Source organism: Thalassophryne amazonica, chromosome 15, assembly GCF_902500255.1.
Source record: "Thalassophryne amazonica chromosome 15, fThaAma1.1, whole genome shotgun sequence".
Lineage (NCBI taxonomy): Eukaryota > Metazoa > Chordata > Actinopteri > Batrachoidiformes > Batrachoididae > Thalassophryne > Thalassophryne amazonica.
In genome coordinates this window covers 29026448-29087395 of record NC_047117.1, presented here as the reverse complement: position 1 = coordinate 29087395, position 60948 = coordinate 29026448, and the positions used below count along the sequence as shown (strand labels likewise).

Below are 60948 nucleotides of genomic sequence, written 5' to 3'. Positions count from 1 at the left end.
TGTTTCATTTGCTGTGCTATTAAATCTAACACATTTCTACTGTTGTTTTTATTAACATGTACTTATTTATTTATTTTGTTTAAGTTTAGTTCATGTATTCAGTACTTTTTCATCAAAATTGTGGAACTTAAAATCTATTCAATTATATTATGTGTAACTTTGTTGCCACAATTTTTTGGAGTAACAATTGGTCAAAATGTTTACAGTGTACAAGAGCACCCTAGGCCGAAGGTCGATTTTGCGATCGTATCATCTGATGTGAGGTTGCATGTTCTGGACACGTGGGTGAAGAGAGGAGAAGCGCTATCAACTGATTACCATCTGGTAGTGAGTTGGATCAGATGGTGGGGGAGAACTTTGAACAGACCTGGTAACCCCAAAGTGGGTGGGGGGGGGGGGGGACTGGGAACATCTGCAGGAGTCCACTGTCCAAGAGATCTTCAACTCACAACTCTGATGGAGCTTTTCTAGCATCCCTGTGGAGGTTGAACCAGAATAGGCAATGTTCATAGCTTCCATTGCTGAAGCTGCAGCAGGGAGCTGTGGTCTGAAGGTCTTAGGTGCCTCAAGGGTGGCAACCCTCGAACATCATGGTGGACATCAGTGGTCAGGGAAGCCGTCCGAATGAAAGAGTCTTTCCAGGATATGTTATGCCTGAGGCAGTTGCAAGGTACCGACAGGCCCGAAGGGTGGCAGTCTCTGTTGTGAGGGAGGCAAAGGAGCAAGTTTAGGAGTATTCATGGAGATGGACTTTCAGTCAGCACCAAGGTGCTTCTGGCAGACTGTGAGGCACCTCAGGAGAGGAAAATGAAGAACCATCCAAGCTGTCTACAGTAAGGATGGGACTCTGTTGACCTCAACTGAGCAACTCCTGCCACAGAATGAAGCACCCTCTATAGTAGGGGCAGAGCAGAAAGCTGATGGGGGATCATCATCAATTTCCCTGGTGAAAGTCACTGAGATAGTCAAACAACTCCACAGTGGCAAAGCCCCGGGGGTTGATGAGATCTGTCCAGAAAGGCTGAAGGCTCTGGGTGTGGAGGGACTGTCTTGGATGGGATGTCTTTTCAACATTGCTCTGAGGTCTGGGACAGTGCCTAAGGAGTGGCAAACTGGGGTGGTGCTCCCCATATTTTAAAAAGGGGACAAGAGAGCAAACCCTGCCAATGACAGGGGCATCACACTACTCAGTCTCCCTGATAAAGTCTACTCCAGTGTGCTGAAAAGGAGGGTTCGGCCGATAGTCAAACCTCGGGTTGAAGGGGAACAATGCAAGTTCTGTCCTGGTCGTGGAACAATCGACCAGCTCTTCACTCTCACAAGGATTCTGGAGAGGGCCTGGGAGTATGCCCATCCAGTCTACATGTGTTTTGTGGACTTGGAGAAGGCATATGATCGGGTACCCTGGGAGATGCTGTGGGAGTTGCTGCAGGAGTATAAAATGAAGAGATCCCTTCTCAGGGCCATTCATTCTCAGTATTCACAAAGCGAGAGCTGTGTTCGGGTTTTCGGCAGTAAGTCAGACTTGTTTCCGATGGGGGTTGGCCTCCACCAGGGCTGCGCCTTGTCACCAATCCTGTCTTTGATATTCATGGACAGGATATTGAGGTGTAGTCGGGGGGAGGAAGGTTTTCAGTTTGGTGGGGTTAGGTTCTCATCACTGCTCTTTGCAGATGATGTGATCCTGTTGGTTTCATTGGCCTGTGACCGCCAACAATCACTGGGTCGGTTTGCAGCCAAGTGTGAAGCAGCCGGGATGAAAATCAACACCTCTAAATAGGAGGCTATGGTTCTCAGCAGGAAACCGATGGATTGCCTACTTCAGGTTGGGAATGTGTTCTTGCCCCAAGTGAAGGAGTTCAAGTACCTCAGGTCTTGTTCACGAGTGAGGGGACAATGAAGCGTGACATTGGACGGAGAATCGGCATGGCAGGGACTATATTGCATTCTCTCTACTGCACTGATGTGACAAAAAGAGAGCTGAGCCAAAAGGGGAAGCTCTCGATCTACTGGTCAATTTTCGTTCCTACTCTTACCTATGGTCATGAAGGTTGGGTCATGACTGAAAGAAGTAGATCGCTGGTACAAGCAACTGAAATAGGTTTCCTCAGCAGGATGGCTGGTATCTCCCTTAGAGATAGGGTGAGAAGCTTGGTCTTCTGTGAGGGGCTCGGAGTAGAGCCGCTGCTCCCTTGCATTGAAAGGTCCCAGCTGTGTTGTGTGTGTGTCTGTCAGTCATGTCTTTGCTTTATGTTTGTGTGTTTGTATTTGGTCTTTTTCTGTGTCTATGCTTATGTGGTATCTTCTGCCCGCGTCCCTTTTTGTATTCAGTGTCTGTCCTCCCTTGTCAGTCATCCTTGTGGGTCCCCCTTGTGGTTTGTCCTTTGGCTATGTCCTGGGTCTGTCTGTCCTGTGTTTTTGTCTTCAGTCCTCTGTCTTTGTTGTCCTTGGGTTCCCCCTGTCTAGAGTTTATCTTGTATTTGCATTTCTGGTCATTACATTTCTTATGTTTCTTAGGTTTTTCATGTTACACTCTGTTCAGTTTTGAGTTTCATGCGTGTTTATGACCTGAGCTCAAACACGGTGGTGCAGGCAATAGAATGCAGGTACTCTGGCTATGTGTGTAGGCTAACACTTACCGCTATGACCTCTCCCATTTGTCTTGTCTTCCCTTCTCCACTGGGAACCAAAAAAACCCAGCAGTTTTCACGGCTGCTTCAGTGATTGCAGCCAAAAACAAAACAATACACCATTTTTCCATTAGAAGTGATGCTGTCTGTGGGGAAAGACTAATCTCCAGGTGGATGTGGGCATGTCAGCACAAACCATTAGGTGTATGGAGATTTCAGCGGAAACCATTTAAGCCAGCACATTTTCAACCAGTATGTCTTAAACCGGAACGTGTGCTAGGTGGTGGTGCATATGCTTTTAAGTTTACTGAGCAGGGCCAAATGGTTTGTGCTGAAACTCCCACACTCCACCCGGGGATTAGTCTCTCCCGTGTTAGTGCAGGCTGTCCTCAGATGTGGTCAAATCCTGCGATATCACGCAGGGGTTCAAACAGGACTGCGCTGCCCTATTAAGTTTTATTTCCTCTTACCTTCTGATGTCTGTTTAGTTTTTAGTTTTTTTTTATCACATGTCTCTTTTGTTCCTGTCCTCCCTGATTTCATGCACCTGTTGTTCATTAGTTCATTTTGCTTTTAAGCCACACCTTTTTCCCGTGTTTGGTTTACTGTTTGTTTAATGTTGGTCTCACCTGCTGTTGCTCATTGTAAGTACCTCGCGTTTATGTCTCCCACTGTTTGTTCATCCGTTGTTAGTTTTGCTTATCCCTTTGTTCTTCCTGTTGGACACCACCCTGTATTTTTATTTGGACTTTGTTGTATTCCTATCCTGGCACATTGCTGGATTGTTTGTTCACAAGTGGATTATTAAATCACTGTGGTTTTGCAACTAACTTCTTGTCTCTGTGCTGCCTGCATATTGGGGTTCCATTTGACCTTGCTAAACGTACCACAGCTGAGGTGGTTCGGGCGTCTGGTAAAGATGCCCCCTGGGTGCTTCCCTAGGAAGGTGTTCCAGGCACGTCCATCTGAGAGGAATGCTGGGGGACCGAGGACTAGGTAGAGAGATTATACTGCCACACTAGCCTGGGAATGCTTCGGTATCCCCCAGGCAGAGGTGGTTAATGTGGCCTGGGAAAGGGAAGTTTGAGGTCCCCTGCTGGAGCTGTTGCCCCCGTGACCCGATCGGATAAGTGGTGGAAGATGATAGATGGATAAGACAGATAGACAGATGAAAGACAGACAGAAAAACAAATAATATTGCCACCAAGTTTGAAGGAAATCTGTCCAGGTATTTTAGAGTTATCTTGTCCACACCACACACACACACCACACACACACACACACACACACACACACACACCCACACACACACACACACCACACACACACACACACACACACACACACACACGTGCCAGTGAAAACAATACCCTGCTATCAAAACAAAAGTTGATGCCCTATATTCCCAACTGCTTCTGAGGTTTATCATTTTTAATGTCACACCTGCTTCAGAAAGAGGTTATGCTTTTGCAAACACCGGTTAATTGAGGTTAATGGTGAATGAGGTTAATGGTGAATGGGGTGGGGGGCATTCACCATCCTTCCCCCTTCTCTGTCTCATTCCTTGTTGATTCTTTCCTGCACATTTTAACTGGTTGGATTGTTGGCCGGTCTGAACACTGCCGCCTGTCTTTAACAGTCTCTCTTGCTTTTTTATTTTTATTTTTTTTTTAGCCATCCTGAGACACAGTGACCCACTTCCAGTTCCTTCCTCTCCCTCAGTAGAGAATTGTGTGCAAATGTTTAAGGTTTTTGTTTTTGCTGCCGTCTTACTCTCCAGAGGCCATCTGTCCTTCCTTCTCTCTTGCTCTCGCTCCTCCTTTATCTCTCTCTCTCTCTCTCTGCGTTCTGTGTGGGAGTGGGAGTGGATAGGGATCTCTGCCACAAGTCATTACCAGGGGACCTCTGGCACTCAGCTGTACCCCTCCTCTGCATGCAAGGAATGTCAGCTAAACGCACGCCAGCCTTAATGAAAGAAGACCCTCATTTCACATGCAGACGGGAGAACTTTATCAAACTTTTGATCGACAGCGGGGTTAACAACGAGCACCAACTTCCAAAAAAATGAGGATTTTCCCGAGTTTTTACAAGTCCATCCAGAGAAAATTGATGGTCAGGAGGTTTTTATGAGAGCTTTCTGTTTTTTAGGTGTGCACAGCTGCACTTTGCGGTGATGGAAATATTCACTGGCACGCAGAGTTCTGGCCGTATGACACACCGTCATTAAATGTGCACGCACGCCATGAGGCCTCCTGTGTTAGGCTGTTACCTGCTCTATGCAAAACAAAATACCAACGCTAATTTTCTTCCGTTCTGTATTTTTTTCACTGTTGTTTCTTTTACCCCTCCTTCCCATCCTGCCGCCTCCTCCCTCTTGTTTTTCCCCCTCGATCCCTCTGCTTTTCTCGATGGCTTGGTCTGGCAGGGCCGCGGGTTCAAAGACGTGCAAGCACCAGAATGTAGGTCAGCCATCGGTGCTGAGTTACCGATTAGAAACTGTGCTTCGCTTCTATTCCAGGGTAGCGCTGCAGCAACTTTACTGTTAAACGCCCCTCTGCTCAGAAAAACCTGCACTTCGCTCCGCTTTCCTCCCTGTAAAAAAAGACGGGGCGAGAGCATGAGCGCTTTTGTTTGCAGTGAGCTCTTATGATTCCTGCATGGCTTTGTTCAATTTTAATGCAAACAAGAGCTTTTTGTGAGTCATCACTGATGATTTATCTCGCTGCATGAATGTACCGGAATAAAAGCGTGGGTCTTTTTTTTTTTTTGGTTCCTTTTTTGGTTCCTGGATTCAGCAAAACTGATCAGATTCAAAATACAGTATGTGTTGATAGGTCATTCACCAGAAGTGCTTCGGGTGTCGACATCAACCTTTTGTCCAGCATTCGAATAGTCAGTATGTTCAGCACAACCAGTACTGTATTATGTACTAGAAGTAAAGGAGCGAGTTGTTGGGACTCAATTCATAAATACTACACTGTTGCCATCTTGTCTGTACTTTGACCCGGATATTTACAGATGACACACATGCACGTACCCATGTATGCTGCAAAAATGTCTATGATGAAGTGGTATAGAGGCTTTGCATGTGACGTGCACGTGCCGGCCACATGCAGGGCGGTTGTAACGAGCAGCCGCCCGCTATTTGAAGGTCAAGTTGAGCCGGTCACAATCGTGTTGCCACAGTTACCCTTGAAAAAGTAAACCCCATAACCAATTACTGGTTACTCCTTGAACAAAGTAACTTTGTCACTTTACTATTAGTCAATTTTAAAGTAACTAAGTTAGATTACTAGTTACTTACTTTCAGTAGCTGCCGCACAACACTCAACCCACCTCAAAATTGTAATGATGAGCAAGATTTTCACTTATAGTCAACCATTTCTTGACTTCAATGAACATAATAGTTGTTTATAAAAAAAATACATATAAAGCCGTCTTCTTGACCTTCATATTTAACTGTTGACAGCACTGTAATGATAAAACTTGCAATTTCTAGACCTACATTGTTTATAAATGTAACTATTAAATTCTTTCTACCATTTTTTTAACATTTAAATTCTCTCTAAACATTTTAGTTGTTGAAATTAATATTATATAAGTAGTATTAGTAGTAATAGTAGCAAAAAAGGCTTCAAAAGTGGACCTTTAATCTAGGGGTCTTGTATGTGTGTGTGTGTGGGGGGGGGGGCTGCCCCATTTCATGCCCCCTTTCCATCTGGATTCGCCCCTGCTTTGGCATTTGAGCACGATAAATGGATAACGCTTATTTATGCAGAAAACATAACCAGATTGACAGGTAAGAAAGTTTTTTCAGAGTTTTTTACATCATGTCATCCTCAGAAAGAGAGTTTAGATGCATTTGGATGGAAAAAAGTGTTTTAACGCGTCGCAGATCAGCTGTTTTTAGCAAGGACACACAGAGCGACTCAGAGTTTTAAATAATGGGAAAAAAGCGTAAAATGTCTTTGTAAAGCTCAGTGCAGGTGCGCTGTCATCACTGCGCTATGAGACATGATGACTGTTTTTCAACTCGGAGCTGCTGCAACTCGCTGACAGTGGGCAATGTAGGCAATTGCGCTGAACCCCGACCCGCTCACCAACCAAGTTTAATGCTGTGATCAGTCCGCAATGAAATAGTAGTAATGCACAGTGACTTGGAGAAGTAATTTTAATCTGATTACTGATTTAGAAAGATTAACGCATTGGATTACTCATTACTGAAAAAAGTGGTCAGATTAGAGTACCAGCATCATTGCACACAGGGTAAGAAGCAAACAAAGTATCAAAAGTAAAAGTCAGAAAGACAGTTTGCAAATATAAATAAATACTGGTTTATTGGCTACTACTGTTCCTCTTATTCCCAACCTCTGTCTTCCTGTTACGCCTCCTCTCACTGAGTATATATTCAGCACTTGGGTGTAATTACCTATTGCTGCCTATGGGTACGCCACTAGTCAGGAGCCTGTGTGTGTCTTCAAACACTCAGAGGCCACTCCCCAAAAACACAGACAGAACAACACAAGTGAACATTTGTCACTTTTGTGTTCAGAAAGAGAGAAAAGCAATTAAAGAGTTAGAGGTGTTGTTTGACTGTTCACACTCCAGATCATCCCTCCCTCCACTGCAAGCTCAGCACCAGATATGAGCCAAACCCTGTACACTGCAGCTGTGGGCGCAAAATGCCAAACAGACAAAGTAGTGCACAAACATTTCAGCAATGCATGTGTTACATTCAAATATGACAAACCGGTAGGTTGTAGGTTATGTGATCTGCAATATTTGTCTGTCGCTCAGAATATTCTCTGCTGAACGCTGTGGATAAAGATCTGGATCTGTTACAGTGAAACATATAGTCAGGTCAGACAGTATTTTGGGCAGAGACCCTTTAAAAAATAATAACTATTGCCTGTGTACAACACAGTAGACTTGAAATGAGACCTATATAGGTTTATGCCAATCTCAAGCGGCCATTCAAGGAACTGCAATATCTGGCACTTCTATATGGCTTCATTTTTCATCACTGGGGGTTGGGGGCTTGTTATTTACAGGAGGATATTTGTTGTTGTTCTATGAATTTGTGAGGTTTGCCAGCTGCTATTGTCACGGATGTGGTCGTCAAGTAACCTCCCGTTCACACATCCCTGCTGTTTGAGTTTTTGTGGCACCGTCGACACACATCTATCAGATTTTTGGCAACATAATGAATAAAATGAGGCTGAAAATAAAAGATGTGTCGTCTTCTCAACAACATGGCTGAATGCAGAAGCCCCATGTGATGATGTTTTAACACTGTTCACGAGGACATATTACACATCAACGTTCAACCGACAAATTCTGAAAGCCTTTTTTAGTCTTGCAAACTGTAACTCTAACTGCATCAACAAACAAACTGCATCATCTGGCTGCTAAACACACTGTATTAAAACATGCTAATCTTTGACCGCAAAGAGCAAAAATGTAGTTAAGTGAGTGAGTGAGACGTAGTCACTTACTCCCCAGAGCAAGCTAGGCTGATGCCTTCTGGACAACGGCTGCTGAATTTTCACATCTGTTAAAGAAAATCTGTTGTGGGTATGCTTGTCTGTGCACTTAGGTGTTATTTTGTGCTGTATTCTGTTAATATTGTTATTTTCTGTATATGTTCAATTATTACCGTTCTTTCTCTTTTAGTGTTTTTCTTGTATAGACACCTTTACAGTGTTAAATTTCGCACATAATCATGTTCTCGCTGGGGAGGCCGAGATTTCGTTGTCAGTGTAAACAAGCGTTTGTGGCAACTTCTTTGCAACATTGCATCGTTATGGAGGTGAGTCCAACCAAAATATGTATTTAGGTGTTTAACTAAGATAATCATGAGTCTTTAATGTGAGTTTTATTTAAAAAAAAAAAAAAAAGGTGTGTTGCTGTTAGGGTTGCGTGTCAGGAACTGTTTTTTTCGGGTATCCTTAAGAAATTATTCGATCCATCAACATCAATAGCCTTTTTGCTTAACGATTCCCTTATCAGTGCTTCAGAGTGGCTGTTGTGAAAGTGTCGCGACACGGACCCACAACAGGGGGCGTTAATGAACGGACAATGGATAAGCCAAAAGTAACAATTTAATGTTGTGAATCGCACAACGACGTACAGACAATAACATACGGTGGACTGTCAATCATACACCAGGTGACGTGTGGGCAGGCTCCACGATAGAAGACGCCTGGCGAGAGAAGAGCCGGATCCCCACACAGCTTTCACCACCAACGGAGCTGAAGAACACCGGAGCCGCCAAGCCCTGCGCCCCAGGTGGCCATGTCTTCAGCAGTCAGACCCGGTACTGCTGGCAGAGAACAGAGACAGTCCTGATGAGTGTGAGTTCGCACAATCAGTAATCCCACAGTCAGTATTGTTAGGAGGGAGCACCTCCACCTCCAATCACACACTCGTGCCAGCTCCTGTCTAACCACTTATCTGGTTGCCGTGTGAAGCGAAAGCGTCGCTGATCACACTTTACGCCAATCCACAGATACGGAAACGCCACAGGAAACGGCTGCAAAGAAGTTCAGATTATACTCAATGTTTAAGTCAGTAGAGAAAATTACCTGAATGGTAGCTGATTTCTCGGCGGGGAGGTGGAGTTGCAGTCCGGCCTTATGGTGGTGGTGATGAGTAGTGGATGAGTGACAGCTGGTACGGATGATTGTGTGACAGCTGTCACCTCCTGGTTGCTCCGACGCCCTCTCGTGCTTGAAGCCCGCAACTTCAAGCAGGGCGCCATCTTGTGGTGGTGGGCCAGCAGTACCTCCTCTTCGGGCGGTCCACACAACAGTGGCTGTTGTTTTGTGGGGGGTGTTTGTCAGGAAAATGATCATTTCTCTACATTGGTTGCAGACCATTTCTGCAGCGCGGCTTTGCTTTGAACCTTGAACCAATGAAGCAGTGCTTCGATCTTCGATCTGCTGCTTCGTTGGTTCTTTGTTTTATTTTGCTTTATCTTAATTTTCACCGCTAAACCCTAAAGAGCATATGTCTATGAATAATATTACCTTTTTTATGTTAAAACTGACCTGTTATGGTATTCTGAAACAGTTGATAGATGTATTTTATAAATTAAGCCTCTGGGGTCCGAGGGCATTTTTTTTGGACAGTTTGGACCTGGCATAAATGTTTTATATTGCTGTTACAGCTCTCCCTGCATCCACAATCAAGTTTTGTATCTCTTTTTTTTTCAGGACAACCTGTGCTTTCAAAATATATATGCTTTTGTTGTGTTTTATAAGTGTAATAAGGTTTACAATCAAAAATAAGGAAGGAAAAGTAAAGCGGAAAATAATTTCCCACACACATTTATTCAAAACACAGCAAACTATAATAAACAACTGTTTTGACACTTTATAAGGTAATTTGAGGTCTTGTTTGAAGACTGTACAACAAAAAGGTACAAACAATAAACACAAATGCACATTTTGAACAATATATACAAAATGGTCTATGTGTTTTTTTTTTTGTCTTCATGGTAAAAGCAACAGAGTTTTCCAGTAACATTCACATGCAAACTAGTGGAGCAATCCTGATAGTTACACACTCTTGTTTGAGCACGTCAGATTGTCATCAGAGGCTCTCCGTCTGCTCCTGCTTTCAGTGATCGCTGTGTGTAATGGTGCAGGGCACATTTGGAGCCCAATAGGATGTGCTCATTGGAGCACCCAGGGTGCTATTCAAACAGGCCAACTAGTAACATATCACTCCTGAAAACGATCTTTGGCTTTTCACGTGAGGTGAATCTGCCCTACGATTGGATTTTGGGAAAAACCATTGTAACAGTGAACCCAATTCCGATTGGATACTCACATTGCGCATGTCATCACACAGCTTCTACGAGGAGTACAAAGATGGCGTTGGCTGGTTCGAACGTTCGCTGATTTAACTTTTCAGCAAAAAAAAAAGAGTAAGTTTCTATCTCATATCACTAAAGTATTTCTAATTTAGTAAAGCTTGGTCTTAGCGTCGTATATGATGGCGTCGGCCCAGAGGGTAAAACGGGACCAATGCTAACACATTAGATGTCTATATTTTCAAAGTTAAATTAGCATTAAGATGAGTCATTATCAAGCCTCCCTCCCAGCGCGCAAGGATTCTGGGATACTTTAAACCGTGAATAGGTTCATTTATACTTGTCTGATCTGGGTCTCCCCGTGTTCCACCCCTGCATACTCACCTGTCTGTCTTGTTATGTCTTCCTGTTGCACTCCTTCTGGTGTTTGAGTCCCACTTTGCTCTTCATTAGTCTTCATTAGTTCTTATAATCTTTTCTGATCACCTCCTGCTGTCATTACGTTAGTTTTCTCACTCTGGCACCTTATTTACTCTGAGTTTTGTTGGTGTTATTACTTCCCTTATTGCTGTTTGTAAAATTATGTTTATTATGTTCTACTCACATGCAGTTGTCTGTTTAGTTTCTGTTCACCTTTTGTATATTGTCACTTGACCTTTGACTTTTCATACACCAGTCCCCATTCTGTTCAGTAGGTTCCTCTACATGCTCTTCCTCCATCCCCTAATTAGACACATCTGTTGCTTATTAGTGGTTTGTATTTAAGTCCTCACCTGTAGATTCACTGGGTTGTGAGTATTGTTTGCCAGTTGCTTTATTGATCTCTGTTTCTCAGTTAAATTATGTTTTGCTCCAGAATTCTCTGTGTTTGGACTCAGTTCTCTCTGCCCTGTTATTGTCACCGTTTGGATGGTTTAGTACTTTGAGACTTGTGTGGATAATAAATCACCTCAACTTTTTGCACCTACCTCCTGTGTTTGGCTGCTTGCATTATTGGGGGTCTCAATTTTGACTGTGTTTGAACATACATACATAACAAAAACTCTCTTAATAGTGCAGCAGATAACTGAAACAATCCTTTAAATGGTGATTCAAGCATCAAATTTGGCACAAATACTCCTGAGCGTTACTCTTTAAAAAAAAAAAAAAAAAACGACTGGCCACTTGAATTTTCAATAGGCAGTCAGGTTGGGGTCAACTGAAGAATTGCGCCGGTGTCAAAATTTAAAATGCTCCAATCAAATTGAGACCCACACACATTATTTATCTGATGATAAAGATTCCAGAAAGGTTATAGTTTGGACTATCTATGACTGAAAGTTATGTTATCCCATAAACAGCAAAAATGGTAACAAAGGTCAATTTCAGTTTGTACAGGGGTCAAAAAAAGTTGCTCCAATTTGTTAAAAAAATGATGCGTATTATTGGTTGCGCTAATACTAGGATTAATAAATGGAACAGGTTTGAATGTACTGAATGTTTGGTCTCCAAAGTAAAGGTCAAACAAGGTCAACGTCCATTGGATTCTATGACATGTGACATATGTTACCCCGTAACATGACAACTAAGCATGACACATGGTCCAAACTATTCCTTTTTAAAACCCTGTTAACTAATAATTTGCATCACTTTTTCCCAAAATTGAAGCAACTTTAACTTTTGAACCTTGTACAAACTGACCTTTGTCACCGTTCTTGCTGATTTACCTCATAACTCCATAAAATTCAGCCACAGATTGTCCAAACTATACCTTTTTTGGAATCTTTATGCTCAGGCAAATAATGTGGTATAGTTTCAATATGATTGGAGCATTGTGGACAGTCTAAGGCACACCTGTGCACTAATCATGGTGTCTAATCAGCATCTTGGTATGGCACACCTGTGAGGTGGGATGGATTATCTCAGCAAAGGAGAAGTGCTCACTATCACAGATTTAGACTGGTTTGTGAACAATATTTGAGGGAAATGGTGATATTGTGTATGTGGAAAAAGTTTTAGATCTTTGAGTTCATCTCATACAAAATGGGAGCAAAACCAAAAGTGTTGCGTTTATATTTTTGTTGAGTGTATTTACATTACAGGTTGTAATTAGAAAAAATATCGCAATGCTAAAATACCCTCGGTCGTATGAGCATAAAAATAGGAAACAAAAAATAGGAAACTTTTGACCTCTGAAAATAGGTCAAGGTTAGCCATCTTTGAACTTGTTCAAGGTCTGTGTCCCAAGAATGTTCCCTGTGAATTTGAAGACTCTGGCAGTAAGAAGACTAGACTTATGCTGAGCACAGACAGATGGACAGAAGGCCTTCACAACACTCGATGGCCATATTTTGTCCTTGAGTAAAAATGGGGGAAAACACAACTGGGGCAAATGCATTTGCATGGGAGTGTATAAAACACTCAACAGTAGTGCTGTGTCTTCTGAAGCCTTATTTACTTTCTTGTGCTATTGGTCTCAGGCTGCAGACATTACAATCATTGGTGATATCTTATTATGTCCACCAATCATCTGCATTCTTTTATTTATTTATTTGTATGTCTGTCTGTTAGCAGGATTAGGTCAAAAACTACTTCACGGATTTTGAGAAGATTTTCACCACAGATAGATATTAGGGCATGGAAGGACTCCACTGTATTTTGGAGGTGATCTGGATCCAGATTGGTCAATCAATCAATCAATCAATTTTTTATATAGCGCCAAATCACAACAAACAGCTGCCCCAAGGCGCTTTATATTGTAAGGCAAGGCCATACAATAATTATGTAAAACCCCAACGGTCAAAACGACCCCCTGTGAGCAAGCACTTGGCTACAGTGGGAAGGAAAAACTCCCTTTTAACAGGAAGAAACCTCCAGCAGAACCAGGCTCAGGGAGGGCAGTCTTCTGCTGGGACTGGTTGGGGCTGAGGGAGAGAACCAGGAAAAAGACATGCTGTGGAGGGGAGCAGAGATCGATCACTAATGATTAAATGCAGAGTGGTGCATACAGAGCAAAAAGAGAAAGAAACAGTGCATCATGGGAACCCCCCAGCAGTCTACGTCTATAGCAGCATAACTAAGGGATGGTTCAGGGTCACCTGATCCAGCCCTAACTATAAGCTTTAGCAAAAAGGAAAGTTTTAAGCCTAATCTTAAAAGTAGAGAGGGTGTCTGTCTCCCTGATCTGAATTGGGAGCTGGTTCCACAGGAGAGGAGCCTGAAAGCTGAAGGCTCTGCCTCCCATTCTACTCTTACAAACCCTAGGAACTACAAGTAAGCCTGCAGTCTGAGAGCGAAGCGCTCTATTGGGGTGATATGGTACTACGAGGTCCCTAAGATAAGATGGGACCTGATTATTCAAAACCTTATAAGTAAGAAGAAGAATTTTAAATTCTATTCTAGAATTAAAAGGAAGCCAATGAAGAGAGGCCAATATGGGTGAGATATGCTCTCTCCTTCTAGTCCCCGTCAGTACTCTAGCTGCAGCATTTTGAATTAACTGAAGGCTTTTTAGGGAACTTTTAGGACAACCTGATAATAATGAATTACAATAGTCCAACCTAGAGGAAATAAATGCATGAATTAGTTTTTCAGCATCACTCTGAGACAAGACCTTTCTGATTATAGAGATATTGCGTAAATGCAAAAAAGCAGTCCTACATATTTGTTTAATATGCGCTTTGAATGACATATCCTGATCAAAAATGACTCCAAGATTTCTCACAGTATTACTAGAGGTCAGGGTAATGCCATCCAGAGTAAGGATCTGGTTAGACACCATGTTTCTAAGATTTGTGGGGCCAAGTACAATAACTTCAGTTTTATCTGAGTTTAAAAGCAGGAAATTAGAGGTCATCCATGTCTTTATGTCTGTAAGACAATCCTGCAGTTTAGCTAATTGGTGTGTGTCCTCTGGCTTCATGGATAGATAAAGCTGGGTATCATCTGCGTAACAATGAAAATTTAAGCAATACCGTCTAATAATACTGCCTAAGGGAAGCATGTATAAAGTGAATAAAATTGGTCCTAGCACAGAACCTTGTGGAACTCCATAATTAACTTTAGTCTGTGAAGAAGATTCCCCATTTACATGAACAAATTGTAATCTATTAGACAAATATGATTCAAACCACCGCAGCGCAGTGCCTTTAATACCTATGGCATGCTCTAATCTCTGTAATAAAATTTTATAGTCAACAGTATCAAAAGCAGCACTGAGGTCTAACAGAACAAGCACAGAGATGAGTCCACTGTCCGAGGCCATAAGAAGATCATTTGTAACCTTCACTAATGCTGTTTCTGTACTATGATGAATTCTAAAACCTGACTGAAACTCTTCAAATAGACCATTCCTCTGCAGATGATCAGTTAGCTGTTTTACAACTACCCTTTCAAGAATTTTTGAGAGAAAAGGAAGGTTGGAGATTGGCCTATAATTAGCTAAGATAGCTGGGTCAAGTGATGGCTTTTTAAGTAATGGTTTAATTACTGCCACCTTAAAAGCCTGTGGTACATAGCCAACTAACAAAGATAGATTGATCATATTTAAGATCGAAGCATTAAATAATGGTAGGGCTTCCTTGAGCAGCCTGGTAGGAATGGGGTCTAATAAACATGTTGATGGTTTGGATGAAGTAACTAATGAAAATAACTCAGACAGAACAATCGGAGAGAAAGAGTCTAACCAAATACTGGCATCACTGAAAGCAGCCAAAGATAACGATACGTCTTTGGGATGGTTATGAGTAATTTTTTCTCTAATAGTTAAAATTTTGTTAGCAAAGAAAGTCATGAAGTCATTACTAGTTAAAGTTAATGGAATACTCAGCTCAATAGAGCTCTGACTCTTTGTCAGCCTGGCTACAGTGCTGAAAAGAAACCTGGGGTTGTTCTTATTTTCTTCAATTAGTGATGAGTAGAAAGATGTCCTAGCTTTATGGAGGGCTTTTTTATAGAGCAACAGACTCTTTTTCCAGGCTAAGTGAAGATCTTCTAATTAGTGAGACGCCATTTCCTCTCCAACTTACGGGTTATCTGCTTTAAGCTACGAGTTTGTGAGTTATACCACAAACTCTTAAAGCCCAAAACAAATGAACCCTTCTTCAGAAATTATCGGTGGCTTGCAAACCAACACACAGCACTACCGCCACCAACTGTTAAGCGTGGAACTGAAATGAACTGAATGAATGGACTACGAGTTTGTGAGTTATACCACGGAGTCAGACACTTCTGATTTAAAGCTCTCTTTTTCAGAGGAGCTACAGCATCCAAAGTTGTTTTCAATGAGGATGTAAAACTATTGACGAGATACTCTATCTCCCTTACAGAGTTTAGGTAGCTACTCTGCACTGTGTTGGTATATGGCATTAGATAACATAAAGAAGGAATCATATCCTTAAACCTAGTTACAGCGCTTTCTGAAAGACTTCTAGTGTAATGAAACTTATTCCCCACTGCTGGGTAGTCCATCAGAGTAAATGTAAATGTTATTAAGAAATGATCAGACAGAAGGGAGTTTTCAGGGAATACTGTTAAGTCTTCTATTTCCATACCATAAGTCAGAACAAGATCTAAGATATGATTAAAGTGGTGGGTGGACTCATTTACTTTTGAGCAAAGCCAATAGAGTCTAATAATAGATTAAATGCAGTGTTGAGGCTGTCATTCTCAGCATCTGTGTGGATGTTAAAATCGCCCACTATAATTATCTTATCTGAGCTAAGCACTAAGTCAGACAAAAGGTCTGAAAATTCACAGAGAAACTCACAGTAACGACCAGGTGGACGATAGATAATAACAAATAAAACTGGTTTTTGGGACTTCCAATTTGGATGGACAAGACTAAGAGTCAAGCTTTCAAATGAATTAAAGCGCTGTCTGGGTTTTTGATTAATTAATAAGCTGGAATGGAAGATTGCTGCTAATCCTCCGCCCCGGCCCATGCTACGAGCATTCTGACAGTTAGTGTGACTCGGGGGTGTTGACTCATTTAAACTAACATATTGATCCTGCTGTAACCAGGTTTCTGTTAGGCAGAATAAATCAATATGTTGATCAATTATTATATCATTTACCAACAGGGACTTAGAAGAGAGAGACCTAATGTTTAATAGACCACATTTAACTGTTTTAGTCTGTGGTGCAGTTGAAGGTGCTATATTATTTTTTCTTTTTGAATTTTTATGCTTAAATAGATTTTTGCTGGTTATTGGTGGTCTGGGAGCAGGCACTGTCTCTACTGGGATGGGGTAATGAGGGGATGGCAGGGGGAGAGAAGCTGCAGAGAGGTGTGTAAGACTACAACTCTGCTTCCTGGTCCCAACCCTGGATAGTCACGGTTTGGAGGATTTAAGAAAATTGGCCAGATTTCTAGAAGTGAGAGCTGCTCCATCCAAAGTGGGATGGATGCCGTCTCTCCTAACAAGACCAGGTTTTCCCCAGAAGCTTTGCCAATTATCTATGAAGCCCACCTCATTTTTTTGGACACCACTCAGACAGCCAGCAATTCAAGGAGAACATGCGGCTAAACATGTCACTCCCGGTCCGATTGGGCAGGGGCCCAGAGAAAACTACAGAGTCCGACATTGTTTTTGCAAAGTTACACACCGATTTAATGTTAATTTTAGTGACCTCCGATTGGCGTAACCGGGTGTCATTACTGCCGACGTGAATTACAATCTTACCAAATTTACGCTTAGCCTTAGCCAGCAGTTTCAAATTTCCTTCAATGTCGCCTGCTCTGGCCCCCGGAAGACAATTGACTATGGTTGCTGGTGTCGCTAACTTCACATTTCTCAAAACAGAGTCGCCAATAACCAGAGTTTGATCCTCGGCGGGTGTGTCGTCGAGTGGGGAAAAACGGTTAGAGATGTGAACGGGTTGGCGGTGTACACGGGGCTTCTGTTTAGGGCTACGCTTCCTCCTCACAGTCACCCAGTCAGCCTGCTTTCCCGGCTGCTCTGGATCTGCCAGGGGGGAACTAACGGCGGCTAAGCTACCTTGGTCCGCACCGACTACAGGGGCCTGGCTAGCTGTAGAATTTTCCACGGTGCGGAGCCGAGTCTCCAATTCGCCCAGCCTGGCCTCCAAAGCTACGAATAAGCTACACTTATTACAAGTACCGTTACTGCTAAAGGAGGCCGAGGAATAACTAAACATTTCACACCCAGAGCAGAAAAGTGCGGGAGAGACAGGAGAAGCCGCCATGCTAAATCGGCTAAGAGCTACTAGCTACGCTAAGCTAGCGGATTCCTAAAAACACGCAAAGTGAATAATGTGTAAATAATTTAGAGGTGATTCAGCAGAAGGAGTGCTTTAGTTAAGGCACGTAAAGATTACACTGGGAAACAAATCGTAATCTAGATAACTAGATCAATCTAACTGCGCAGATTAAACAGCTAACAGATACAGAAAAACACCGCTGTGCTCCGGAACAGGAAGTGATACAATACCGCAGTGAGAGCCAACCACGTAGAAATCGCTGATTGCTCTTGTCATCTACTATTGTAACTGTAAATCTATTATTACCAACATCATTATTGTTATTATAGTGCAGGTAGCTCTGTGGGTTAAGGAGTTGGATTACCAACACATAAACCTGGGGCTCAACTTCTGTCCTTGTCCATGAACAACAGACAGGTCTTGGCTGGGGAAGTAATCAGCATCAGACTCGCGTCCCTTCCAGGGAGTCACAGACTCTTATCCACTTCATGCTTCAGAATTCAGGGATAAACACTGACACCGGTGGGCATCAGGACATACACAGGACTTGGTAGTAGTAGTATTCAACATGAAGGCAGAAGAGGGCAATGGCAGGCGGCCTACGTAAACGTTGCAGTTTATGGATGTGGAACCTGTATGTCTCACCCACAAAGTGCCACAGTGGATGACCAAGATCTAAGTGTGTGAGCGAGCTCCTGGCAAGTGATAGTTTTCCTGAAACAAATCCATGTCAATGGCCTTGCATCTTCACTCACTCTCTCCATGTCACCTTCTGACCTCTCCAGTCAAATAATCAAATGTGGGAGCTGTGGTAGATGACTCCAGGTCAAAAAGTGCTACAGAGGTAGCTGAAGAAGAAGCAAGTGAAGTGATTAATTTCCAATTTACCTAAAAACATTTGCATTATTTTGTTTATTGATGTATGTTCCCAATTAAACTGTAGCATGGTATAAGCAATACCATGTAGTCATCTCATACAAATGTTGTACTAACAATATTATCTATGAGTCAACCAGAGAACTCCACAAACACTTTGAAATGTTACTGCAAAAATAAAGTTTGACACTGAAAGGAAGATTTGCAGGCTGACTGCACAACTGTGTGGGTGGACAATCATGTTTTTTTATATCTGTGACATTTCGATGGATAGAGAGCGAGACAAGCCCACGGTCTGAGGTTTGATTCTGAGAGACATCAAAGGTTTCAGTTCAGGACTGAAATGAGTTTCAGGTTCAGAGGTTTTGTTATGTGGCACATCATCACAACACCTTGTCTTAAAATACTCAGCAATACCAGTAGGCATGGAGACTGCAAAGCCTACATCAGTCTGACATTTCACCCCAATGCCCTTGACCTTCACCACATTTATTGACCTCTGGCTGACCTTGCCAGGGCAGTTTTCAAACCTACCTAAATGTGTGCCACATTTGATCCAAATCAGATTAAAAATCAAGCTCCTTGACTTTGATCTTTGCCCAAATAAAATTTTTTAATGCCAATTTCATACCAAGTTTGGTAGAAATCAGGAAAACGAACTGGGAAGAGTCGGGCAACAAACAGATGTGCACCTTATCCTCAATCTAACCTAATCATTGGAGTCAGTAAACTTGACCCCAGTGATTGAGCTTTGGCAAATTTGAAATTGCTGGGCAATTCCAAACCCAGACTATATATTTGTGAAACATTTGGTGCAAAGTGAAGTGACCAACTTAAATTTTGGCCTTTGACTACAATGACCTTGAACCAAATGAATAATCTTTGGCAAATTACCCGGGCAATTCCAAATGACGCAGACATATGTATGCCAATTCTGGTGCAAATTCAAGCGAAAAACTTAAATTATGACCTCATTGACCTTGACTCCACTCATTGACATTTTGATAAATTTAGTATTGTTTGACCACAGTCCACCTTCATATGGATGGTGACACCTTCAAGGATGTCCACCATGTTTGGTGTGGTGTCGGGGGATGGTCTAGTGGTTAAGCGTTGGACTTGAGACCAGAGGGTCCTCGATTCAAATCCCAGCTTGAAAATCACTGAGGGGCCTTGGGCAAGGTCCTTAATCCCCTAGTTGCTCCCGGTGTGTAGTGAGCATCTTGTATGGCAGTACCCTCACATCGGGGTGAATGTGAGGCATTATTTGTAAAGCGCTTTGAGCGTCTGATGCAAATGCAAAAGCGTTATATAAATGCAGTCCATTTACCATTTAACCCTTATAATTTTGACCGTTGATCCAATGACCCTAACCTTGACCAAAACAAACCCTTTGAGGGCCATCCTGATGTTGACTGTCATCCACGTGTCAAGTCTGGTGGAAATCAGTTAAATGACCTGGGAGCAAACAGACAGATAAACCAAATTTTCACCTTTAACCACAATGACCTTGAAATTTGTTTAAAAAAAAAAAAAGTTTGGTTGAAATTGGCCCAAGTATCCTGGGGGATTATTGGAACCAACAAGCCCGTACACAAACGTATCAATGTGCTTACAGGCAGAGATAAATTAGCTTCTGCTCTACAAAAAGAAATGTGAAGCAGACAAAACAAAATAGAAAAAAAATCATATTTTGCATCATGCAATTATGCAATCCAGTTTATTCTTACTGTACAGTGTTGAAATGTCAGCAGTCTTATGCATGCGTAGTGTACAGTTGATGTCCAGACAGCATGTGTCATGCCTGTTGTGCACACACCTTCTTGCCCCACCTATTAAGAATATTTTTAAACAGTTAATTCTTTGGTTGGTACGTCACCACGCCTGACACACAGGATGCGTCTGAAAACACAGTGGGGGAGGGTTTGCTGATGGGAATCATCGTTTCTGTGACTAAGATGTTACGTCTGCGTCTATCCTGCAACTATGAGGTCTATTGCATCAACTTGATCAGATGACACTGAGGCGTGCACGCTTCCAGTTGCACGTTGCCACATACTGATGGTGGTGACATCTTATTGCCACACCAACCTCCACACTGGCTATTTCAAACTTTTCACAGTGATTTTAAATTTTTCACACGGCTTGCTTGCCAACAACCAAAAACAAAGTGCCCCGTCACCCCTACCATGTAACTTTACACATACGATGGCCCATGCACACGCAATCCTTGAAACTACAAAAAGCACAGACAGACATGCTGCGCAACATCTGGAAGTACTAAATGTGTTGAAACAAGACCGTTTAGCCATTCTCATTGGTTGAGAGGTGGTCACATGGCTGGTCATAAACCAATGATAAAGGCCAGCTCAAGGTTGGAAGATACCATGACAGCAGCTCTGCTGGTGGTAAGCTCCACCCATGTGCACTTTTCTCCAAGACATTTTCCACCACAGAACAGAGCTGTTCCAGGTCTGGACAGATCATAACAAATTAGAATATTTAAAGTCTGATAAATGTTTGAATGCCATGCAGGCCCGTGGGGCCATCATCTTTAGCCACTTTGACTTTGTGCTGTCTTATCGCCCTGGTTCCAAGAATGCAAAATCAGACTCATTTTCTCGATCATTCGATCCAGATAATCTCACCAATGAGCTAAAAACCATTCTGCCAGCTTTTATCCCTGTTCTCACCTGGAATATTGAAGTCAAAGTCAAGTCCCCACCTTCTGATTGTCCTCAGGGGAAACTGTTTGTGGTGGACTCATTAAGGGTGGAGGTTATTGCATGGGCTCATACCAACAAACCTTTGTGTGATCTGAGTATCAACAAAACATTGTTTGTAGCACAACAATGGTTTCATTGCCAGGTCTGTTAAAAGATGTCAGAGAATTTGTGAACACATGTCAGGTATATGCTATGTTTAAATCATCTAATTGGAACCTACAGGGTAAATTATCACCATGGTCTGTACCCAAGCAACCATGGACCCATATAGCCATAGATTTTGTCACCAGACTCCTGAATTCTTATGGCAACACAGTCACTGTGACTGTAGTGGACAGATTTTCTACGATTTCACATTTTATTCCTTTGCCAAAGCTTCTCTCAGCCAAAGAAACGGCAGAGGCAGCTAACACTTCTGTTTTCAGGTACCACGGTTTCCCTCTGGACATTGTGTCTGACTGGGACCTGCAATTTGTGTCCCAGTTCTGGTCAGTGTATTGCAGACTCCTGGGAGCTACTGTCAGCCTGTCCTCTGGCTATCACATCCAGTCAGTCAGAACGCATCAACCAGGAGTTTTAAGAGACTCCGCATAAGTCTCACATCCTGGTCGGAACATCTAATGTCAAGCTGAAACTCCCCAGGGCCATGTGCGTCCACCTTACGTTCCACATCAGTCATGTCAAGTCAGCGAAGTCCAGCACGCTGATGGTGCTCCTTTAGTTGGGTGGGGGACTTGTTTTTATATGTCTCTGTATAATACTCAACCTCGGATGCTGTGGTGTCGGACTTGGCCTTGGCTTCTGAGACTCAGAACTCAGACTTGGCCTTGGCCTCAGGGGAGGTGGACTCAACTACAACACTGCTACTACAAATTCTATTTAAGTATCAGAGGGGAGCTGGAGCCTATCCCAGCAGTCATTGGGTGAGAGGCAGGGTACACCATGGACGGGACACCAGTCTATCACAGGGCCACAGACAGACAGACAGACACAATGACACCTATGGTCAAATTAAAGTTTTCAGTTCACCTAACCTGCAAGTCTTTGCAAGTGGGAGAAAGCTGAAGCACCCGGAGGGACCCCAAGCTAACACTGGGAGGACATCCAAACGCCACACAGAAAGGACCAGGCAGGAAGCGATCCCATGACCTTCTTGCTATGAAGCAACAGTGTGAAACACTGTGCCAGAAAATGCACAGATTTTCATTAATAAAATAGAAATATGTTTGACAACTTTTTAGCTTTTTTTACTCTGATTAATAGCAAACATCAGTGTCATGTCTCCGTGTTTGTTGGCCAACTCCTTCAAAGTCCTTTTGCTGATTCTTACCACACTTGGTATGTCAGTAAGTGTTGACCCCCAAATTCCCCTTTGATAATTCACCTAGACAAAAATCAAGGTCAAGGAAATGTGGCACACACAGGTAGATTCCACAATTACCCTGGCAAGGTCAGCCAAAAGTCAGTCATTGGGTGAAGGTGAAGGTCAAGAGGGTCAAATGTTAAATTGACATACATAGCCATGGGCGCAATTTGGTGGGGGATAGGGGGACACCTTTTCAACCAGGGGGACAGAATATGGTATGCCCCCCCCACCTTCTGACATATATGTGTGTACTTAAAACATGCTATGCCAGTCTTATGTGCAAAACCATGTCAGAATAGTATCTTTGTTTCTGCAAGTTTGTATTTTTAGCAGCACTGACTTGTTTACAACACCTTTCTTTCGGAATTCAGAATTTTCTGGGACTGCATTTGCCCAGATTTGAAACCAAAAATAGTTGCCTCTAGGGACTAGTGTCTACACATAAGAATCAATGGACCATATGCTAATTTACAAAATTCTGAAAGTTAGAAAAGAAAATCAGAAAAGCTATCTGGGACCTCAGAAAGCCCATCTGCAGTTATTGCTTGATCTCCAAAATCAGTCTATGCAAGTGAAATTATGTTCAGTATGAGTGTTGTCATTAGTGCCACTTCGAAAATTAAATTCATGATAAGTAATTTATCCTAAACTTATGATCTGTTGTTTTTTTCAAACTTATGCATAACAAATCTTGAGAAAAAAAGTACAGCATGCGGTAGTTAATAATTATTAAGAGCCTGTTCTTTCATATTTCTGAATACATTTTACCACATTGCAGTTGTTTTTTTAATGAAAAGTCAACCTATCATTCTTTTTGAGTTCTACACATGTGGTGATACCTTACACCAGGATGTTAATAAAATCAGTGCTGGCTATTCTCAGAATAAAGTACTTATATCCACAGTTTCAAATTGCATAAATCAAATGGTGTCCACTTTATGGTCTTCTCAGAACATTAAAATTACTGTTCTGGATGTTCAGAATGCATCTGAGCTTATATAGAACCCGTTGGCTTCTGGGGGCCTAAAGCGGCCCCCAGACACCCGGCCAATGGACTTCGGCCCTGTGGGCCTCGCACTTTGTCCCCCCAATTTCTAGTTTTAAATTGCGCCCTTGTATATAGCTACTAGTACTGTCTTCATGCCCCTTGTAAACATCAACTAACTGAATATAAAGTGAGTAGAATATTCTAAATACACACCTGATGTCACAAGAAAATTTAGGACTGCCTCTCGGTATTGGAACCAATGGCATGAATTGGAATACTGTTAAAAATTTTCAGATAAGAAAAATATTCCCTGTAAAATTAACTCTGCAAAGTTACATCTCGCTTCTCAGATTGTCATTTACCAACATAGAGTTAACAGTGATTCTGCTATAATGACTGGTAAGATTGTTTTGTAGTGTCAAAATGTGAATGCTGCATAAGAACAGCAAAGTTACAGGAAAAATTGTGTGTCTCGACTTGAATTAAATTCAGGGGTCATTATAATCACCATGAAACACTTCTGTTATTGTGATTCCGGCACAGGAATTACATAAACATCCTTGGCAGGCTTTACATCCTCCTCACCAAAATGAAATTCCCCCACATCAAAGTAACCTAGTAACAAAAACCCAGAAGCATACACTGCGAATATCTGAAACTAACTGAATATGAAACCAGTAGAATATGGGGCTGGGTGTACATTAATCTACCTGAATGCATATTAAAAGTAATATAAACACAGGACATTTAGGCCCATATCTTGAGGGCCTATGGTGCAATGTCTACAATATGGTGGATGAAAGCCCTATAAATTCTGTTTGCAAACCCAGTTGTAACCAAGATGTATTTGTACTCATCTTTCCAATGGTAATGTTGCAGTCAGCCCAACTTTTCAATTCAAAATGGTTTGTTGGAGCAAAGAACTTTCTAGACTTTAGATCAAGTCAAGTTAGGTCTGCAGCCTCCAACACACCTGAGAACCGAATTGGGCCCTGGTGGCAACTAGTAGACACACCAACAGGTCCACCCTTATCTCTCAAAAGTAACCATCTATCTGCCGCAGCCAGGTGAAGCATGGCCATCCCATAGGTCTTCTCCAGCTACTGGGTCCCTCAACACTGAGGCACCTGCATTCTGGATCCTACTTAGAGAAAAGCGCCACATGGCCGAAACTTCGTAGCTAAGGTTCCTTCATAATGCAAGTGACAAGTCTCATTTGAGGTCTCCCTCAGTAACCTGCTAGTTTGATACAAAGTCATTCAAGCAGGACCCAAGGGAGCTTTTGAAGAAGAACTGGTTAGTTAAGACAGGTAGCAACCTGGACCCAAAAGACTGGACCTTCATTCTGCTCCAAAGATATTGGCATCACAAACCCCTCTGTCCAGTGACCTCATGAATACAGAAACTCTTCAGGCGCCTCCTGATCTGAAAGACTGAGGATCCAGAGACATGAATGTCTCTACAAGCTCAACACATTCATCACATACAGTCAAACATCTGATGTCTGAATCCAGGAAATCACTGAAAGTCTGAATCTTTGTCTTTAACCAAGACAAACACAAACCCAGATACTTTGAATCCTCACTCAGCATCTCAAGTGCTGCAATCAGAGTTTCTATTCATTGCTTCCAGTATTGGCTACAAAGTCAAGGTCAGCAGACCTTTTCTTGCCATCACAGTGAGACGAGCCATTTCATCTTTTCATTTTTACAGTATATTGACTTGACATGTTTAAAACTGGACACACTGACATGAGACAGTTCTACAACCACTGTTCCACTGTGATAGTCGGCCATCAAACATGACAAATGTCCATTCACTTTCTTTATATGGCTTAGAGAGTTGATCAAAAACATGTTTTCTGAGGTAATTTTACCAGGTAATTTCTGCAAAATGATGGCAGACTATTAATTGATCAATCTAGGCTTCAGATCTTACAGGTTACATGCTTGTTGTGGAGATATTGTGACTGTGGGGTTTTAAACTACAACCCCTGGCAAAAATTATGGAATCACCGGCCTCGGAGGATGTTCATTCAGTTGTTTAATTTTGTAGAAAAAAAGCAGATCACAGACATGACACAAAACTAAAGTCATTTCAAATGGCAACTTTCTGGCTTTAAGAAACACTATAAGAAATCAGGAAAAAAAAATTGTGGCAGTCAGTAACGGTTACTTTTCTAGACCAAGCAGAGGGAAAAAAATATGGAATCACTCAATTCTGAGGAAAAAATTATGGAATCATGAAAAACAAAAGAACGCTCCAACACATCACTAGTATTTTGTTGCACCACCTCTGGCTTTTATAACAGCTTGCAGTCTCTGAGGCATGGACTTAATGAGTGACAAACAGTACTCTTCATCAATCTGGCTCCAACTTTCTCTGATTGCTGTTGCCAGATCAGCTTTGCAGGTTGGAGCTTTGTCATGGACCATTTTCTTCAACTTCCACCAAAGATTTTCAATTGGATTAAGATCCGGACTATTTGCAGGCCATTGGAACGGCACCAAACAAAATTTCCAGCATCATCACCTTGCCCAATGCAGATTCAAGATTCATCGCTGAATATGACTTTCATCCAGTCATCCACAGTCCACGATTGCTTTTCCTTAGCCCATTGTAACCTTGTTTTTGTCTGTTTAGGTGTTAATGATGGCTTTCATTTAGCTTTTCTGTATGTAAATCCTATTTCCTTTTAGGCGGTTTCTTACAGTTCGGTCACAGACGTTGACTCCAGTTTCCTCCCATTCGTTCCTCATTTGTTTTGTTGTGCATTTTCAATTTTTGAGACATATTGCTTTAAGTTTTCTGTCTTGACGCTTTGATGTCTTCCTTGGTCTACCAGTATGTTTGCCTTTAACAACCTTCCCATGTTGTTTGTATTTGGTCCAGAGTTTACACACAGCTGACTGTGAACAACCAACATCTTTTGCAACATTGCATGATGATTTACCCTCTTTTAAGAGTTTGATAATCCTCTCCTTTGTTTCAATTGACATCGCTCGTGTTGGAGCCATGATTCATGTCAGTCAACTTGGTGCAACAGCTCTCCAAGGTGTGATCACTCCTTTTTAGATACAGACTAACGAGCAGATCTGATTTGATGCAGGTGTTAGTTTTGGGGATGGAAATTTACAGGGTGATTCCAAAATTTATTCCTCAGAATTGAGTAAGTCCATATTTTTTTCCCTCTGCTTGGTCTAAAAAAGTAACCGTTACTGACTTTTAGTTATTTTATTCCCACATACACACGCGCACAAACTGGATTGATCACAAAAACCTGCTCATGTGGCAGTGTACAGGGTAATGAGTTCTCAGCCTCGGTGAAGTGCAGTACTGGCTCCAGGGATCCCCACCCTGTTTATAGTTGAACAATTTTATGAGCCACAAACGTGAATGTAAATGTGACCAGATGAAAGAGCCCTGTTCAAAAAGAACCAGCCTACAGGCACATATCCAAAGCATTTGTGTTATTTCTTCAGATCATCACTATGACTGGGCAATTATCACTTTGAGTCTGAAGAAGCAGAAAACATGTATGTTTGGTTCCTCTATTCTTCAGCTCTCTCTTCAGCTGAAAAATTAAGATGACTGATACTGGATAATTTTGCAGTTCGACAATACCAGATATACGAGGTCTATTAGATAATAAACCGACACTTTTATTTTTTATTTTTAACTATATGGATTTAAATGACGTGCGATTACACCAATCATGCTTGAACCCTCGTGCGCATGCGTGAGTTTTTTCACGCGTGTTGGTGACGTCATTTCCCTGTGGGCAGGCCTTGAGTGAGATGTGGTCCCGCCCTCTCGGCTGAATTCCTTTGTTTCACACGCTGCGCGAGAGGGCGCACGTTGCTTTATCAAATTTTTTCTGGACCTGTGAGGAATATCCGAGTGGACACTATTCGAGAAATTAAGCTGGTTTTCGGTGAAACGTTTAACGGCTGATGAGAGATTATGCGGTGTTTCTGTTGGTGTAAGGACTTCCCGCGGAGTGGGACTTCGTGCAGCGCTTCCAGGCACCGTCGTCGGCCTGTTTCGACCTGAAAACATCCTAATTTAAGGCTTAATTCACCCAGGATGTCGTGAGAGAACAGAGAAGATTCAGAAGAGGCCAGCATGAGGACTTTTTGCGGACTGTTTAAGGACATTTTTTAATGAAAGACGTGCGCGCAAATTCGCCGAGTCGTTTCCGTGACGACTCGGCAAATCTGTGTGCGCCGCGACAGGAAAAACACCTCCGTGTTGAAAACCATTTGTAAAATTCAGGTGGCTTTTGATGGCTTTCAACAAGTGAGTAACTGAGAAATTGTTTAACAGCTTGGGCATGTTCCAACTTGCCCGTTAAGGTTTCCAACACGGAGGTGTTTTTCCTGTCGCGACCCCCGCGGTCGGGTCCGGCCCGACATGCGACTCTGCCCGTACGTTCTTTCATTACAAAATGTCCGTTAACAATGGAATGTCCGAATAAACTCCTCATGCCGACTTCTTCTGAAAGTTCTCTGTTCTCTGACTACTTACTGGGTCAAAAGAGCCTGAAATGTGGAAGTTTTCAACTTGAAACGGCGAGATGCTGCCGCCTCGAAGCGCAGATTGCCGTCAGGCACCGTGGGCCGTCCTTACGGCGACACTACCAGACCAAAATCTCTCATCAGCCGTTAAAATTTTTACTGAAAACCAGCTGAATTTATCGAATGGTGTCCACTCAGTTGTGCCTTACAGTTTTGAAAAAATTTTGATCAAACAAAGCAGCAGTCTCTGAGCCATTCTTAAACAATGAAAAAATCGATGAGAGGGTGGGCGACTCCTCACTCAAAGACTGCCCACAGGCGAATGACGTAACCGACAGGCGTGAAAAAACTCTCGCATGCCCACGAGGGTTCAAGCATGTCTGATGTAATCACACGTGATTCAAATCCATATGGTTTTTGAAAAAAATAATAAGGTCGGATACTTTTCTAATAGACCTCGTACAATGTGTGGATGCAAAAACGTGCGTGTCACTAGCATTGATTAATTCTGAATATCAAAACTATGTGTACTTGATTCGCAAGTGTATATATATATATATATATATACAGTATATGTATATATATATATATATATATATATAGTAGAGCACGTGCACACAAAAGGACTGTCCTGTACAGAATTCACCGACTCAAATGTTGTTCAGAAGGAAATGCAATAACTTGCAATAACACTGGTTTTCCTGCTGTACTCAGGGACATCGTCACACCTCTGTGGATCATGATGCTGAAAGTCACATGCTTCTGTGAATTGCCACACAAAGGGTTTTCAAATAAGGAGAAGTATGGAAATCAGTCATGTTATTTTGTCACTGTTTATAGGCCTCCCGGCCCACATTCTGAATTCTTAGATGAATTTGGTGTGTTCATAGCCTGTCATCTAGTGCGGACAACATTTTGATTATTGGTGACTTTAACATTCATATTTAACATTTTCGCCATTTCCAATTCTATTTTACATGGTGTAGATTTTTAATGATTCATCACTTTATGTGTTCCTTTAAAGATATCAACATATAGTAGCTAAGTTCTTAGGTTTCCATTTGATAGCATAATGATTATACTTTTTTTCCTATAGTATGCTAACAGAGTTACTTTAGATAGATACCAGTACACTCACACACTCATAGCTTCTGCTTGTATAGCTTAGCCTACTAACTACATCTGATTTTACTACTAGTCTCCTTCCTAATTACCTATACTACAATCTTCTCTTGTGATGTCTTATCCTTCTTATGTCTTATTATTTATTATATTATATATACCTTTTTCTTGGCTCTTGGGTGGGTAGGGAGAGTTCCCATGGGATAAAAAAAGCTTTTTTAACCTACCATCCCTGGTTCTCAAGACCAGGCACCTAAGTGGCTCTACTCTACTCTTTTCTACTTTCCTATTTTACTCTTCCTTTTTAGATATTTAGATATACCTTTGTATACTGGCTGAATTTATACCTTACTGAATTTTCATATAAATAACTCCTCTGATCTCCTTTGCAAATCATTTATGGAACTTGTGGATGCATTAGGATTCCAGCAATGCATTCAGGACTCGACGCAGATTAGTGGAAATACCCTTGATTTGGTTCTCGTGCGTGGCTTTGCTGTCACGAACATTGACATTTTGCCTCTTGCCTCAGTGGTCTCTGACCACTCATTTACAACCCCTGGCAATAATTATGGAATCACCGGCCTCGGAGGATGTTCATTCAGTTGTTTAATTTTGTAGAAAAAAAGCAGATCACAGACATGACACAAAACTAAAGTCATTTCAAATGGCAACTTTCTGGCTTTAAGAAACACTATAAGAAATCAAGAAAAAAAATTGTGGCAGTCAGTAACGGTTACTTTTTAGACCAAGCAGAGGGAAAAAAAATATGGACTCACTCAATTCTGAGGAATAAATTATGGAATCACCCTGTAAATTTTCATCCCCAAAACTAACACCTGCATTAAATCAGATCTGCTCGTTAGTCTGCATCTAAAAAGGAGTGATCACACCTTGGAGAGCTGTTGCACCAAGTGGACTGACATGAATCATGGCTCCAACACGAGAGATGTCAATTGAAACAAAGGAGAGGATTATCAAACTCTTAAAAGAGGGTAAATCATCACGCAATGTTGCAAAAGATGTTGGTTGTTCACAGTCAGCTGTGTCTGAATACAATACAAACAACAAATACAAACAACATGGGAAGGTTGTTAAAGGCAAACATACTGATAGACCAAGGAAGACATCAAAGCGTCAAGACAGAAAACTTAAAGCAATATGTCTCAAAAATCGAAAATGCACAACAAAACAAATGAGGAACGAATGGGAGGAAACTGGAGTCAACGTCTGTGATCGAACTGTAAGAAACCGCCTAAAAGAAATGGGATTTGCATACAGAAAAGCTAAACGAAAGCCATCATTAACACCTAAACAGAAAAAAACAAGGTTACAATGGGCTAAGGAAAAGCAATCGTGGACTGTGGATGACTGGATGAAAGTCATATTCAGTGATGAATCTCGAATCTGCATTGGGCAAGGTGATGATGCTGGAACTTTTGTTTGGTGCCGTTCCAATGAGATTTATAAAGATGACTGCCTGAAGAGAACATGTAAATTTCCACAGTCATTGATGATATGGGGCTGCATGTCAGGTAAAGGCACTGGGGAAATGGCTGTCATTACATCATCAATAAATGCACAAGTTTACGTTGATATTTTGGACACTTTTCTTATCCCATCAATTGAAAGGATGTTTGGGGATGATGAAATCATTTTTCAAGATGATAATGCATCTTGCCATAGAGCAAAAACTGTGAAAACATTCCTTGCAAAAAGACACATAGGGTCAATGTCATGGCCTGCAAATAGTCCGGATCTTAATCCAATTGAAAATCTTTGGTGGAAGTTGAAGAAAATGGTCCATGACAAGGCTCCAACCTGCAAAGCTGATCTGGCAACAGCAATCAGAGAACGTTGGAGCCAGATTGATGAAGAGTACTGTTTGTCACTCATTAAGTCCATGCCTCAGAGACTGCAAGCTGTTATAAAAGCCAGAGGTGGTGCAACAAAATACTAGTGATGTGTTGGAGTGTTCTTTTGTTTTTCATGATTCCATAATTTTTTCCTCAGAATTAAGTGATTCCATATTTTTTTTGCCTCTGCTTGGTCTAAAAAAGTAACCGTTACTGACTGCCACAATTTTTTTTCCTGATTTCTTATAGTCAATTTCAATTTCAATTTTATTTATATAGCGCCAAATCACACAAACAGTTGCCCCAAGGCTCCTTATATTGTAAGGCAAGGCCATACAATAATTACAGAAAAACCCCAACGGTCAAAACAACCCCCTGTGAGCAAGCACTTGGCAACAGTGGGAAGGAAAAACTCCCTTTTAACAGGAGGAAACCTCCAGCAGAACCAGGCTCAGGGAGGGGCAGTCTTCTGCTGGGACTGGTTGGGGCTGAGGGAGAGAACCAGGAAAAAGACATGCTGTGGAGGGGAGCAGAGATCAATCACTAATGATTAAATGCAGAGTGGTGCATACAGAGCAAAAAGAGAAAGAAACACTCAGTGCATCATGGGAACCCCCCAGCAGTCTAAGTCTATAGCAGCATAACTAAGGGATGGTTCAGGGTCACCTGATCCAGCCCTAACTATAAGCTTTAGCAAAAAAGGAAAGTTTTAAGCCTAATCTTAAAAGTAGAGAGGGTGTCTGTCTCCCTGATCTGAATTGGGAGCTGGTTCCACAGGAGAGGAGCCTGAAAGCTGAAGGCTCTGCCTCCCATTCTACTCTTACAAACCCTAGGAATTACAAGTAAGCCTGCAGTCTGAGAGCGAAGTGCTCTATTGGGGTGATATGGTACTATGAGGTCCCTAAGATAAGATGGGACCTGATTATTCAAAACCTTATAAGTAAGAAGAAGAATTTTAAGTTCTATTCTAGAATTAACAGGAAGCCAATGAAGAGAGGCCAATATGGGTGAGATATGCTCTCTCCTACTAGTCCCCGTCAGTACTCTAGCTACAGCATTTTGAATTAACTGAAGGCTTTTCAGGGAACTTTTAAGACAACCTGATAATAATGAATTACAATAGTCCAGCCTAGAGGAAATAAATGCATGAATTAGTTTTTCAGCATCACTCTGAGACAAGACCTTTCTAATTTTAGAGATATTGCGCAAATGCAAAAAAACAGTGTTTGTTTAAAATGCGCATTGAATGACATATCCTGATCAAAAATGACTCCAAGATTTCTCACAGTATTACTAGAGGTCAGGGTAATGCCATCCAGAGTAAGGATCTGGTTAGACACCATGTTTCTAAGATTTGTGGGGCCAAGTACAATAACTTCTGTTATGTGCAGACGCGAGTTGAGGAGCGGACCAGCGTCTGACTGAACCCAGCGCTAAAATAACCAGAAAGCGGTTCCAAAAACAAAACAAATTTATTTCCCCTCTGTGCAATAATTGTGTACAACATAAATGTGCGGTTTGTCTGGCAAGGTGAAGGAGGGCGCGCTCTCCAGCGCCCAAATGGATCGAAGCCCGACGCTTCTGGACCCAGACTCACCGCCAAACACCCCCCAGGTGGACACGACAAACTGACTCTGTGAAGGATGAAAAGGTGAGGTAAGTCAACAGCTACAACAAATATCCTTCAAAGGCACACACTATCAGCAACACATTCAGATCTGAATTTAAGCTTTATGTAAATGAGCAGCCTCTCACAACAGGAGGATCATCATTCCGTACGCCACGGCAGTGAGAAGCGAACTGCACAATTCTCATCAATGTTCAAATATACTGCGTAACAAAATACCAAATTATTGTTAACACTTATTCAGACAATCATCACCTCTGATGTGTGCTGACAGCATGTGTCCCTCACCCGTCCTCCTTTACAGGCACGCTGTGTCAAACCCTGGCGCGGTCCTCAGCGTCTCACAAACGAACGTCACAAGGTCGAGTTCCCGGCAATTCTGCTCGAATCACTCATGGCTTAAATGCAGAACGCCATCTCATTATCTGCTTCAGCTGAAAGTCTTTAAGTTTGCACGTGAGCATCATCCACAGGTGCTGCAAATCATGCTGATGAGGGTGAAGGACTCTTCTGCCAGCACCTTCTCCACAGACAAAAATCAGTTTGCATACCACCTGGAGAGCAAAGAAAAGAAAACAACACCAAAATGTCCAGCCAAACCCCCCAACACACAACAACTTCAGTTTTATCTGAGTTTAAAAGCAGGAAATTAGAGGTCATCCATGTCTTTATGTCTGTAAGACAATCCTGCAGTTTAGCTAATTGGTGTGTGTCCTCTGGCTTCATGGATAGATAAAGCTGGGTATTATCTGCATAACAATGAAAATTTAAGCAATGCCGTCTAATAATACTGCCTAAGGGAAACATGTATAAAGTGAATAAAATTGGTCCTAGCACAGAACCTTGTGGAACTCCATAATTAACCTTAGTCTGTGAAGAAGATTCCCCATTTACATGAACAAATTGTAATCTATTAGATAAATATGACTGAAACCACCGCAGTGCCTTTAATACCTATGGCATGCTCTAATCTCTGTAATAAAATTTTATGGTCAACAGTATCAAAAGCAGCACTGAGGTCTAACAAGACAAGCACAGAGATGAGTCCACTGTCTGAGGCCATAAGAAGATCATTTGTAACCTTCACTAATGCTGTTTCTGTACTATGATGAATTCTAAAACCTGGCTGAAACTCTTCAAATAGACCATTCCTCTGCAGATGATCAGTTAGCTGTTTTACAACTACCCTTTCAAGAATTTTTGAGAGAAAAGGGAGGTTGGAGATTGGCCTATAATTAGCTAAGATAGCAAGGTCAAGTGATGGCTTTTTAAGTAATGGTTTAATTACTGCCACCTTAAAAGCCTGTGGTACATAGCCAACTAATAAAGATAGATTGTGTTTCTTAAAGCCAGAAAGTTACCATTTGAAATGACTTTAGTTTTGTGTCATGTCTGTGATCTACTTTTTTTCTACAAAATTAAACAACTGAATGAACATCCTCCGAGGCCGGTGATTCCATAATTTTTGCCAAGGGTTGTATTAGGTTTACATTTACGTTGCTGCGTTTAGTGGAGCGAAAGCCTTGTCTACTTCTGCGGTGACGCATTAATCCCTCAACTATGACTGAACTCGAAGCTAGACTGCCTGAAATTTTGGCTTCAGGGTTGAGGAATGTTCAATCAGTGGATAGTCTTGCGGATGGCTTGAATTCAATGCTCAAGGCTACACTGGATAAGGTTGCACCTCCTCTTTTAAGGCCACACCTTCCCAAGGCACAGTCGCCTTGGTTCAATGGTTACTTGCGTGACCTTAGGCAGAAGGCTAGAGGTATGGAAAAGAAATGGCGTAGTTCCAAATTAGAGGTGTTCTACCTTGCATGGCGTGATGCTATCTTAGATTATAAGCATGCACTCCTGGCTACAAAGAGGGCCTGTTACTCTGATCTGATCAATAAAAACAAGCCTAACTCAAAGTTTTTGTTTGAAACTGTAGCTTTTCTCATTCATGACCAGCCACCTGTTATTCACTCTCCCTTTTCAGCACAGGACTTTTTGGACTATTTCAAGAAGAAAATTGAGGATATTAGGTTGAGCATATTTCAGTAAGCCTTGGTTCAACCACTGCATACTGCTATGGAGGTGGATGGTCCCACTGAGGTGTTACCCAGATTTACAGATTTTGATGCTATCTTGCTCGGCGCGCTAACAAAGCTCATGACATCTACAAACAGAACAACCTGCTTATTTGATCCCATACCAACAAAACTGTTTAAGGACCTGTGGCCCACTCTTGGGCCAACTGTGCTGGAAATGATAAATCTTTCATTAACTTCTGGATCTGTTCGTAAATGGTTCAAGTCTGCAGTGATTAAACCATTGCTTAAGAAATCCAGTCTCAACCTTAGTGTATTGAAAAATTATAGACCGATATCAAATCTATCATTTTGTTCTAAAATCCTAGAAAAAGTGGTTTCGCGAGAGCTCGTGGACTACCTCACTGAGAATAATCTTTTTGAGCCACTGCAGTCTGCTTTTAGAAAATATCAATCCACAGAGACATCACTTACTAAAGTTGTGAATGACCTTTTGCAAGCAATGGACTCAGATACCACTACAGTCTTGGTGCTGTTGGATCTTAGTGCTACGTTGGATACTGTGGATCATCATATTTTATTCGACAGACTGGAGAATCAGTTTGGGATTACTGGACCTGCCCTTGCATGGTTGACGTCATACCTGTCAAGTCATTTTTACTGTGTGTTGTGCAATGGCACTTCTTCTGATCTTAAGGATATGAAGTTTAGGGTTCCGCACGGATCCGTTTTAGGCCCCCTGCTTTTTTCCCTTTATGTAGCACCTCTTGGGAATATACTGCGGTGTTTTGGGATTGCCTTTCATTGCTGATGACACCCAATTGTACATGCTGATTACTGCTGGTAATCTCATTCACATAAAATCTTTAGAAGATTGCCTTGCATCAGTGACAAGTTGGATGTCTAGTAACTTTGTACTTTTAAATTCTGATAAGACTGAAGTGATGGTTCTTGGTCCAGCGAGGTATCGGCATCAATTTGATCAGCTAGCACTTAGCTTAGGTTCATGTGTTATACATCATACGGATAAAGTGAGGGTAATTTTTGATCCTATGTTGTCTTTTGACCTCCACATTAGAGACATTACGAGGACTGCTTTCTTACATTTGCGAAATATAGCGAAGATCCGTCCCATCCTGTCTATGGCTGATGCTGAGACTTTGATTCATGCATTTGTCTCCTCTAGATTGGAATATTGTAATGCTCTATTTTCTGGTTTACCGCAGTCCAGGATTAGGGGCCTTCAACTGGTTCAAAATGCTGCTGCCAGACTTTTGACACAAAGCAGAAAATTCGACCACATTACGCCTGTTTTGGCATCCCTGCACTGGCTCCCAGTCGCTGCAATATTGGATTTTAAGGTGCTGTTATTAGTTTATAAGATTGTTCATGGACTTGCACCTCCCTGTCTGGCTGACCTGGTAAGCCCCTATGTACCAGCTCGGGCCCTGCGTTCTCAGGGTGCAGGACTATTATGTGTTCCCAGGGTGAATAAAAAGTCTGCCGGTCACAGAGCTTTTTCCTACCGTGCCCCAGCTCTGTGGAACGATCTCCCGGCACACATACGGCAGTCAGATATTGTGGAGACTTTTAAATCACGTTTAAAGACTCATTTGCTTTCCTTGATTTATCATTAGTGTTATGATGTGTTTTTATTCTTGTATTCTTTTATGATTTTGTCTTTTTATTGTGTTTTTAAATTTTTAATTCAGTTTTTTCTGTTTTTATTATGTTGTGTGAAGCACCTTGAGACAATTTCATCGTGAATTGGCGCTATATAAATTAATAAATTTGATTTTGATTTGATTCAAGTACCACTCAGAAAGCATTGACTTCCTTTGCTTTTTTCCAGCTGCAGACAAGAACATGTATTTGATATGGCCTTTATTCCTCACTTTATCCGTATGATGTATAACATACGAACCCATATACAACCCCTGGCAATAATTATAGAATCACCGGCCTCAGAGGATGTTCATTCAGTTGTTTAATTTTGTAGAAAAAAGCAGATCACAGACATGACACAAAACTAAAGTCATTTCAAATGGCAACTTTCTGGCTTTAAGAAACACTATAGGAAATCAGGAAAAATAATTGTGGCAGCCAGTAACGGTTACTTTTTTAGACCAAGCAGAGGGAAAAAAAATATGGACTCACTCAATTCTGAGGAATAAATTATGGAATCACCCTGTAAATTTTCATCCCCAAAACTAACGCCTGCATCAAATCAGATCTGCTCGTTAGTCTGCATCTAAAAAGGAGTGATCACACCTTGGAGAGCTGTTGCACCAAGTGGACTGACATGAATCATGGCTCCAACACGAGAGATGTCAACCGAAACAAAGGAGAGGATTATCAAACTCTTACAAGAGGGTAAATCATCATGCAATGTTGCAAAAGATGTTGGTTGTTCACAGTCAGCTGTGTCTAAACTCTGGACCAAATACAAACAACATGGGAAGGTTGTTAAAGGGAAACATACTGGTAGACCAAGGAAGACATCAAAGAATCAAGACAGAAAACTTAAAGCAATATGTGTCAAAAATCGAAAATGCACAACAAAACAAATGAGGAACGAATGGGAGGAAACTGGAGTCAACATCTGTGACTGAACTGTAAGAAACCGCCTAAAGGAAATGGGATTTACATACAGAAAAGCTAAACGAAAGCCATCATTAACACCTAAACAGAAAAAAAAACAAGGTTACAATGGGCTAAGGAAAAGCAATCGTGGACTGTGGATGACTGGATGAAAGTCATATTCAGTGATGAATCTCGAATCTGCATTGGGCAAGGTGATGATGCTGGAACTTTTGTTTGGTGCCATTCCAATGGCCTGCAAATAGTCCGGATCTTAATCCAATTGAAAATCTTTGGTGGAAGTTGAAGAAAATGGTCCATGACAAAGCTCCAACCTGCAAAGCTGATCTGGCAACAGCAATCAGAGAAAGTTGGAGCCAGATTGATGAAGAGTACTGTTTGTCACTCATTAAGTCCATGCCTCAGAGATTGCAAGCTGTTATAAAAGCCAGAGGTGGTGCAACAAAATACTAGTGATGTGTTGGAGTGTTCTTTTGTTTTTCATGATTCCATAATTTTTTCCTCAGAATTGAGTGAGTCCATATTTTTTTCCCTCTGCTTGGTCTAAAAAAGTAACTGTTACTGACTGCCAAAATTTTTTTTCCTGATTTCTTATAGTGTTTCTTAAAGCCAGAAAGTTGCCATTTGAAATGACTTTAGTTTTGTGTCATGTCTGTGATCTGCTTTTTTTCTACAAAATTAAATAACTGAATGAACATCCTCCGAGGCCGGTGATTCCATAATTTTTGCCAGGGGTTGTATATTCAGCACTTGTTTTTGCTCCCATTTTTCATGAGATGAACTGAAAGATTGAAAGCATTTTCTATACCATGCCCGTGGTCACATCTTACTGTAAATTTTGTAATTGGCCTTCCGCCTTCAAGAGGGAAATCTGTAGTTTTGTCAGTTGGGGACAGATGATCTAAGATGGCCCATTTTATCCCGCTTCCTAAATTACCCTCAGCCAAAGAGACGGCCCAGGTCATGTTGCCTCATGTGTTCAGGTTACATGGTTTTCCTCAGAACATTGTTTCGGATCGTGGACCCCAATTTGTCTCTCAATTCCGGAGGGAATTCTGCCGTCTTCTCTGAGTCACCTCAACTCCTTGCTCTCACTGCCTCTGATGCGCTTACCAAGTTTGCGGGTTCGGTAAGTGCGGCAGCGGGCCACTCATAGCGTACCTCTGTCTGCTGTGCGGAGCTGCGGACAAATCCGGCAGCAGATCCAGAGACTATGCTCGCTGTTTTGATGCGGAGCGCTCCGGCAGCCTGCAAGGGTAGACTTCTTGCAGAAAAATCCACAGCACCGCAGGGTTTCGGTAACCACAGCCACAGAGCTCCGTGGCCACTGAGAGAGCCTTGTGTCTTTTAAATGACTTGGATTCTCTGTGGGTCCCGCATCCGTACCCCGCAACAGTAACACCAGAGGCAGTGTGAGCGAGGGGCAAGTCTCACCTCCGGCTACCACCCTCAAGCTAATGGACAAATGGAATGCATCAACCAGGAGTTGGAAAAGGGGCTATGCCTCGCCTCGCAGCACCCCGCAATCCGGTCATCTCAGGTAAGATGGACTGAGTTAGAACACAACAGCTTGCCATCTTCCTTCTCCTGTTACTCTCCCTTTCATGTTGTTTATGGTTGTCAACCTTCATTGTTTCCCCCCACAGACCTAAACTCTCCTGTTCCCTCTGCTTTGGCCCTTATCCTGCGATGCCGACGAACCTGGGAGCAGGCAAGACAGGCTCTACTGCATTCATCTGTGTCTTATAAGACTGCTGTGGATTGGAAGAGGTCCACAGCGCTGGCCTACTCCACTGGCCAGAAGGTCTGGCTCTCCACGTGCAACCTGCCCATACGGGGACTGCCCAGGAATAGTTGCTACCAGGTTCATTGGTCCAATCCCCATTCCTAAAATCATTAATCCTGGCTGTGTTTGTCTGCGTTTTCCAAGGTCCATGCGGAACCATCCAGCTTTCCATGTCAGCCATGTTTAAGCCAGTGCAGTCCAGTCCTTTTTTTTTTAAGTTATTTTGTTTTATGTGTGAAAGAACAGGACAGAGTGGACTGTGACAAACCCTAGATTTGATGTGTTTCCTTGTATGAAAATGGGATGATTTAAATTTTCAGTTTAATATTATAGTCGTTTGTCATGGATGTCTTGATGGATTCCACAACCCATCTCCTTCTTGTTTCATTTCAGCTCCATTGTGGTGAAGTACAGAGACAGAATTTAACAATTATGTCACTGTCCAATTATTTATGGGCCAGGCCGTACAGGTTGTCCAGAAAGTATTCACAGCACTCCACTTTTTCTACATTTTTTTAATGTTACAGCCTTATTATGGCCACCCTTATTACATGCACCTGCCCTGCATATTTTCCAAGTCTACCTACTTTAGTCACACCCAGTCAAGTCACATTGGTTGTGTAATAAAATCATCAGTGTTTATTCATAAATAGATGAAATTCTTTTTTTTTCAAAATTGTACACACAACACCCCATAATGACAATGTGAAAAGGGTTTTTGAGTTTTTTGTCAATTTATTAAAAATAAAAATATTAAGAAATCACATGAACATAAGTATTCACAGCTTTTACCTTGAAGCCCAAAATTAAGCTCAGGTGCCTCCTGTTTCCACGGATCATCCTTGAGATGTTTCTACAGCTTAATTGGAGTCCACCTGGGGTAAATTAAATTGAGTGGACATGATTTAGAAAGGCGCACATCTGTCTACATATAAGGTCCCACAGTTGACATTGCATGTCAGAACACAAACCAAGCATGAAGTCAAAGGAATTGTCTTGCCTCAAAGACAAGATTATCTCAAGACACACATCTGGGGAAGTATACAGAAACATTTCTGCTGCTTTGAAGGTCCCGATGAGCACAGTGGCATCCATCATCTGTAAATGGAAGAAGTTCAGATCCACCAGGACTCTTCCTACAGCTGGCTGTCCATTTAAACTGAGCGATCAGGGGAGAAGGACCTGTCAGGGAGGTGACCAAGAACCCGATGGTCACTTTGTCAGAGCTCCAGCATTCCTTTGTAGAGAGAGGAGAACCTTCCAGAAGGACATTCATCTCTACAGCAATCCACCATTCAGGCATGTATGGTAGAATGGCCAGATGGAAGCCACTCCTCAGTAAAAGGCACATGGCAGCCCGCCTGGAGTTTGCCTAAAGGCACCTGAAGGACTCTCAGATCATGAGAAACAAAATTCTCTGGTCTGATGAGACAAAGATTGAACTCTGTGGCACGAATGTCAGGCATCGTGTTTGGAGGAAACCAGGCATATCCTTGCGGTGAAGCGTGGTGGCAGCATCATGCTGTGGGGATGTTTTTCAGCAGCAGGAAATGGGAGACTAGTCAGGATTGAGGGAAGATGAATGCAGCAATGTCAGAGACATCGTGGATGAAAACCTGCTCCAGAGCACTCTTGACCTCAGACTGGGGCGACAGTTAATCTTTCAGCAGGACAAGGACCTTAAGCACACAGCCAAGATTTCATAGGAGTGGCCCAGCCAGAGCCCAGACCTGAATCTGACTGAACATCTCTGGAGAGATGTGAAAATGGCTGTGCACTGACGCTCCCCATCCAACCTGATGGAGCTTGAGAGATGCTGCAAAGAGGAATGGGGAAAACTGCCCAAAGATAGGTGTGTCATGCTTGTGGCATCATATTCAAAAACACAAAGCTGTAATTGCTGCCAAAGGTACATCAACAAAGTATTTTATATATTACTTTTAATAAATTTGCAAAATAAAAAAAACTTGTCATGTTGTCATTATGGGGTGTGGTAGGCAGAATTTTGAGGGGAGAAAAATTATTTCACTAAATTTTGGAATAAGACTGTAACAAAATGTGAAGCAATGTGAATAGTTTCTGGATGCACTGTAAATGTGATAACACACAATGTGCCTATATAACAGCAAGTAAGAGGTAAGGGAAATAAGACCATCTTTTTTGTTGTTTTTCAGTCCGATTCTGAACTGTTTTCAGGACCAAACTTCACATGTCAACAATATCTATTTATTTATTGACTTTAACTTGTGAATAGCTCTTGACACAACATATATTTTATCCTCTCAGATTAGAAAAATACCGCTGTTGGAATGAATTATAGACCTGTATGTGTACAATACAGTCACTTAAAACTAAAAATGACGAAACCACCAACTAAAAATAATACTGCACTCATAAAATCATTATTAAAAGCCCAAACCAAAGCTCCTCCTTGGGTGATGATATGCCACACATTTCTAAAAGCGTCATAATGCTCTTATTTACTGCTGATTTGGCCACTGATGGTCTGTGGTGCAAATGTTGCTGCTGGACTTGACGCTGGTCTGACTGGGTTAATGGAGGTGAGATATTTAGGTGAGATGAACACAAGTAAAGAAAACAAAAACAGGGTTGAGAGAAGTTGGCTGCAGGCCACAGACCGCGACATAAGGCTTGAGCCTCTATGATCTGACAGCTTGAAGATGATAAAATCTATAAAAACGTGCAGCAGGAGGGACAAAAGCTATTTTCTTTGAAAGATTCCAAAAAAGCATGAGTGCATTTTTGTGCTGTGCTGTGCACTTTAGACAGCGACCAATAATCAAAGTGCTACTTTGTTCTTTTTGTCGCATCAAAAAACACACAGGCATGATAAATAGTCTGTCATTTCCTCTACTGTTATGGCTTTTACAACAAACATGCACATGAGAGGGTGAATGAGTGAGTGAGTTTGTCCTAGCTAGCACTGTGCAGATAGTAACTCAAAAAACATTAAGGGCCTATTCACAACACAACTCCGGGAAACTCACGTCGGAACAGCTTGTATGAGAGAACCACAAAACGTTGCACCAACGGGCAGGCATGCACGATGCCGCTGCAACAGTTCGTTCATGCAGGAACACAGTGCGAGCAGCTGCGCAATGTAACTACTGTAAATAAATAATAAATAAAATAGTGCAATGTGTAACCATATCGCACAGCTGCTGTGAAAAAAATATATATAACAAATACATGTCACCCACGGGATTCAAACACTCTGAGTACCAGTTGGAAACTTTACCCATGAGCTACCATCACTCTCCTGTTAAAGGCTGCAGGAAACTACCTGGTATCAGGAATGCCATGGACGTATTAAAAATAAAATAAATCCACACACCATATAAAAACACTGCATTTTATTGAATGCCCACTTTATCAAGCGGACAATATAAATATAATCTGTCTGTTCTGACCTATGGTCACAAACCTACAGTCATGAAATGACATGAATGATGAAGCAGTTTGCTCTTCTCATGTCCACATCTGCTGGTCCGCTGTGTCCAGCCATTTTTATTTATGTCCACATGATGGGCAGTTGTTAGTCCATGTCCGTCCAAACACAGTACATGTTGTCCAGCTGTGACTAGGCGGCCACGCCCCCTGTCAGTTCAGCGCACACACCAACGTGTCACTGTCTGTTTGCAAAGCCACACTCATGGGGTATTTAGACAAATTTCACTATTACCAAGTGATTCAGAACAAATCCTTTGAAGCTTTCCTGTTGATTTGATGTTAAAAGAATGAACTAGGATGCCACTGTTTTTGGATTTCATATTTAAAGGCTGTAGACAGCACAGGGTCTGTACGTGCACTAGCTCATACATTGCTTCCATTTAAATAGGCAATATACTGAAAATCAGTGTTGAATTCTAATAACAGACAAATAATGAATGTTTATGAGTTCAGTGGTACTGCTGCTAAAGTCCAAATTGTGATGTGTAGTCCAGTGATGCTGTGCACTGACTTCAGACTTCCATAAAAAAAGACTTTGTGTAGTTCCTCAGTGCAGCCAAAAATCACGTCAGCATTTCATTTGAACAGCTCTTCATGCATCCAGACAGCTTACAGTGAAGTGGATTGTGTGTGTATGTTACAAGAATTAGCAGCGTCAGTTGGCTCAATCAAATCACCGTGTCGTTGTCCCCTGTGCACGCACACACACATAACCGGGTCAGTCCACTGTGTACGTCCTCAGTGCAGCGAAAAAAAAGTCAAGTCAGAAATGATTCCAGCTTTTCATTCTTTCTTTCTGCTAACAGCCTCCAGACAGCACAGTGGATTTGTTATGTGTGTGTGAGTGGTGTGTGTGTGTGTGTGTGTGTGTATATATGTGTGTCTTACAAGAATTAGCAGCATCAGTTAGCTCAATCAAATTATGTCTCAGGAGAGTCGTTGTCCCCCACACGCGTGCACACACACACCAATTGCCAATTCCTTTCTAAGTAAAGCAAGAGACAAGGGTCAGTTCTTAGATACCTGAGTTTGTCCGTCTCTGTGTTGGCCCTACGATAGACTGGCAGCCTGTCCATGGTGTACTCAATGACCACTGGCATGTTTCTCCAGCCAGCGACCACGCCAAATGAACAGATCCAGAGATGGCAGCCAATGCTCAGGAGAAACCAGGAGGAGGCAGCATGACTTGGCAAGTGTGGAACAAAGACGGGAAAACTGGAGGAAACAGGCATGAGAGAAACACAATCTGGCACTGGAGTAAAGTAAATATATTCATTTTCTATACCTGCTTATTTCACTGAAGAGTCACAGGGAAGCTGAAGCCTATCCCAACGGTCATTGAGCGAGAGGTGGGGTACACTCTGGATGTACCACCAGTCCAACTGCACAACCTAAAGTAAAAGCAGTGGTGAAATAATGTTCAAAACAAAAGTCAGAGTGCACGTGGAACCAGAAACCCATGGGCAGGAAGTAAAGATGCTCAAACATGCACAACACAGATTTTACAATAAAGCGAAAATGCATCTTTGTGTTGAATAAAGGTTGACTGTGGTTGACTTCGTGGATGATGCTGTGGTCTGTGCAGACTCAATAGAAACTCTGGTTGCAGCACTTGAGAAGCTCAGTGAGTAACTGGGTTTGTGATTGAACTGGTCAAGGCTAAGATTCAGGCTTTCAGTCACTTCCTGAACTCAGCCATCAAAAGTATACTGTATACCGCGAGAAAGTGTTGAACCTGTAAAGGAACGCACTCATCTTGGCAGTGACATCTTGGGTCCTCTACCTTTGAGATCAAGAGACTTCTGGAAAGAGCTTAATGAGTCATGAGGTCTCTAGGCAGAGGTGTTTTGTGAAGCCAACACCTTTGCAGGAGAATGAAAGTCCAAGCTTTCAGGGTCCTGCACTTCCTGTCTAACTGCATGGTAGTGAGATTTGAACATTAACGAGTGACCAAATATGGCGACTAAAAGTTTTGCTACTTGGCCTCTTCTTGGGTACTGCTGGAATTACTTTGCATCACACAAATGGAGAGTTAGGGAGACTCAGATGAGGAGCAGCACACGCATCATGAAAGAACGTCTGCAACAACATTTTGGACATGTGGCACATTTTCTCTAGGCATGAACCAGCATGCAGGTGCCAAAGTCTTGAGGACCCCGGTGGTTGAAAAAAATGCAAGAGGACACCCACTTTTCACCTGGCTGCAACAAATGGTTACTTTCAAGAGGTTAAAATGGACTGGTTGTCTGACTGGCTGCTTGCCATTCTGGACCCAAAGTGATTCCATAGTGAGGTGGATGCAATGACTGTTAGGATTTTAACTGTTCTGTTCATATCCTCTACCGTGTTTCCCTTCCCTATCTATGTCTTTTTGTTTTCTGAGTTTTGGCTTGGCGTGGCTGACCTTTTGAGACCTTGCACCTGCAATCTATCATCCACTCCTGTACAGCTTAAAGTTCAGCTCATTCTTCAACTCCTCACCAGTTCATTGACTTACCTCATGTGGTACACTTGGCTCTAGTTTGTAGCGCTCAGATCATTCACTTTGTATGAAGCTTTTGAAACTGGAATTAATTTTGTTTGTTTCCTGTTTTTTCTTAGCCAGCCACGCCCAGTCTTGCCACCAGCTTGCCGAGGCCAAGCCTTCAGGGCCACTGGACTCCAAGGACAATTCTGCTCACCACCTTGACTGTTGCATGACTTTTAAAATAAACTACTTTCCACACAAATATTAATCTGTTTTCTACATTTTGGATTCAAATTTATACAAATGTGTCACAGTGGCCCCAATTAGCTATATTAGCTTCCAGAAAATATGACCCATAGTATAATAAGCACCCTAGTGTTTCTGTATAAATATAGTTTTTTGATTTATCTTCGTGGTCAAGATACCTCATTTGAAACTGCTAAATACAAAATCATAAATGAACACAGCCAAATGCAATGAATAATGTATTGATGAATATGTTGTTCTTAAAATATATTTATTTTGTTTAGTCTTGATCTATCTCATCAATCAGTCTTATCAGTCTTAACTACAATTTATTCCAAATTCTGCATATTTAGTTTAGTTTGATTATTTGCATATTTACACAGTGCTATATATGGAAAAAGAAATCATCTGCAAAGAGGGCATATTTTTGTTCGGGCCCAACAGTGCTCTGTATGTCTGTAACTGAGATGAGGGACGCTGTTTCAACAAAGTACAAAAAACATGGCAAGACATTATTAAGTGGCATACTAGTTGGCCCAAGCATAGGGTCACCCCTTTGAGTCTGGTCTGCTTAAGGTTTCTTCCTCAAATCATCAGAAGGAGGGTTCCCTTATCACTGTCACCTGTGTGCTTGCTCTAGGGTTTGGTAAGGTTAGACCTTACTTGTGTGAAGCGCCTTGAGGCAGCTTTGTTGTGATTTGAAAATTAATAATTTTTTTAAAAAGATTAAAATTTACCTTTGTTCTCCCTCTGGCTCAAAACATAGTCCTCTCTTTCTTGACCTAAGGTCAATATCCTCACTAAATTTGACTGAAATATGGTTATGTGATGTCAAATAAATGGACAGTCAAAAACATTATTTTGAAGAGGTAATAAGTCATGCTTCAAAACTACATGAACTATCCAATCATTAGAGGATCGACTTCATACAATGACAGTAATTTAAAAGATACTAAACAATTTTCTAAAAGGAACATTTATGGTTTACAGTCAAAAAACTGTTGTACAAAAATATTCAAAGATCCAAAGAGTTGAACTCTCATTTTACAAGCTACAAGAATGCGGTGCAGGCATGTTCTGACCAAGAAGCTAGCTTCATCAAGGGAACCATTTTAAATCCATTTTCAAAATACAGCTTGTAGAGGCAAAACTAAAAGCCACATCTTTAAAATGCACATATTGTTAGGAAGACGCGAAAGAGGAACGTGTGCAGGGTGAAAAACCAAAGAAGACTGAACATGCCAAAGTTTACGACTACACCTTAAAGAATTAAAAAAAAAAGGTTTTGCAAGGTCAAGGTCAAACTTGTTTGACAAATTTTGATGTAAGACCTAAAGAGAAACACCTCACGTGACTCCATAAACTGTGGGCCCTTTGAAATGAGTTACAGAAGGACAGAGTTCACTGTTACAGGGCAGCGACGTCACCGCATATGCCAGCCTATGATAAGCAGCACACATGTTACATAACTTCTCTGTATTGACCCCGGGAGTAGTTGAGAAGTGGGACGTGGTCTATCAGGCGTGAGGAGAGAAGATGAAATAAGCTTGCCGTTGTGAAAGAGCTGCACTGTATGTGTAACTGGGTTATACTCTCGCTATGTCTACACGCCGGCTGCACGGGTTCAAACAAGATGTGCACAGTCGAGCTAATTCGGCCTGCTGATTGCTGTGCCTTATTGCCAAAACAAATGTATGTTAGAGGTAGGCAGCGTAAAAAAACAAAAAAAAAAACAAACTGTTATTCTCCTGTAAAAAGCCACCAAACCTCTTGATATAAATAAACCAACATTTTCCACTACACTTAAGGAGTGACATTAATAAACAGCAAAGATCTCCACGATTGCATTGGAAGATGGATTACTCAAGTGGCCCCACGAGTAACAAAACCAAACAAATTAAACATGTATTGAAGATGGCTAGTACAACACAAGCTGTGATGCATGTGTCTGCACTGGCAGCAATTTGTAAAATTAAAAAATTACAAAATGGGTGCACTGAACATAAATGTTTATTATAAAATGTAGCAGAGCAAAAAATTTAATTAGACTGCACCTCTTGCTATGCATAAATATGTGTGATTTCACCTGCAGCCTAATGTGGATTCTGTGTGACTCAGCCAGGTGAAATAAGTGTAATCATTGTTTTTGCAACTGGCACAGTCTGGATTTATCTGTTTCCTGAAGCTGTGTTGTTTTAAGTGGACTCACATATTATATACAGTGGCACATATGATTAGCCAACATTTGCATGTTTGTGTGACAGTTTTTTTTTCAAATACAAATATTTTTGGACATTTTCATTCATTTTGGGGTTTATACAATTAATTAATTTGTATAAATCTTTATGTCGGACTATATTACCTTGTGGTTTGAGATTGGAAATTTTTTTTTACCACCTCCCAGGACATTATGTGATCATCTATCAATCAATCAATCAATCAATTTTTTTTATATAGCGCCAAATCACAACAAACAGTTGCCCCAAGGCGCTTTATATTGTAAGGCAAGGCCATACAATAATTATGTAAAACCCCAACGGTCAAAACGACCCCCTGTGAGCAAGCACTTGGCTACAGTGGGAAGGAAAAACTCCCTTTTAACAGGAAGAAACCTCCAGCAGAACCAGGCTCAGGGAGGGGCAGTCTTCTGCTGGGACTGGTTGGGGCTGAGGGAGAGAACCAGGAAAAAGACATGCTGTGGAGGGGAGCAGAGATCAGTCACTAATGATTAAATGCAGAGTGGTGCATACAGAGCAAAAAGAGAAAGAAACAGTGCATCATGGGAACCCCCCAGCAGTCTACGTCTATAGCAGCATAACTAAGGGATGGTTCAGGGTCACCTGATCCAGCCCTAACTATAAGCTTTAGCAAAAAGGAAAGTTTTAAGCCTAATCTTAAACGTAGAGAGGGTGTCTGTCTCCCTGATCTGAATTGGGAGCTGGTTCCACAGGAGAGGAGCCTGAAAGCTGAAGGCTCTGCCTCCCATTCTACTCTTACAAACCCTAGGAACTACAAGTAAGCCTGCAGTCTGAGAGCGAAGCGCTCTATTGGGGTGATATGGTACTACGAGGTCCCTAAGATAAGATGGGACCTGATTATTCAAAACCTTATAAGTAAGAAGAAGAATTTTAAATTCTATTCTAGAATTACCAGGAAGCCAATGAAGAGAGGCCAATATGGGTGAGATATGCTCTCTCCTTCTAGTCCCCGTCAGTACTCTAGCTGCAGCATTTTGAATTAACTGAAGGCTTTTTAGGTAACTTTTAGGACAACCTGATAATAATGAATTACAATAGTCCAGCCTAGAGGAAATAAATGCATGAATTAGTTTTTCAGCATCACTCTGAGACAAGACCTTTCTGATTTTAGAGATATTGCGTAAATGCAAAAAGGCAGTCCTACATATTTGTTTAATATGCGCTTTGAATGACATATCCTGATCAAAAATGACTCCAAGATTTCTCACAGTATTACTAGAGGTCAGGGTAATGCCATCCAGAGTAAGGATCTGGTTAGACACCATGTTTCTAAGATTTGTGGGGCCAAGTACAATAACTTCAGTTTTATCTGAGTTTAAAAGCAGGAAATTAGAGGTCATCCATGTCTTTATGTCTGTAAGACAATCCTGCAGTTTAGCTAATTGGTGTGTGTCCTCTGGCTTCATGGATAGATAAAGCTGGGTATCATCTGCGTAACAATGAAAATTTAAGTAATACCGTCTAATAATACTGCCTAAGGGAAGCATGTATAAAGTGAATAAAATTGGTCCTAGCACAGAACCTTGTGGAACTCCATAATTAACTTTAGTCTGTGAAGAAGATTCCCCATTTACATGAACAAATTGTAATCTATTAGACAAATATGATTCAAACCACCGCAGCGCAGTGCCTTTAATACCTATGGCATGCTCTAATCTCTGTAATAAAATTTTATGGTCAACAGTATCAAAAGCAGCACTGAGGTCCAACAGAACAAGCACAGAGACGAGTCCACTGTCCGAGGCCATAAGAAGATCATTTGTAACCTTCACTAATGCTGTTTCTGTACTATGACGAATTCTAAAACCTGACTGAAACTATTCAAATAGACCATTCCTCTGCAGATGATCAATTAGCTGTTTTACAACTACCCTTTCAAGAATTTTTGAGAGAAAAGGAAGGTTGGAGATTGGCCTATAATTAGCTAAGATAGCTGGGTCAAGTGATGGCTTTTTAAGTAATGGTTTAATTACTGCCACCTTAAAAGCCTGTGGTACATAACCAACTAACAAAGATAGATTGATCATATTTAAGATCGAAGCATTAAATAATGGTAGGGCTTCCTTGAGCAGCCTGGTAGGAATGGGGTCTAATAAACATGTTGATGGTTTGGATGAAGTAACTAATGAAAATAACTCAGACAGAACAATCGGAGAGAAAGAGTCTAACCAAATACCGGCATCACTGAAAGCAGCCAAAGATAACGATACGTCTTTGGGATGGTTATGAGTAATTTTTTCTCTAATAGTTAAAATTTTGTTAGCAAAGAAAGTCATGAAGTCATTACTAGTTAAAGTTAATGGAATACTCAGCTCAATAGAGCTCTGACTCTTTGTCAGCCTGGCTACAGTGCTGAAAAGAAACCTGGGGTTGTTCTTATTTTCTTCAATTAGTGATGAGTAGAAAGATGTCCTAGCTTTACGGAGGGCTTTTTTATAGAGCAACAGACTCTTTTTCCAGGCTAAGTGAAGATCTTCTAAATTAGTGAGACACCATTTCCTCTCCAACTTACGGGTTATCTGCTTTAAGCTGCGAGTTTGTGAGTTATACCACGGAGTCAGGCACTTCTGATTTAAAGCTCTCTTTTTCAGAGGAGCTACAGCATCCAAAGTTGTCTTCAATGAGGATGTAAAACTATTGACGAGATACTCTATCTCCTTTACAGAATTTAGGTAGCTACTCTGCACTGTGTTGGTATATGGCATTAGAGAACATAAAGAAGGAATCATATCCTTAAACCTAGTTACAGCGCTTTCTGAAAGACTTCTAGTGTAATGAAACTTATTCCCCACTGCTGGGTAGTCCATCAGAGTAAATGTAAATGTTATTAAGAAATGATCAGACAGAAGGGAGTTTTCAGGGAATACTGTTAAGTCTTCTATTTCCATACCATAAGTCAGAACAAGATCTAAGATATGATTAAAGTGGTGGGTGGACTCATTTACTTTTTGAGCAAAGCCAATAGAGTCTAATAATAGATTAAATGCAGTGTTGAGGCTGTCATTGTCAGCATCTGTGTGGATGTTAAAATCGCCCACTATAATTATCTTATCTGAGCTAAGCACTAAGTCAGACAAAAGGTCTGAAAATTCACAGAGAAACTCACAGTAACGACCATCTACAATTGGTTGCTTATTTGTTTCTTTGATTTTTTGTTGGTTGGTGAGCAGGCTTAAGCAGGATTAAAAACAAAACTACACCCATCACTTGTTCAAACAGAAACAGGATTTCACAATTGTCACATCTGATAAAAGTGTGTGTGTATGTACAGTGAGGAAAATAAGTATTTGAACACCCTACCATTTTGCAAGTTCTTAGAAATCATGGAGGGGTCTGAAATTTTCATCTTAGGTGCATGTCCACTGTGAGAGACATAATCTAAAAAAAAAAAAAAAAAAAAAAATAAAAAAAATCCAGAAATCACAATGTATGATTTTTTAAATAATTTATTTGTATGTTACTGCTGCAAATAAGTGATCCCCTACCAACCAGCAAGAATTCTGGCTCACACAGACCTGTTAATTTTTCTTTAAGAAGCCCTCTTATTCTGCACTCTTTGCCTGTATTAATTGCACCTGTTTGAACTTGTTACCTGTATAAAAGACACCTGTTCACACACTTAATCAATCACACTCCAACCTGTCCACCATAGCCAAGACCAAAGAGCTGTCTACGGACACCAGGGACAAAACTGTAGACCTGCACAAGGCTGGGATGGACTACAGGACAACAGGCAAGCAGCTTGGTAGAAGACAACAACTGTTATGATTATTTATTAGAAAGTGGAAGAAACACAAGATGACTGTCAATCTCCCTCGGTCTGGGATTCCATGCAAGATCTCACTTTGTGGGGTAAGGATGATTCTGAGAAAGCTTAGAACTACACAGGAGGACCTGGTCAAAGAGCTGAAGAGAGCTGGGACCACAGTCAGAAAGATTAGTCAGAAAGTGAGGATGGTGGTGTGCCCCCGGGACGGCGGGAGGCCCGTGACGAAATCCAGACCGATGTGGGACCAGGGGCGATGAGGCACAGGAAGCGGCTGAAGGAGTCCCTGTGCCTTCTGGTGGTCCGCCTTGCCCCTGGCGCAGGTGGTGCAGGCCTGGATATAAGCCCGGACGTCAGCCTCCAGAGACGCCCACCAGAAGCGCTGCCGGACCACTGCCACGGTCCTACGCACCCCTGGGTAGCAGGAGAGCTTGGACCCGTGACAGAAGTCCAGGACGGCAGCCCTGGCTTCTGGTGGGACGTATAGTCTATTTCTCGGCCCTGTTCCGGGATCCGGGCTCCGTGCCAGGGCCTCCCGGACGGTCTTCTCCACATCCCAGGTAAGGCTAGCCACGATAGTGGACTCCGGTACGATGGGTTCCGGTGGATCCGACAGCTCGGTCTGGACTTCCTGTTCGTGCACCCGGGACAGGGCATCCGACCTCTGGTTTTTGGTCCCGGGGCGGTAAGTGATCCGGAAGTCAAAACGGCCGAAAAACAGTGACCAGCGGGCTTGCCTGGGGTTCAGTCGTTTGGTGGTCCTGATATACTCCAGGTTCCGGTGGTCAGTAAAAACCGTGAAAGGCACTGACGCCCCCTCCAGCAGGTGTCTCCACTCCTCAAGAGCCTCTTTCACTGCAAGGAGCTCTCGATTGCCCACATCATAGTTCCGCTCTGCTGGGGTCAACCTGCGGGAGAAATAGGCACACGGGTGAAGAACCTTATCGGTCTCTCCGCTCTGGGATAGCACGGCTCCTATCCCTGAGTCAGAGGCGTCCACTTCGACCACAAACTGGCGACTAGGATCGGGCTGCACCAAGACGGGTGCAGTCGAGAAGCGCTGTTTCAACTCCCTGAATGCGGCATCGCACCGATCCGACCAGGTGAAGGGAACTTTTGGTGAGGTCAGGGCTGTCAGGGGGCTAACTACCTGACTATACCCCTTAATGAACCTCCTGTAAAAATTTGCGAAGCCGAGGAACTGTTGCAGCTTCCTACGGCTCGTAGGTTGAGGCCAGTCTCTCACCGCTGCGACCTTGGCCGGATCCGGGGCGACGGAGTTGGAGGAGATGATAAACCCCAGGAAGGACAAAGAGGTGCGGTGAAACTCACACTTCTCGCCCTTCACAAACAGCCGGTTCTCCAACAACCACTGCAGGACCTGACGTACATGCCGTACATGGGTCTCAGGGTCCGGAGAAAAAATGAGTATATCGTCCAGATATACGAAGACAAATCGGTGCAGGAAGTCCCGCAAGACGCCATTAACCAAAGCTTGGAACGTCGCGGGGGCGTTAGTGAGGCCGAACGGCATGACCAGGTACTCAAAATGACCTAACGGGGTGTTAAATGCCGTCTTCCACTCGTCTCCCTTCCGGACCCGAACTAGGTGATATGCGTTCCTAAGATCCAGCTTTGTGAATATTTTGGCTCCATGCAGGGGGGTGAACACCGAATCCAACAAAGGCAACGGATATCGGTTGCGAACCGTGATCTCGTTCAGCCCCTGGTAATCAATGCATGGAAGAAGACCACCATCTTTTTTGCCCACAAAAAAGAAACCTGCTCCCATCGGGGAGGTGGAGTTACGGATCAGCCCGGCAGCTAAGGAGTCCCGGATGTAGGTCTCCATCGATTCGCGCTCAGGTCGGGAGAGGTTGTACAGCCTGCTGGACGGGAACTCCACGCCTGGCATCAAATCGATGGCACAATCGTACGGACGGTGCGGGGGAAGGGTGAGTGCCCGATCCTTGCTAAAAACGTCAGCAAGATCGTGGTACTCAACCGGCACCGCCGACAGATTGGGGGGAACTTTGACCTGCTCCTTAGCCTGGGAACCGGGAGGGACCGAGGATCCCAAACACACCCGATGGCAGGTCTCGCTCCACTGTACCACCACCCCGGATGGCCAATCAATCTGGGGATTGTGTTTTAGCATCCAGGGGAACCCCAGAATCACACGGGAGGTAGAGGGAGTCACAAAAAACTCAATCTCCTCCCGATGATTCCCTGACACCACCAGAGTTACTGGTAGCGTCTTGTGTGTGATTAAAGGGAGTAGGGTGCCATCTAGTGCTCGCACCTGCAATGATGAAGGAAGCGCCACCAGAGGGAGCCCTACCTCCCTGGCCCATCTGCTGTCTAGCAGATTCCCTTCTGACCCTGTGTCTACCAGTGCTGGGGCCTGAAGGGTTAAATCCCCGCTAAGGATTGTAACTGGGAGCCGTGTGGAAATGTGTGTGTGTCCCATGTGAATTTCTTGGCCCACCCTAAGCCCAGTTTCTAGGGGCGGGTGTTGGTGTTTAACCGTTCGGGGCAATTACTCAATTGGTGCTCAATTGAGCCACAAACAAAACACGCCCCGCGGGGAAGCCTCCTCTGTCTATTCGGTGGTCTGAATGTGGCCCTGCTCGTGTCCATAGCTTTGTCAGCAGGGGGAGCTGTCGCCACACGGGGCGTAGAGGCCAGGGAGCGTGGGAAGGGCGGACCTTTTTCGGACCCGGAAGGAAGAGGGACGGCGCGTGCCCGGCCACGCCCTTCGTCTCGTTCCCGACGGCGTTCTTCCAACCGATTGTCTAACTGTATAACAAGATCGATAAGCCCATCTAATTCCCGCGGTTCATCCTTGGCCACCAGGTGCTCCTTCAGGACCGATGACAGTCCGTTTACGAAGGCGGCGCAGAGCGCAGCGTTATTCCAGCCGGACCTCGCAGCCGCGATGCGGAAGTCGACTGCATAAGCGGCTGCACTCCGGCGTCCCTGTCTCATTGACAGCAGCACAGTCGAAGTGGTCTCTCCCCTGTTAGGGTGATCAAACACAGTCTTGAACTCCCTCACAAACCCAGTGTACGTGTGAATGAGCCGTGAATTTTGCTCCCAAAGCGCCGTAGCCCAAGCGCATGCCTCTCCCCGAAGCAGATTAATCACATAAGCTACTTTACTAGCATCTGACGCATACATGACGGGACGTTGTGCAAAGACGAGCGAACACTGCATGAGAAAGTCCGCGCACGTCTCCACACAACCTCCGTACGGCTCAGGAGGGCTTATGTATGCTTCAGGGGATGGTGGGAGGGATTGTTGAACAACCACTGGAACATTCATATCCTGCACAGGGTCGGCAGGAGGAGGAGCTGCAGCAGCGCCCTGAGCGCTCGCCGCCACCTGCGCGGAGAGAGCCTCCACCCTGCGGTTCAGGAGGATGTTTTGCTCGGTCATCTGATCCAACCAAGCCGTAAAGGCGGTGAGGATGTGCTGCAGCTCACCAATCACTCCTCCTGCAGACGCCTGCGCTCCCTGCTCTCCCATTGGTCGTTCAACAGCTGGGTGACGCCCCTCGGAGTCCATGACGCTGGCCGAGATATCCTGTTGGGAAAGTGTAGTGACCCGGACCCACAACAGGGGGCGTAAATGAACGGACAATAGAGGGAGTTAAATTAGAACACTTTACTGTTGTGAATGTCACAACCACACACAACAGATTACAGAATAGATACAAGTCAATTAATGAAGGTGTCGTGTGGGCAGGCTCGACGATAGGAGACGCCCATCTGAAGATGAACCGGAACCACACGATTTCCACCGCCACCGAACCTGAAGGATACTGGAGCCGCCAAGTCCCGAAGTCCCCAGGTGGCCACCGTCTCAGCGTGTCGGATCTGGTACTGCTGGCGGAGAACAAAGACAGTCAAGTGTGGGTGTGTGTACACCCCGTAACAATAACGGTGGGAATTCCACCTCCACCTTTAACACACACTCGTGCAGCGTCTGTTTAACCACTTATCTGACGGGACGTAGGACGAAACAGTCGCGACCCACGCCGGTCCTCTGGTTGACAGCTGCAACACAATAGCTCTTGGAATCACTTAATGCTGGCAGAGAAAGTTACCTCTCACAGAAGTCGATATCTCGGCGATGTGGTGGAGGTGTCATCCTGCTTTTATCCAAGGTGAGATGCAGATGATCGGTGACAGCTGTCATAGTTGATGAGTGACAGCTGTCACCTTGGCTGTTCCTGTAGGCGGCAGCGCCCTCTCGTGCCTGAAGCCCGCACTTCAGGCAGGGCGCCTCTGGTGGTGGGCCAGCAGTACCTCCTCTTCTGGCGGCCCACACAACAGATTACATTAGTAATACATGACGCCGTCATGGTTTAAAATCCTGCAGGGCAGCAAGGTCCCCCTGCTCAAGCCAGCACATTTCCAGAGCCGTTTGAAGTTCACCAGTGACTATCTGGATGATCCAGACGAGGCATGGGAGAAGGTCATGTGGCCAGATGAGACCAGAATAGAACTTTTTGGAATCAGCTCCATTTACCATGTTTAGAGGATGAGTACAACCCCCCCCCCCCCCCCCCAATAAAAGGTGTGTGTGTGTGTGTGTGTGTGTGTGTGTGTGTGTGTGTGTGTGTGTGTGTATATATATATATATATATATATATATATATATATATATATATATATATACCTATTTTGCAAACTTGTGTGGTGGACATTACGAGATGAGTTGCCTTTGTCAGTGAGTAAGGGTGGAAATATGCTGTTAGACACATGTATAAATTGGTCCCAAAATGCAGACAGATGCTGAGCTTTTAGTAAAAATAATGAGTAATTTATTTTACAAAAAGGTGCAAAGTTCAGGGTGGTCCAGTGTTTCTTCCAAGTGAGGTGGTGGTGAGCAGAATTGTCCTTGAAGGCCAGCAGGTCTGAAGGCTCAGCATGGGCAAAACAGGTGGCGAGGCTGGTCGTGGGCGGCACAGAAGGTAAATAAATGAACTGGAGAAGAGTAGATGAATGAACTGGTCTTTTAAACTGCACTGAAGTAGATTGATTGCAGGTATCAGTGGCAAGCAGGTCAGCTATGCCCAGTCTTAAGCCACCTTGACACTTGCATGAATTTGATCTCTACACTGGCATACAATCTGTTGTGTTAGGTTCTTTTATGTGGTGCTAGATGACTCTGTAACAGTGTAGGCACCTTTTCGATACATCTAAACTCTGAAGTCTGTTTCCTGTCCAGTTCTTTTTGAGATCACTAACCACATAAAAGAACCTAACAGTTGTAAACTGTGCATAAAATGTGCCAAGCCCTGCATTCAATGACATGCATTGACATGCAGTGTTTGTGAATAGGTTGAGCAATGTCCACCACTAGTTCACGCAAGTGTCACAAAATTTATGTGTGCCAGATATTGTGCAACCTCGCACAGTTTACATGCAGTTTAGAACAGTCTATGATGAGTTTACTCAGTGGCATGTAAGATTGCGTGCCAGTGCAGGGATTAAATTTGTGCAAGTGTCAAGGTGGCTTAAGTCTCACAAGACAAACAAACATGCCAGGGAAGGGGAAGAACAATAGAGGACACAAATAGAGAAGGGTAAAATCTTAATGCCTAATGTTAACTATACATTTACATGTGGATGATAGCTGCCTCATGCTTTTTATGTCCATTTGGTGTGTCGGCTATGTGCAGCCCGAGAAGTTAATTATTATAGTACAGTAAGTATTGGGATGAACAGCAGCAACAAAAAAAGGTAGAAAGTTTTGAAAACACATTATGTGACCAAGTCTACAATCACCCATATCTATATGATATATCATTGTTATTGGACCTTGACAAATGTGCCTGCCAGAACATCTGGCAAGATATGAGTAAAATGTTACAATACAATATGGAAAAAGAAGTTCTGCATGATGTGAGTACTCTGGCGTGACCTCTGGTGGAATTCTCCAGTCGTAGGCCTCCGTCAGATTGTGTGGCAACTATGGATGATGGGAATACCCTGGCATGACCTCTGGTAGAATTCTCCAGGCAAGTATGTGGCAGCACAGTGGATTAGTGGTTAGCGCTGTTGCATCACAGCAAGAAGGTCATGGGATCGATTCCCATCTGTAGCCTTTCTATGTAGAGTTTGCATGTTCTCCCCGTGTTTGCGTGGGCTTCCTCCGGGTGATCTGGTTTCCTCCCACATTTAAGCCCATGCAGGTTAGGTGAATTGGAAACTTATAATTGCCCAGGTCTCCCTTGCAAAAGAGATCTCGATCTTAGTGGATCTAACCTGGTTACATAAAGGTTGAATTAAATTAAATGTGTATACAAATGGCACAGCAAATTGTCAACACAAAAGTGTGGTTAAAAAGTAAGAATATTTCCATATTTCTGCGGGAAATCCTGTGACTCAAGACTCTATTCTCAGAAGGGGACTCATACCCGGGAGCACCCTGTCTGCCTACTCATCACTTGACCCTATGGAAGTATGTGTCATATTTCTGCCCTGAAGTTTCACTAACCTTGAATTTGCTGCTGATGCTGTGATCTTTGTGGAATCAATGGATGCAACACTTGATAAGCTGACTGATGAGCCCAGGTGTCTGTGTTTGTAATTGTCCTGGATCAAGACTAAGATTCAGGCTTTCAAGGCCAGCCTTCCTGGATTCAGCCATCAGAAGAGCATCATTAGTGAAAGTGTCATACTTGTACAGAGATTCACTTTTCTCAGCAGTGATGTTCACGTGTCTGTGGCCATGAACATTGAGATCAAGAGATGCATTGGAAGAGTGTTTGGGATCATGAGGTCCCTATTTAGCTTTCCCAAAACATTTGCATGACAATGACCATCCATGTCTTTAGAGTCCAAGTCCTTCAAATGTCACTGTGCGTGGATGCTAGCCAGTGACCTAAAAAAAATTACCTGATATGTTTCATAACTGTTCTCGCTTGAGAATCCTTGGATACCACTGGAATGACTTTATATCAAATGAATGATTACTTACGAAGACTCGGATGAGCTTGCATTGAGAGGGATCATCAGCTATGACATGCTTTCCTGAGCAAGATCCAATGTGCAGGTACCTCAGTGCTGAGGACCCCAAGAACTGGAAGTGGACAAGGGGATGCCCATCATCGCCAGACTACAACAGAAAGATGTCTACTTTTAGAAAGTGGGGATTGGGTAAATTAAAAAAAAAAAGACAGAGAAAATATCAAGAATCAAGTCAAGTATCTCACCTCACAAACATTAATTAGATGCTATGTTTAGAGGTTGAGTAAACTCCAAAATATATGTCAGCTGCCTTGAGTTTTTAAAATTTTCTCAACTTATTTTTTTTAATTTATTTTATTTTTTTACAATATGCTTGGTGGTTGTCAGTCATAACCCACAACATTTCCATCATGTGATAGAGAAAACGACACATGGAATGCACCCAGAGCTGACCAAAGCAGCAATGTAAAAGCTCTGTTACCATAAACCCACATTTATGCTCAGCACTCCTGCAGAAACAATCATAATTTCTCCCAGTCTTGCAATTATGACACCTTTCACACTCCCACAGTTGCATGCATATTACACATCTGAGAGACTGTAGCAAAAATGACAGCAACAAGATGTGGCAAACCATGCATGCACCAGATAATCCCAAATATAGACACAACTGAGCCAAAGTGACACTCTTTACTGTGCAAAATTATTAACTCAATCAGATGAATATTACAGTAGCTAGAGGGCAGAATGTCAAAATAGCCAACAAATCCTTTGGAGGTCACTATTCCACCAGCTAATACTGTGCAAAATTAAAAACTAATATTAAAGTTTGTAGCCAAAAACATTTCTATGCAAGAAAAAAAAAAATCATGCCTACATTTAAGAAAATCCTTCTCTGTTCCACTCCACCGTGAAGCTGTGACAGATGAAAAGTTACACAATGCAGTTTCTCCAGTCATAGCCACAACAGGCTATAACTCCATCAGAATTTTCATAGGTGTCACTTAGTTTCCTTCTTGCATGGTCACTCAATTTGTTCAATTACCCATGGCCTTGAAAAATGTGGAGACTGTGGATGACAATAATGAAAGCAATACTTTTGTTAAAACCCTTGAATTAAAGGTGAAAGTCTATTCCAAAAGCATATCTTGATTGCTTCAATTCAACTGTACTGTAGTGGTGTACAGATGAAAAAAATAGAAAAAGATTGTGTTGGTGTCCAAATGCTTGTGAACCTGACATTTTGCACAATATGACTGTTTTAAAGAACAGCCCATCTGGGTCCATCTGATCTCACAGGGGGTAGAACCACCCTAGAATGTATCAAATGCTCAGTTTTTTGGGAGACAGTAAGTCAGTAAAGATTGGGTTCTGATTGATTGGACTCAGATGAAGCACTTGAACAGAATCACAAACCAAGATTGTCTTCTCTTCCATTCTTTAATGAGTAGTCATATTTATAGAAGCAAAGCTGGTTCCCTTGGATCAAATCCAAAGACTATGCAACTTGAATTTCATGGTCACCCAAAAGCAGGAACTGGAAGCTAATCTTGTTTCTAGGTCTTTGCTCATACTATCAAATTACAACTCTGAACTTTTTATTGCACTTGGACAACCTCTGGTGTTTTCTTGCAGTGTATGAAAAATGGCCAATTACTTCTGCCTGAACTCACATGGCTGTCCCTGGTCTCATTCACCAGGTGGTCCCAGGTTAGGACTGTCTGCTGCTCAATATTTGTGGACTATCATGATACATGACAAAATATTTCACAAAAATTACAATTTGTTGTCATTCTGGAGCCTGTTGTTAACTTTTTTGTCAACTATCAGGCTATCAGTTTTATATTTAAAAATTCTATGATCAACTGCATAGAAAAAAGAAGTCTGTTATGCTCAAGGCCCCTGCTACCAAATTTTGATCCCACCTGGTACAGTAGAACCAACACAGTATAATGTGAAATGGCACTGGGATTATTATTATTATTATTATTATTATTATTATTATTACTACGAGCAAAGCGCCGTGAAACTTGCTCTTATTTTAGACGAAGGCAAGAACCGGAAATGGCACCAAAAAAATCTGCCCATTGGGGAAAAAGCCACAAACCGGATAACATTGTCGTAAAAAGCCGTAAAAAGCCACAAACCAATGGTAGACGAAGCTACAAACCGGAAATGAGATAGTGAGATGCTGAAGCACTTTGCTCATTCATGTCTGCGAGACATATTATTATTATTAAATTCATCAACTAAAGATTTGCTCACAATCCAGGCCTTACCTTTTCATTTTCATTTTCAAATAAATGATATTTCAACCTTGCCTTTTCACTACTTTCTGTTGCCTCATAAGAGTGTTTCATGATGACTTGAACAGGAAATTTAAAAAGCCCTGTCAGACTATTTCTGGAATGTTCTGTCTTTTATACCAGCTGTACAATTATGAGAAACAACCGATGCCTATTTTAAAAGACATTTGTTAACTGAACAAACGATAAACATAACTTATCTGTGGTTAAAATCCAAACGCACACTTTTTACAAGTTATCAATTTGGCAACCAAAACAAGTCAAGTTCAACATGTGAGACACGCCTAAAATATCTCTCCGCCAATGACCG

The 60948-nt window shown here is 42.4% G+C and overlaps 2 long non-coding RNA genes across 2 annotated transcripts; one reads left to right on the top strand and one right to left on the bottom strand.

Annotated features, from left to right (window-relative positions):
* The first annotated feature begins 653 nt into the window (after window positions 1–653).
* LOC117526470 lies at window positions 654–21510 on the top strand. Its single transcript, XR_004565298.1, has 4 exons — window positions 654–733; window positions 15937–15939; window positions 18877–18884; window positions 21501–21510. It is a non-coding gene; the product is annotated as an uncharacterized LOC117526470 (long non-coding RNA).
* Window positions 21244–26184, bottom strand: LOC117526471. The gene is made up of 3 exons (XR_004565299.1): window positions 26175–26184; window positions 25980–25984; window positions 21244–21328 (listed from the first exon to the last, which is right to left on the bottom strand). It is a non-coding gene; the product is annotated as an uncharacterized LOC117526471 (long non-coding RNA).
* Window positions 26185–60948: the final 34764 nt, after the last annotated feature.